A 60,213-nucleotide genomic window follows, 5' to 3' on the forward strand; every position below is an offset into this window, starting at 1 on the left:
CCTGGGGTTTGAACCCAGGACCTCTTGGGTACCAAGAGTGCACCTTAACCACTGTGCTGCTGATGGTTTATTGTTAGTATACAAACCATTTAATATATATACTCTAAATGTCAGAAACTTTTATTCAAATAATTTTGTGATATTTTTCTGTTCTACTTGGTATATGAATATTTTACTTGCTTAAATTTTTGCACTAGAGTATATGTGTAGAAATTGCAGGTAATTAATGAACCAGTAGTTCATACATAAATATTGAACCTGTAGCTTCAATAATGCCGTATAATGAACCTGAAGTTTCCTTCATAAATTCACCATACATGATAAAACCAGTAGATTTTACATGTCTATACCATGTTATAGAACTTGAAGTTCTTATTTATTGTTTATGGATATTATTGCCCGAAGCACTAATCATGATTATTTGTTCCTTTCAACCAAAGAATGTCAAATCTCAACAAGCTTGATTTTGTCGCTTTGGAAGTTTCCGGAAGAAACTATCTAAAGTGGACTCAAGATGTTAAGCTTCATTTGACTGCCAAGAAGATGAGATCGACAATCAATGCAGACAATGTTGTCGCAGAATCTCTTAAGGCAAGTGCCATGATCTTCATTAGGAAGCATATGGAGGAAGCACTTCAAGTTGAGTACCTCGCTGAAGAGGATCCACGAGCTCTTTGGGTTGCTCTGGAAGAGCGGTTTGACCATCAAAAGACCATTTTCTTGCCTGAAGCAAGACATGATTGGCAGAATATTCGTTTCCAGGATTTCAAATCCGTGAATGAGTATAATTCGGAGATCTGCCGGATCCGGTCGCTCCTCAAATTTTGTGGGGAGGAGCTCACCGAAGCTGACCTATTGGAGAAGACTTTCTCCACCTTCCCTGCCTCCTGTTTGGTCCTGCAGCAACAATACAGGGAGATGAATTTTACCAAGTTCTCGGCATTGATCACCACTCTGTTGCTCGCTGAAAAGAACAACAACTTATTAATGAGAAATGATCAAGCCCGACCTGTCGGTACTAAAGCAGCACCATTGCCTGAAGCAAACGCTGTTGCTTATCGCGATTCAAACCGTGAAAGAGGATACCGAGGTCATGGAAAAGGCACAAAGTCTGACCGCCCGAGATATGGAAGGAAATGTTCTCAGAGGAATGGCCTGTATGACGAAGGCCAACGTGGCCATGGCCCACGTGGTAGGAACCACGGTCCCTCGGCCCTAAGAACTCGAAATGAGAGGAACACTGGTCCGGCCCGTCGCCACCAGAATCAGAATCAGAATGATCTCTGTTACCGATGTGGAGGAACTGATCACTGGTCCCGCACCTGCCGTGCATCAGCGCAAGCTGTAAATGAGTATCACGCCAGTCGCGGAACTCGAGAGACCAATCTCGTTGAGGGATCATTTCCTATGGATACCACCTTAGAGGTCACTGATTTCCAGACTGCTACTGGACACTTCGAGGACTAGAAACTCGATGACATGGATATGATCGGCGCTTGTGCCGTATTTATTTTCTGAATAATGTTTTTCTTATTCTGATTATTTTGGTGATTTATGATTTGAATTATTTGTTTTGAAAATTTGGTTATGCTCGAATATTATTTAATTCAATCAAGTTATTTTCATACATGTGATCTATTGAATTAAATTTATGAATAAGCATGTTTAGTGGGGAAGTTTGTTGTCTGGCAGACAGTGCTACTACGCACACCATACTTCAAGATCGGAAGTATTTTTCAAACTTATTGCTTACTTATACCTCTGTGACAACCATATCATGCCAATCTAACCTGATAGAGGGCCATGGCAAAGCCCATTTTTATGTTGTCCAATGGTACTGAATTACCATTAATGAGGCCTTATATTCTCCAAGTTCCAGAAGAACGTTGTTGAGTTATAAGGATATTCGAGCCAACGGTTATCACGTTGAAACCACTAAGGAAAATGGAGTGGAATATCTTTGCATAACCTCCAATTTGTATGGCCAGAAGCGTACATTGGAGAAATTGAAATGCCTATCGAGCGGTCTTTATATGACCACCATTAGATCGATTGAGGCCAATCACATAGTTAACCAGAAGTTAACCAATTCGAGCAGTTTCTTTCTATGGCATGACCGGTTGGGATACCCATGTCAAAATATGATGCGCCGTATCCTCAATTCATCACACGGGCATCCCCTTATTAATAAGGATCTTGTGTTTAGTGACATACTATGCCAAACTTGCTCGTTTAGAAAGTTGAATACTAGACCATCATATGCAAAGACTAGTAAATACTTCATCCTTTTCCTGCAAAGGATACAAGGGAATATTTGTGGACTTATCCAACCACCATGCGGACCATTTAAATATTTTATGGTTTTGGTTGATGCATCGACAAAGTGATCACATGTTACACTATTGTCCACAAGAAACGCTGCTTTTGCTAAACTTCTCGCCCAGAAGGCTCACCACACGGATTATCCTATAAAGTCCAGAAGATTTGATAATGCCGGAGAGTTTACATCGAAAACTTTCGATGATTATTGTATGTCCCTTGGGATTAATGTTGAACATCGAGCTCCCCATGTTCACACCCAGAATGGTCTCGCTGAAGCGTTCATTAAAAGATTATAAATGATCGCACGAACCTTGGTTATGCGCACCAAGCTTCCAATTTCTGCGTGGGACTATGCAATCTTGCATGCAGCCATGTTGGTCCGGTTGAGGCCCACTGCTACCCAACCTTACTCCGCGCTACAGCTGGTGACTGGGTACGAACCTGACGTTTCGTACTTACGCGTATTTGGGTATGCAGTTTACGTGCCAGTTGCGCCGCTACAACGTACCGAAATGGGTCCTCAACGAACGATGGACATATATGTCGATTATTAATCCCCATCTATTATATGCTTTTTAGAGCCCTTGACAGGCGATCTCTTTACCGCCAGATTTGCGGATTGTCACTTTGATGAGACAGTCTTCCCGCCGTTAGGGGGAGATAAGAACGTCACCGTTCCAGAAGAACGACGTGAATTGACGTGGAATGTCCCCACTATGTCTCATCTCGATCCTCGAACCGCACAATGTGATAGCAAAGTGCGGAGAATTCTAGATCTATAGAGTATAACATATAATATGCCAGAAGCATTCTCTGATCTAGCTAAAGTGACGAGATCACATATACCTACTGCAAACGTGCCTGCAAGGATATTCGTCCCCGAAGAACGTATCGTCCCAGGAGGACGTGTCGTCCCAGATGGACGAGGTACAACCATAGCGGCTAACCAGTCATATGTCCCTGCCCAGAAGTGAGGTTGACCACTAGGTTCGATGGACTCTTATCCCTGGAAGAGGATAAATTTGGCATAAACGAGTCCCCTTGACATCGCGATCTCAACCGATTCATCTCACGAAATAGTTCCGGATTATGGGCCCGTCCCAGAAGAGACGGCGTTGGGGGACGCTCCAACGTTTGAACCCACTCCCGAGAACATAGAGATCTCTATAAATTATGCATGCTTAAGTGAGCTCTGGAATCGAAAAGAGATTATCATCGATGATATATTTGTATTCACGGTAGCTACCGAAGTTATAACTAGCGATGACATCGAACCTCGCTCCGTTGATAAATGTCAACGTCGAGACGACTGGCCAAAATGGAAAGAAGCAATCCAGGTCGAATTAGATTCCTTGACAAAGAGAAAGGTGTTTGGGCCTGTCGTTCCTACACCTTCCCCATGTTAAACCTGTAGAATTTAAATGGGTATTTGTAAGGAAGCGTAATGAGAAAAACGAGATTGTGAGATACAAGGCTCGTCTAGTGGCGCAAGGATTTTCTCAACGCCCTGGGATTGATTACGAGGAAGAGTATTCCTCCGTAATGGACGTCATAACGTTCCACTACCTTATCAGTTTGGTAGTTTCCGAAAAACTGAGTATGCAGCTTATGGATGTGGTCACTGCTTATCTCTATGGGGATCTTGATACAGAGATATATATGAAAGTTCCCGAAGGACTTAAGACACCCGATGCAAATAGTTCTAGACCACGGAACACGCTCTCCATTAGTTTGAGGCGTTCACTTTATGGATTGAAACAATCTGGACGGAGGTGATATAACCGTCTAAAGTGAGTATTTGATCGGGATGGGATATGTGAATAATGTTTTATGCCCTTGCGTGTTTATTAAGAACAAGTTCTGGTTTTGCTATTGTAGTTGTTTATGTCGATGACATGAATCTAATTGGTACTCCTGAAGAGATCAAGGAAACTGCTAAACACCTGAAGTTGAAATTCGAGATGAAAGATCTTGGGAGAACGAATTTCTGTCTCGGCCTGGAGCTCGAGCACCGTGCAGATGGAATTCTAGTTCATCAATCGAATTCCATCCAGAAGATGTTAAGGCGCTTTAATGAGGATAAAGCGAAGCCTTCTAGGACGCCCATGATCGTCCGTAGTCTAGATCCTAAGAAAGATCCGTTTCGTCCCGCAGATGATAACGAAGAGATATTGGCACCAGAAGTCTCATATCTAAGTACAATAGGCGCATTATTGTACTTGGCTCAATGTACTAGACCGGGCATCTCATTTGCTGTGAACTTGTTAGCTAGATATAGCTCTGCGCTAACACGCCGCCACTGAAATGGCATAAAAGACATTTTCCGCTACCTTAGAGGTACAACGGATATGGGCTTATTCTATCCCTATGCATCAAGGAATGGATCGAACCCCTTCGATCCTCGGAACGATGCCCGCCTTGTTGGATATGCTGACACAGGGTATCTATCAGACCCGCACAAGGCGCGTTCTCAAACTGGTTATGTCTTTACCATTGGGAAACAGCAATATCTTGGAGGTCTACGAAACAAACCCTTGTTGCTACCTCTTCGAATTATGCTGAGATTTTAGCCCTTCACGAAGCAGTTCGTGAATATATATGGCTAAGGGCAGTTTCCAAACATATTCGAACTACGTGTGGACTGCATTCCACCACTGATGAACCAACGATTATCTATGAGGATAATGCCACTTGCATCCAGCAGATGAATATAAGTTTTATTAAAGGAGACAACACCAAGCATATTGCACCGAAGTTCTTCTTCAATCAACAGCAACTAGAGCATCAGATGATTGAAGTCAAGCAGATCCGATCTCAAGACAACCATGCAGACCTCTTCACCAAGTCACTGCCAAAGTCCACGTTCTTGATGCATGTTCGAGGTATTGGTTTGCGTAGATTGGCTGATTTACCTAGTATGTAGTCTTCAGGGGGAGTCGACATCAGGGGGAGTATCCCGAAGCATACTCGCTTGACCATCGTGTACTCTTTTGTCCTTCGTCCAGGGTTATTTTGTCCCACTGGGTTTTGTTACCTGGCAAGGTTTTAATGAGGCACATCTTGGCATGGTCACCCTACTCATACTACATCCTGAAGATGTGTTGATCTGATATATATGCATTTGCTCATCTTTTCCCTTCGACCACGAGTTTTTCCCATTGGGTTTACCGGGCAAGGTTTTGGTGTAGCAACTCTAATGCACCCCGCTCCCATAGACATACTATCTGCTCATGATCCAGAAGATATGACTTCACCTACTTTCGAGGTCCTGATGCGACTACTCCACACTCACGCGCGTTGCACTCTTTTTCCTTCGACCAGGGTTGTTTTTGTTCCCACAGGGTTTTTATTACTTGGCAAGGTTTTAACGAGGCAACTTAGAAGCGCATAGCAGAGACAACACTAATGACATGGAATATCCAAGGGGGAGTGTTGTAAATATATTATTGTGTGTGGCTATTCCTGTAATTAGTTGTAGGGGCATACTAGTAAATATTCAAAACCTAGTAAACCCTACTTCTATATAAGGATATTTATAACATGAATGAAACGGACTGATCATATTCTCTCTGCCTCCTCTCTTCCACTAACCCTAGATTTCTACATACTTTTACAACAAATTGATAAAATTTCAAAAGAAAAAAAAGATTCATTATGAACCTATGGTCAGTAGTAAATTAGTAAAGTTGTCATTTCTTCTTTTTAGAAATCCAGAACTGGGGATTCTTTGGAGACCAAGTATCCGTAAGTGTGTAGTGTGCTTTCTTAAACTCCATCTTGATTTGTGGTATGCTGTTTACTATAAGAATGAGGGTCGATCTGACATTATTTTGGAGCTGCATCTAATGTCTGTAATTGTTCTGTTACACTTAAAAAAAAAAAAAATCTTATGTCTGTCATTGTCTTCTTTCCAGCGCACTAATCAAATTTATTCTTTCCACCACCATCCCATCATATCCAATACTTATGCTTCATTGATATACTGATTTATCCTTTATCCCAAATTTCCAATTAAAAAATTCTTTGAAAAACTCTGATTCTTGGTCATAATCTCTCGAATTGTCTTTTGTAGTTATGTTTGTTGATCGTGCTGAAATCAATGCTATCCTCAACACAAATCATTCTTATGCTGCTGCATGGACATGCATGTTAGTTCTAGTTACACCTTAGTGGTGCTATTAGATGGAAGTACAAGCAGACATGTTGTGAGAACAACTCTGAATTTCTGCACCGCTCTTTGTTCAAGGTTAGTAGTCAGACTCAGAAGGTTAAGCTATTTATAATTGTTCACTTTTTTTTTTTTTTTTTGCTGTCATTGCTAGTGAAAAAATCTATTACACATTATGATCTCATAGGTTTTGCAGCCAGTAATAATTATGTACATTAAATGCCTTTTATAGGTAACTTTATGTCTTGCACGTGTGAGATTGCCATTATCAAGTTTGGTTGTGTAATGTACTTAGGAGTTATGATCATTTGATTTCATGGCTATTTCCTTAGTTTGAGTGGCTGTGGTTTCAATTTATATGATTAATAGGGCCATTTTGGCCTATAAGAGAGACAACGAAATATGGGGCGTGTGTGTGTGATGCCAAAGCTAGCTATTTTCCTCTATCACTGTGTGTCAAGTGATCATTTGACTTTGTTACTTGTTCAGTACTATATTTTTGTTTATTTTGACATTCATGGTTATCTTAATTGGCTTATAATTCAAATTTAGGTTTTTCATTCTCTCTTGGTTCTATCCATTGGGAGGCTGTTTACTACTCTACTCGGTTTGCTTGAATTAATTAATTATTATTCCATAAGAAATGGAGTAGATTCTTTGAATTTTCATTTAATTCCATAAATACTTTGTATCAATATTGTATGTGTGAACATATTTGTTAGTTATGTTTTATTATTTATTCATAGAGATTTGTGTTTTATGCATAACTTGGATAGTTTCTCCCTATCGGTTGTAAGAAAGCTTTCGTCAAGGAAGATATTGGGTGAGTTGGATTGACTGTAAGTCTATGGTTATCTTGTATTACTAATATTTACACCTTAAGCATTTTTTTTTCATTGTTAGGTTTCTCATTTGTAGATGAATCATTTACATATTAAATGATGAAGAATATGTGCTTAAATATAGAACTGAGTCAAGAAGTGCGGTTCTCAGAGAGAAAGCAAGTCCCCAAGGTTTGCTAAAAGGCTATAATGTGTGCATAGAAGCTCATGTTCAATACCCTGCTAGGATGCTATCTTCCATTGTTAGGTTTGCTAGTGGAAATGCAAGTTCTCCTGGCCTGAATCTGAACATCGATTAAACATGGATGTGATTGCAATGTGAACATTCTGTAGTGGTCTAGTGTAATGACATCTTGCATTTTGTATGTCATACTTACGAAAGGCATTTTTCAGGACAATTGGAGTTATAATTGGAGTTATAATCATTTTTCAATAAATCCAAGAGTGTACTCTGCCCCAGTGAGCCTATCTTCTAGCAGTCAACAAGTTAATGGATTTTCCTTCTTTTAAAACTTTTTTACTTGACAAAATAAGTGAATATTTGTATTTTTTTGAAATTTCTCTAAAGTTTATCTAAGTGTGATGTACTTTGTGTGTGTTGTGCTCTTTTATAGAGACTTTGTTAGTTTTCTTAGAGCTTTGGAGTTGGGGCAGCTACTTAAAAATGTATTGGGAGGAGGAAGGACAACACTTATACCCAATAGAGCTTGCATATGACTTGCCTATTGCTTTGCATTGCATTGGTATTTTATTTAGCTTTGTTTTGATTGTATATGCATATGCTTGTGACTTAGGGGGGTCAAGTTGGAAGGAAGGAAAGGTGTTATTTTAAGCTATGTTTTTTGTTTTTTGTTTTTTGTGCCTCTTCTTTTAAGCTAGTTTGACTGAATGTATTTTTTATACAACTGATCAAACTTATGGAACCTATCATGTAATGTAATCTTACATATATATATATATGAAGTATCTTTTGGTTTAATTCTGAACATGAGTGTGCATTGGTATACTATAACTAAGTGCTGTATTGCAATGGTTTTCAATAGAAACCAATGTACCAAAGCATTATATACATCAAAATCAAATTGAAATTATTATGTTACACAATGGATATGGTTAAAACTAGTTGTACTAAGTATCGTCCTACAATGGTTTTCAACAGAAACCGTTGTACCAAAGCATTATATACATCAAAATCAAATTGAAATTATTATCTTACACAATGTTTATAAGGTTAAAACCGTTGTACTAAGTGTTGTCCTACAACGGTTTTCAATAGAAACCGATGCACCAAAACATTATATACATTAAAAGCAAATTGAAATTGTTATCTTACACAATGGTTATTATACATAAACCGATGTCTTAATGGCCATTTCACCTCGTGTTTATACTTAAAACAGTTGTAAAATACATGCATTAAGGTATAGAAATCATTGTCTCACCTATTAGTACACATCGGTCATTAAATAAAAACCGATGTTTAGATAGGTATGCAACAACGGTATCTCCTAAATCATTGGTTTTTAAGGGTGTATATACAACGATTTTAAATTAAAACCATTGTGTTAGTGTTTACAAGACAACAGATATTACCAGTTGTCTATTGGTACCCCAATAGATGTCGGTCGATTAGACGACGGTATTTTGGCAACTTACACAACGGATAAAGTCCATTGTATATTACGTTTTTTGTAGTAGTGAATATTTATTATTATACATACACACAATAAAAGTCTGATAAATAGTGTGAGGATTCCCCCTACTAGGATTTCAGGCTTAACCTAGTTCCACAACACTAATGTCGATCCTTGTCCCTTCTCTAGGTAACTGGAAAATTCAAGTCCGACAATAATTAAGTTGAAAATAAATTTTGACACAATTTTGGTATGTTTTCGTTCCCTTGTTACAATAGGATTAACTTATTGGGATATACTTTCTTATTTTAGCTTATATTTGTGTGAGCCTATAAATAGGTTGTGTAGAGTCTTAGTCTCCTTATCTCTTACGTTTTCTAGGGATTTTAAAGATTTGAGGGAACATTAGGATTTTTGAGAATTTAAGAGAGAATTTGCAAGCTGGAGAGGTTGGACATATTCAAAACAATCTATTGAGAGTTAGGTGAGAGGAGAGAGATTAGTTGAGATTGTAGAAAAGGCTCTTGTTAGTAAATCCATCATCTCCGTAAATCTCGAGTTTTTGCCTGTGTGCTGCTTATTTTTGTATTACTTTCGCTTGTCAATTCAATTCCCTAACAAGCAAGCGTTATGGATATAGACGACATTCGTCAAGGATAGGTTGACAACCTAAAAATTGATATCAAGGCAAGATTTTAGAATGACAGGTTCTACGATTAAGATTCACTTTGTAGAAGATGCATATAACTTGACTACTTGAATTTAAAGGATCCCTTTGAGGCTGTTTTATGCTTTGTCTTAGAAAGAATGAATTAGAAAGATTGGGACAAACTAAAAAAGAAGGCCCTTGGGGCCATTTTATTGAAGCTTGCGAAAAACATGCAACATCACGTGCTTTTTGTAGGATGTGAAATGTCTAAGTTGCGAGAAAGTGGGTTTTTGTGAAAAACAACTATGTTGTGGTGCTTATGGTATCATAATGTCTAAGATAGTCGTTAAATGGTTGGGTGATGGATTTTGGTTGTTCTGGTCCAATAGGGACTTGATTTTTTTTTTTTCTTATGAGTCGGTGTAGAAAATATTAGTGATGTCAGCTGTTGCACAAGCCTACAAGGTTGCCTACAAAATTAAACTACTTATTTGTTCGGGAAAGCTTTAGAGAGTGTTTTCCATGTTCCTGATTTGAGGTGGAACTTGATATTCGTTGGTGCTTAATTTGGATTCTTAAGGTTACAAATGTTATTACAGTTCAAGGTAGAGCATTTGGATCTTCTAGAAAGAGTCAAGTTTAAGATGAAAAGATTGGCAATCTTGGTTTCCATTGAAATTGTAAAGAGTTTGGAAATAGGCAATGTGAATGAACAAAACTTACTTCAAAGGTGAGATTTGAAGAGTAACAAATATTGCAACAATCCATAAAATAAGGCAGACTAGTAAGTAATTCGACACAAGTTCTCAAATGCATGTAGTAATATGCTCGTCCATGCATATGCCACAATTGAAGCATTATCCATAGTGGAAAGTGAAATAAGGAGAAGATTGAGCGACTGAGGCATCAATAGAAAAACTTGATGGAGTTGGTGAAGAAAAGTTTATCAAGAAATGTGTCGCTCATATGATTTGTGCAAATGGATGACGATTGCTCCAGTTAGTTTTGATAACTTCAGTGGCGAAGACTTAGATTGCATAGTTGTGCAGAGCATGTTTGAGGGGGTGGGGGGATTGAGTTCATGTCCAATGGTTAAGTTTGAACGCTCTCAAACTTGGCTAATCTACTTTGTTGATTGGTGCGTGCAGAAACATTGGTGATTCTTTGAAGACCTAAGAAAGCTTGATTGCATTGAGGTGAGGTTGAAGGATTTCTCATTGAGGTGAACATTGTTGAGTGCGGCTCGAAATAAGAGGTAGAACACAAAGTTATGAGTTAGCATGTGAACAAGTATCACTACCACTCAAGCAGTCAGAGGAACACTACAGTTTTTGGAGCACATGTGCTTGAGTGACCACATAAACGATCAAGAAGAAACAAGGAAATTATTATGCATTCTCACTGTGCTGCAGCTCGAAATTAATTGTGAGTTAATGAGCTCGAGCATGGCAATGCGAATATGAATTTCTTTTCCGTTTTGGTGTGTTATATATGAAGCCTAGTTTTGGTATGTTTTGGTTTCCTTGTTTCAATAACACTGGGTTAAACTTTCCTATTGTAACTTAAATTGCTTGTGAGCTTATAAATAGGTTATAGTCTTAGCCTTATTGACTCTTTCTTTTGTGAGATATTTTACAGAATTGAGAAAACCTTAGGGTTTTAGAGGACCTTAGTCCCCGTTTGGTATTCGATCTTTTTTAAAACTGTTTTTTGTATTTATTTGTGGTAATTTTAGAGGATAAAGAAGAAGTTTTTTTAAAATATATCGCTAGCTTTTGCCTATACTACCAAACACACCTTTAGTATTTTTATTTTACATTGTGTGTTTGGATGAAGTAAAACTATTAAATGATGAAATTTACAACTCCATTTAAATTTCCATCAATTGTAAATTCCCTTGTCTGGATGTCATACATGTAGAAAGTAGAAAATGATAGTAATTAAACATTCTAGCATTTGAATAAATCACAAAATTTGTTTAATAATTTAAGCATGGGTAACTCCACATTTTTTTAAAAGTTAACAGTATCATCAAAATCCTCCAATCAACAACATGTTACAGTCATTCATTCTTCTTGACAAAAGATATTTTGAAACAATTAATACGAGAGTATTTCATGACTAGGATTCCTGAAAATTAAACTAAATCAGCCTTGAGTCCTTGACTCAATCAAGTTAGTACTAGTCATTAGTTGAAAATACAATATCTGTGAAGTTCCCTGTTAAATTTACCAAACAAGAAACTTTCATTTGTTCACCCATGAAATTAATCTTGAATTTTAGTTAATTAAATTTCGAGTATTTTTTTACTACATCCAAACACAATGTTATGGTGTGTTTGGATGGAGAAAAAAAACTTGGAATTTAAACAAAACTCAGCATTTAAGAAATTACATGCTCTAATTTCCTTGTTTGGGTCCATAAATATAGAATTTCGTAAATTCTATATGAAAAAAAACTTGGGATTTGAAGGCTGTAAATTCCAAGTTTAAATTCCACCTAAATTGGTGTCATTTTCAAAATTCCAATTTTTATAAAAAAAAAAAAGTCGTGTCCACCCATCACCTTGCCAAATTAATTACAATATCACCACCACTACCACCATGTCGCCGCTACCACCACCACCACCACTGCCACCGCCACCGCCACCTCTGCCGCCACCATCACCACTGCAACCACCGACACCACCTCCGCCGCCACCACCACCACCTTTGCCACCACTACGACCACCACCGCCGCCACCTTTGCCACCACCACTACGACCACCACCGTCGCCACCGTTACCACCACCACCGTCGCCACTGCCACTGCCACCATCACTACCACTACCCACTGCCACCACCACCAACACCACCACAGCCGCCACTATTACCACTACCATCGCCGCCACTGTCACCACCACTGACACCGCCATCACCGACACTGACACCGCCGCCGCCGCCTCCATCACCAGTGCCATCACCATCACCATTGCCGTTGCCGTCGCCACCACCTTCATCGCCAATGTCGCCGTTGCCACCACCTCCAATACCCCAATTTTTGCCATCACCATTTCTCCCCTCGCCCATGGGCCATCACCCCTACTACCATCATCAACTTACCACAAACATCATTTTTATTGTTGCCACCATCACCATCACTCTTTTATAAAACTACTATAAATTTCGTATTTAAATTCCATTATGATTACATTTATCCAAACAAGAGAATTTACAAATTCTAGAATTTTAAATCACGTCATTTTTAATTCCGTCATTTGTGAATTCCTTAGTAGTTTCAAATTACTTCTTCCAAACGCACCATTAGAGAATTTAGGAGAGAATTTGCAAGTATGAAAGATTGAGTTTGAGTGTATTGATTCAGTAATTTTCAATTGATCGAGAACTAGGTTAAGAGGAAAGAGATTTCTTTTGAAAGTGTAGAAGAAACTATTTCATCTTCATATTGTAATCTTCTAGTCTTGTTAGTGATTGAATCCATCATTACCACTCATAGATGTGGCCCCATATTAGGTAAATCGTGTTTCTAATTGTGATTGTCTTGTTAGTGGATCCATCTTTACCATTCGTAAGTGTAGCCCAATCTCAAGTAAACCACGTAACTGTTGTTTTTGGTTTGTAATTGGACCCAGTTGTTGGTTTGGCCCAAAGTTGGTCAGCCCATATCTGTTTGAAGTGGCTTCAATTGTGCCACATCACCCTTTGGAGTAAGCGGGCAGCCTTGAGCTTGTTTCGCCCGAGACTACAGGGCTTCCAAAAGAAGCTTGTGGTTATAGTATGGATATAGCAGCAAAAAACAGAGAGAGATGAAGGGTTGGTAGTTGCAGCCTTACAAAGAGAAAAAGAAGAAAAGCCATGTTTCCTTGGCTTGTGAAGGTGTTATCGGCAACTTATTGCAAAGAGATTTATTCTCTTATCTTTCCCTTGTTCTTTGTGAGCGTATTTGAGGCTTATAGTTTGTGAGGTTCAAACACTTTTTGTAAACTCTTTATTGATTATAGTGGAATTTTGTGGTCTCCCAAAGTGGATGTAGCTCAGTTACACGGACTGAGTAAACCACTATAAATCTTAGTGTCTTTCGTTTGTTGGTATTGCTTTCTTTATTTTTGCCTTGATTATTTGGATTCATATCATGTATACTGTTTTATTGGATATTGTCTTTGGCGATATATTGGTGATTGCTATATTTGTTAGGCTTCCCACGTACAACAGTAGTAACTCTCTTGTTTGTGATGGTGCTTACTTGTGAATTTGATATTTGGGCTTCTAAATTTAGAAGGTGAACCTGAATTTCGTAACATACGATCAATTTACCATGGCCCTAGTAGGACTCCGCATCCTAGTTTGTTTTAGTTATTTTCAGACTTTTCGGATTCCATGAGCCAAATCATGTAGAGGAGGAAGCTTGCATGCTTTATCCTCGATCTCACAAAGATTTTCCTCATGGAATGGTAGCACATAAACATATTAGAGAAATGAGTTTTGTGTGTGTGTGTGTGTGTGTGGGGGGGGGGGGGGGGGGGGGGGGTGCGCAAATGATAAAGATGATAACAACCAACAAGCAATTCTAAAGAGTTTGTTGGGAAACATCATAGAGTTGTGTAGAGTGAAGTAAAGAAGCAAGCTAATTCCAAAATTTATTTGTGGCCAAGTCCTAAGTGTATTGATCGTTGGTGAAGATATGGGGAATTCGACTCTCTTCCTCATCTTCTTCTTGATCATCTTGGGACAACCTTGAGAGCTGAAGAGGCTCAAAGCTGTGGGAAGATGGCGCTGTGTCGGCAGCTGTGAGGTCAAAATTAGAGGTGAAGCTGCTCATGTTGATGAGGTTAGTGGAAGCAGAGGAGTTGTTGGAGTAGGCAGGTTGTAGCAATGTCATGTTATGCTGCTGCAGTTGTTGCTGTTGCTGCTGCTCTGAGCTCTGAAGGGCATTCGCAAATGCAAACCTGTTGTTTATCAGCTGTGTTTGCACCATTGCCAGCTCCATTTGTAAAGAAGCAACCTGCAATTTAATTAATGTCACAATAGTTTAATTTATGAATATATATATATATACAGGTTCCTTCAAGTGTGAGATTTCATAAATAATTTTATTCGTGGGATCTCTCATAGAGCTCACTCTATATAATATTTCAACGATTCGAATCGTTTATTATTTAGGTCTTTATTCAAAGATTATCCTTGCAAAAAATTAGCTAAATCGGAAATCATTTGTCTATCTAAATTTGATCAAACAAATAGACAAACCAAATATTTTTGACAAAACCGTTTATTTGTTTGATCAAAGTATATGTAAATGATTTCCGATTTGGTTAAATTTTTGCAATGATGATTTATGAATAGAGGCCTAAAAAATAGATGGTTCGAATTGTTAAAAAACTACATGCAGTGGGCCATCTGCCTCATCCCACATTTAACACTAAATGTGAGATCCCACACTTGAAGCTATATATATATATATATATATAACTTTTCCTTTTTTTTTCCGAAAACAAAAATAAACTTAATTACAAAGTCAGTCCATCCTCTAGGGATCCCAATATTCTGGATCGATATCATACAAAAGTTTAGGAATTCTAGAAGGAGAACTAGAAACCAAATACAAGATTGAGCATAAGATATATTGACCAATTAAGAGTAGCAAAAGTGTCAGCAACCATATTTGCTTCGCGATAAACATGAAAATTTTATGTCTAGTGGTAATCATCCCATGAATACTATAATTGTACGTCCTTTCAGGTTGGTGATGGATGCGGCTTCAGTACATTAATTTTGAAGATTAATATCATGTTATGAACACTAAAGTATGATTTTTTTATGTCAATACAAGATGTGGAAAGTTGAGAGATCGAGCTTGTGATTGAAAAACCAGACGGAGCCTTAGTTATAAGGGCACAATGATTCTTTGGCTATCAATGTTCATATATTTTAACTTTCTCCATATTCAAAACCACCTATATATGGAAAGTTTTCTATGAATCTAAGTGTACGTAACTCTATCTAGCTAGTTTAATTATGAAAAGGAATTTCTGTTGCAAGAAAATTTATATCTGCAACATCATCTGCTTACATATATATAGATATAGAGTCCTAGCTCTAATAAGAATCTCCTCATTTTAAATAAAGTTTCTCAAAAAAAGACTCATCAGCATTTTTTAGATACTCGTTAAGGGTAATTCATACAAAATATCAGTCAAATTAGAAATAAATGACTATTTAGCCATTTGATTATTAATTACCATCTATATAATTATACATATCTAAGCTAGGTGTGCTGGTTTATTTATTTATTAGCAATTAATATATGATCCTAAACTATTTCGGATTGCTGATTTTTTTTAAGGATAATGATTGAAAAGATCGAAATCTAAAAACATCCATACTTTTCTTAAAATGAAAATGAGGACATGGTCATTACAGAACTCATGCATGTATATATATATATATATATATATATATATATGTTAATAATGTTAATTGTTAATAATTAAATAGATATAAACCTGTTGTTGCAAGGCAAGTATGGTGGAAACGCAACCATAAACAGGGTCAGAGAGTCTAGCTTGAGCCTCATAAGAAATTGTGACAACAGCATCGTGTCTGCGATTGAGTGGGATGTGCTGCAACAGCTTCGACACGTTACTGGCGCCGAACACTTTGTGCACCGCAGCAAAGCGTGCGGCTCCCTGGTCCGAACCAAAATGGGGTGCGAAGATGCAGCCACTCACGCACTTCCTCCTCAGGAACTTGCACGCCCCACATGGAGCTGCTGGTGCGCCTGTTGTACAACTTGTAGTAGTAGTAGTACTACTACTACTACTACTACTTGGTGTCAGTACAACTCCTGCTGCTGACTCTGCCACGAGGCCCTCTGTAGAACAACGCTTTCCGGCGCCCTTTCTTCGGCTTTCAGACGTGCCGCTGTGATCTCCTTGAGGTGGTTGCTCAGCCATTGTAGTTTGGAAGAATATTTAGAAGCAAAAGAGAACGAGCGAGAGAGCCAAAGAGAAGGGTGGTGCTTATAAGAAAGCTAGAGCAAGCAGTGCACGTTAGTCTCGTGAAATAGTTGGCAAGGTGAATGTGGTAAGCCTTTCTTTCTTTCTTTTTCTTTGAGAGAGAGAGAGAGAGAGAGACGTTATGGTTGGTGAAGTTGGGGAGTGAGAAAAGAGTCTGCATGGTGTGTGTGAGGTGCACGTGCAAAGGCCATGCTGAGTGTTACTGGCTTTAAGCCTTTAATTAATCATAATTGGAGAACAAAACAAACGAGACGCTAAAAAACAATTGAAGTCGGTGCACCTAACTCGCCCTTGACGCTAGTGTTAAAATGCTCAGCTTAAAAATTCAAAAATGTCATTATAATTGTCAGTTACAAGAGTGTTCGGATGCTCAATTAAAACGTGAACTAGTTTTTTATATAGATTTAAAACCTAAACTTATTTAACATTGGAAATCTACAGTGTATTTTTTTTATATTAACTGTGATTATTATATTAATGAGGTTAGTTTTAATTAAGTAGTATAATAATAGTACATGATAGTTGTATGGAACTTGTAGAAGGCTGTGTTCATGAAAAGGCACAAGATTTGTATTGCCCGTGGCGTGTGGGATGGGAAAAACCTCAAAGTGCATGGCTCTCAATTCTCATACCTTAATTAACACATAAATTAAGCCTATATATATAAATATTAATAACACAAAAATTAAGCCTGCAATCTTTTAACCCAAATGATTAACCTTTTCTTAGTCTCAGTTTGGCACAATTGTATTTCTTAATCTGATTAATTTTGTATACACTAGCACTGTAAATACTATAACATAGAACAACCAGACAGATTACTTAACAGATTTGGTTCTTTGTAAAACGTACATCTCGTGCTTAAAGTAACGCTCATTTTGTATCAAAGCAACATATGGCCCAGTTCTGCTTACTATATTCAGCTCCACATCTATAAACAATGATCTTACATAATGTTTTCATTAATTAATTATATAATTAAAAGTGCACCATTCATAATGAAACTCTTCATTATCAGATGGATACAAGTTCTAAAATCACCCAAGTCATTTGATAGTGAAGAGTTGCAACATATATATGTGAAATTCACCTGGGTTGGGTGCACTAGTAAATGGAATCTAGCAAGATAACTTCTATTTTAGAGAGGAAGCTAGGGATCAGAAATTGGCTTGATGAAATTGAGAAATAAGGTGATGAAAATGGTGCCTGCCTTTGAGATTGCAAATTAAGCGGGTCTAGATATTTGCAATACAAGCATATTTGAAAATGGTAGTAGTATGCATTACAGAAAATATGCATAATACAAAAGGCTTAATTATCGATTTATCACTCAAAATTGTAACTCATTCTCATATTGCCACTTGAAAGATTTATTGTCTCAGATTACCATCTGTAACTTACATTAGTGTCTCATTTTACCTTATTCCGTCAAAAATTCCGTTAAAAATGCTGACGTAATGCGCTGGATGTGCACCATATGTCACATCTTTGCTTTTATTTTCGGATTTTTTTATTTTCCTATTTTTATAAACTTTGAATTAATTAAAAATAGCTTCGAACTCAGAAAAGTACACAGAAAATTTCTACGAATTTGTCTTGACTAGTACTAATTTACTATGGGGTCAAAATACCAATTTTCCCTTTAAAAATTTCTAGAAAATTTGGGAAGTCTAAATTTATTTTTAGAAAATTAAAATAAATATCCCTCTATTAAATAAATTCTAGAATTTTCATAAACTCTCGGTCGAATTTTCAAAAATATTTTGGAAATTACCAAAAGCCTGTTTTAGAGAATTATTTGGAGACTTTACAAAAATTTTAGAACTTTTCTATAATTTATTTTATAGAGGGAAATTTGTTTTCCTCTAAGACCGAGAGGTCTTTTGGGTAGCAAGTGTTCACGAAAAAGGTATTGTTAGTTTTTAGAAGATTAACGGTGCAGACCTCATATTTTTTGGAGTTCGGGAGATTATTCTATGAATTTCCAAAGAATCTAGAGTATTTTAATTTTCTAGAATAAATTTGGACTTCCCAAATTTTCTGGAAATTTTTAGATGGAAAATTGGTATTTTAACCCCATAGTAAATTAGTACTAGTCAAGACGAGTCCGTAGAAATGTTTTGTGTATTTTTCTGAATTCGGAGCTATTTTTAATTAATTTTTAAAGTTTATAAAAATAGAAAAATAAGAAAATACAAGAAAAAATGAGACATGTGGCGCACATCCAGCGCGCAACGTTAGCAATAACGGCCAAGTCAGCATTTTTAACGGAATTGTTGACGGAACAAGGTAAAATAAGACACGGATGTAAGTTATAGGTGGTAATCTGGGACAAAAAAACTTTCTTGTGAGTGGTGGCAATATGGAAATGAGTTACAGTTTTGAGTGGTAAATAGATAATTAAGCCTAATACAAAATTACAATTCTAGAAAACAAAAGGGGAGTCCTTTCCAACAAGGGATATTCCTAGCTAGCTATGTGATTCCTACACACACAGATTCCAACTCACATGTAAACAAAGCCAAATGAAACAAAAGGGGACTTCAACATTAGTGAAACAAAAGTCCAAGTCCTTTTTACGGTTGGCTTGGAAACCAAGAAATCTAAATTGACAGATGCAGAACATATAACCCTCCGACAAGGCATGTTTTGTCATTCACTTGATATGAGCAATGTGATAGCTTTCTGGAAAGATGTGCTCTACAACCATCAATTTATCTTTGTGGACCTAGCCGTGGCATGGAATTTTGAAGGGTCAAATCCTAACATCAGTAGGATAGTAAATGGGCATCAGTGCTTTCTTTCTTTCTTCCATGGAGACAACATTTCCAAGCTTTAGACTATTAATCAAGAAGATAGCTAAAGATAGAGAAAGCTTGTAGGCAAGATGGTTGTGGATTTATGCATGATGGAGATGAAGCAGCACGGCAAAAAGACTCGTGGATGGATTCTTTTTTTTTTTTACACTTATAATTCCCTCTGCATTAATTTTGTGACTGCCATCTCAAAATGGGAAAACAAAATAATTCCTGAATTGGAGGTTTTGTAGTCCTAAGCCAAATCATGCAGGATCTGTACTTTGAATATTATAGGTTTTCGAATTCTACAACGAGGCTATAAGTCAGATGGATTGAAATTTTATAAACATATTAAAGGAACCTGTAACTCACCACTAAAAGGTGAGGCGTGTAGGTTGTGAAGGTGAAACCGGAGAGCCTTCACTGCTCTGGGATTCTCCCTGCCATGCATCCTGAACCTGTGCAGCATACTGCAAGTTCCACAGAACATCCTCAACAGAAGGTCTATCTGCTGGGTCCTCACGCAAACACCTAATACAAATTTCCATCATTGTCTTCAATGACTGATCCAAGCATGTGTGCCTAACTAGTGGATCAACCATGCTTCTTCGAGCTGCATCATCGGCTGTAATGGCCACTTGTAGCTGCATGGTGTTAGCAAATGTAAGTAAATTATTTATATGTGAAAGTAACTTTCATGACCCCTCTCCCTCCCTCCCTAAAAAAGAAATAACAAAGAATATTTTATAGAAAAGGCAGGAGTTCTTTTACATCCTATAATATACACCACATTAGCGATTTCTGAGTAAATGAAAAGGAACAATCATAAACCCATCCAGTCTTATATTCATGTATGAGATAAGCATGAAGTCATCAGGTTTGAGTGTGAGAGACTTCTTTGTAATTTTTCATCCTGGTCATAATGAATTTTCTCCTTTTTGATCCTTGAACAAAGACGAAGGGCCGAAGTACATAAATCTTTACACTCTCTCTCTTGCTTTGATTTGTATCTCTGTGTGCATCTTTCATAACAATTAGCCAAAGCTGATTAAAATTCATAACTATTGGTATCAGAACTTGGTTAGGGTTCTTCACAATTTTCTTTTTGTGGAAGATGGCAAGAAAATTGTACAAAGTTGAACCTTTCAAGGGAAGTAGTAATTTAGTCTTTGGAAAGCAATCTAGAAGACATTTTGGTTCAGTAAGAGCTTCTCAAATTGATTCATGGAAGAAGCTTGATGGTATGAAAGACACCAATTGGGAGAAAGAAGCAAAGACAATGAGAATGATTTGTTTAAGTCTGGCCCCAGACATAAAGTACGCTATTTTTAACGAAACCTCTCCTTCTCAATCCTTACTAGGTTAGAGAAACTGCACATTTTGAAATCCTTTACAAACAGATTGTATATGCAGAAAAAGTTGTATGAGTAGCAAATGATTGAAGGGATAAATATCATGGATCACCTGCATTTGTTTAACAAAATAAGTCTGTTTAAGTCTACAGTAAGTTCTTTGTATTTTAGAGACAGAATATAAGTAGTTATATAGAGGCAACAAAGCAAGCATTATGGTTGAAGAATTTGGGTTTAAGCAAAGTAGTGCTCAGTTGCAGACTTGCAGTGCGAGATCAACCAATAATTAGTCTTCCTTGCAAGATCAAAATACATCGTAGTGGTATCACCAGATGTTTGAACGCATTGCCTCAGGGGAGATATTTTTATCCAAGATTCGCATCAATGGGAATGCAACTAATATGTTGAGTAAATTGGTCCCTAGTACAGGTCCAAGTAATAGGATAAGTACTTTTTATAGTGTTCCAACGCCTGAATCTGATACAACCATTTCTTTGGTTGATTTATATGATAAAAGCTTAGCAAATTTCATCTCCCCCAGACTCTGTCAGTAATAAGCATTTCTTTTTTGTTTTCAGAGAAAAAGTGAAATGGAGTTCAAAACAAAATGATAAGAACAAAGCAGAGTTCTTTTACCTGATCTTTTAAAACTTCCACTTGAGTCTTAGACTTGACTGGTCTCCCCTTGATCATTTCCAGCAAGATTACTCCAAAGTCGTGAACATCAGTCCTACCCTCGTATTTCATCCTGTCAAGCACCATAGTACAATGATTACAATTACATGTAACTGTATACATTCTAATGGAATAATCTACATATCACAGGATCCTGCAGGTGTCGTAACTAAATGTGGATCAGGACTCTGTTTGAAGGGCAAGAGGTGACAAGGTCACAATAAGAACAAAGGCTAAGATTATCATCAAAAGTAATAAAGATTCATCTATTGTGTACACACTATAAAACATCCAGGCCAACCATAGTGCATATAAATACTATTATGATTGCCCGCTCATCAAAGATTAAATAGTTTCATATGGCATAAAGACCTTGCATTAATGGTGTATTTAACTATTCTAGAATGTAACTTAAGCCATTTAAAATTTCCATTGCAAACCTTGCACCAACACTGGAATTTATGGATCCACCTGAAGAAACTCCATGACCAACCTGCAAGGATGAGCAGGGCTGAAAACCAATTCAAAAGGATTACTTCAAAAAATCAAATTGACAACCCAATGAATTACAACTTTTTCTTACCTGCTCCATATTTTCTTCTAATAGAGGAAGGTTATAACTGCTAATTTTTGCAACAAAATTCTGATCTAGTAAAATGTCTGTTATCTTAAGATTATTTGAATATACACCAGGCATGATCCCTGTGTTCAGAAACTGAATGCCCTTTGCTATGCCTATTGCAGCTGCTATGCGTTGTGTCCAAGTAAGTGATCGTCTAGGATGTCCCTCTTCCAAATAAAATATAACATAGAAAGAAATTCAACATAAATGTATAAGATTATAATAAAATAAAATAAAAAGTCAGGCAGGAGGAAACCATGTGGTGGTTAGTTGTCCCTACAGTGTATCGCTTAAGGAAAACAATAACAGAACTATAGTGCCAGAACTATCGACTAAGAAGTAGCCAAATTTATATTCAGAATTTCGCATAATGGTCCAGAGAAGTATACTACTCAGGAAACATGTAAGGAATGAGATTCATTCAGAAAAAACCCTTCAAGTAATTGGTGACTGTAAGATGTAGGCTTATTTATATATGTGAAGTACTACAAGTACTGTGACTTCTGTATCCTCCATCCTGAAAAGCTAAATGAAAGATTTCATGAATTACCTGAGATCCAGCTTCTTAGTGTGCCATTTGGTACATATTCGAATACAAGAAATATTCTGCTGACACTAGAATCATCCAAGTAACACTCAAAGCAGTGTCCAAGAGCACTGACCAAATGACGATGCCTTAGTTTCGAAATCAGCTCTATATGATACATGAAATTTTGAGTGCTGTGACTTCCCTTCATTTTCAAGCATCTGATGGCAACAAAAGAACCATCTTTTAACTGGCCTCTGTACATCTGAGATCATCAAACGAACAAACCATGAAGTTATAATATAATGAGGCTAATACAATCTCAACAGCATATGTATATTGTGATTTTTATTTTATTTTTTCCTGTTTGAGAAATCTATAGTAAGTTATGGTAGTGCACAATGGCAGACATATGCATGACCATATATACATTCACCTCCATGAGTAACATAATACAGGGTCTTAGACCAAATGAAAATATAAATAAATATACAAAATTAACCCTTTCAAGCATTGGTATACTATGGAAGAAAACATGATAGAAGTGCAGGACCAATTAATGTTTTCAAAACTCAAAATCAGCTATCCACAGTTGAATACACAAAATTTCATTTTTGTAAATTTTACATATAGCATATGAAAAATTGCAAGACAAGCACCATGTGATGACCATTTATTCAAGCTGAGAAGAAACTCTACGATGTGATTAATAATTAAAGCATGTAAGTTAAGCAATCAGGACAGTTTCTTTTAGAAAGTTCTAGAAAACTCATCACACCGAACAGCATTCAGAAGCATTCACAAAAACTCATCAATACCATATACTGGTCCAACATAAAAGTAACAGGTTTATGTTATATACCTGTCCATGTGAGCCTTCACCCATGAAAGTAGATGTGTCAAAGTTATGTGTAGCCTCCTCAAGTTCCTCCAGTGAAAAGGTTCGATAACCTGGAAGGCCAAGCGCTCCCAGCTTCATTGTTTGAGATATATATCCTTTAGGTGAAAGCAAAGATCACATTATCAGACATTTTCAATACACTGGAAGAATTAGTCAATCAGAATCCAGGATTTATCAGAGAGAGAGAGAGATGAGATGATGAGATGAGAACTTACTTGCATCTGACAGCAACTTTGAGGTATATCCAGTTGATGCATTCTCTGTTATTGATCTTGTTGGCGACTCCTTCAATGACTTCTTGGTATTCATTCTTCTATATATGAAAAAAACTAGGCCAACAAGTACCACCCCTCCAAAAAACCCTCCAATTATCCCTAAGGCAAGAGCTGCTTTGGAAGCTTGTCTTCGCTTGCTTTGCTCGGGTATGATTCCAACAGCTAAAGCCTCATTGCGGCAAAATGGAAATGGATGTTGATTTTGATTTCTAGTAGCTAAACAATTCCGAGCATACAAGACAACCCTGTCCTTAGAATCTGACAGAAGGCATCTAGGTAAGTTTCCGGTCAAAAGATTTGAGGATAAATCTACAGATTTAAGGTCAGCGTTGCAAGATAAATTTTCAAAAAGCATTCCTGTGAATTTGTTGCCCGAAAAATTAAGATAAGTAATTGAAGGCAGAGATAGCAGTGATGGTGGAAATCGACCCACAAACATATTTAAAGAAATGTCCAACCGTTCTAGCTGATAATAGGAGCTCACTTCAGCAGGGATGCCAGACCTAAATTTGTTCTTACTCAGTACAAGGATGACCAACCTTTTTCCAAGTTTGGGAAACTGTCTTCCAAAAGCATTATTTTCCAATTCAAGAACTTGAAGGTTTGTCAAATGACTCAAATCAGGCACTTCCCCAAAGAAGTGGTTATGCGAAAGCCCAAGAACTCTAAGATTTTCCAAATCACTCAATGAATTCGGCAAGGATGAATTGAACAAATTCTTCTTCAAACTCAAAACAGCCAAACTTGGGAGTGAACTCAGCCAATCTGGAAGCGGTCCAGAAAACATGTTATCATCAAGTATAAGTGTCTGGAGGCTTTTTACTGATGAAAGCTCTTGAGGAATGGCACCATATAGAAAATTTGAAGTAACATTAAGTATTTCAAGTGATGATAAACGTGAGATTTTACCAGGCAAGGGGCCCCATAAACCAAGAGAAACCAATGTGAGGACTTTCAAGTTAGGAAGAGTAACAAGAGTCGTTATGAAGGAATCAATTGAAAAGTTTCGCGGCAACAGAGGAGCAGCATTTTCACCAATTATATGCAATTGGGTTATGATTTCTTCATAGCATACAACAGTCAAAGACGAATTTGTTTCAAGGTTGCAAAAATCTGTGTCGTTATTCCAGCTGTTTAAAACAGCTGGAAAGTTTAAAAGTCGCTGAATTCTCAGAAGGGTCTGAGATTGGGAGGATTGATGTTGTTCGGAATGACTAACTGAAAACAGAATGATAACAAGAACCAAAAGCATAGAATGGAGGGATACTTTTGCCATAGCAGTACAAGCAGAAGTAAAGAACCAGGCTGGAGGGGCCAAGCTCATAAGATAGACTATTCAAGGACAGCAAGTTGCAGAGATAACATCAATAAGAGAAGTCTCCTCTACATTGTTGAAATTGGCAGTCCCAATTACTACAGCTCAGCTTCTCAGGCCACATACAATACCCCTGCGCAATCATATTAACATGATATATAAACATATTTAGACATGTTAATGTCTTAAGATAGAGAGATGTATGTAGTCAAATATTAGAATTTAAATCAGAACTATAACGCATCAGTAAAAGCAAAATTATTGCCAAAAGCAACTTGACATTATCAACAACTTTATCTCATCAGGTTTCAACAAAAATTTGTTAGTGTATTAGAGAACTAATGAAAACATTTATCTTGTCTTGTGTGTGTGTGTGTATGCACGTCTGTTTCTCTAGTGCAGCTCATATTAATTTCACAATTGGACGCAGCTTATTCAGGATTCAGGAAGGTTACCTCAATGGATTGAACAAGCAAATCAATTTGACTTCAGAGTTCCAATACCAGTCCAAGAGCTTGAGCTTAAACAAACCCAGATAAATAAAAAATCTTCTGGATATTTCCTTTTTCTTTTCCTTTTATGACCAAAAATGACAGATGCAGCCAATTGCAACTCCAGAAGCTTGTGCTGAAGCCCTGTGACAAAAGTCGGTTAAAATAACTAAACAAATTATTGTCTTTCAAATGAAGTAAATATTCACCACAACTGCTCAAAAAGCACTATAATCACTTCAAACGTTAATTGTACACAAACCCAACTCAGATTAAGCTCTCCTTCTCACATCTCAAACTGCGTTACTGCAACAAATTTAAACCCAACAAAAAAAAAATACAAGAATTAATCAAACAACCTGCTTAACTAAATCCTGGCCCAAAAAAAAAAAAAAAAAAACCTGCTTAACTAAATCCAAAAAAATATTTGAACCACTCATTCAACAACCTGTTTCAGATGATGGGCCTCAAAATCTTACTGACTGACAAATAAGATGGGTTTCTTCTCCAGAAATCAGTTCTCTGCGCACCACAAGAAGACAATCAAGCGAGACGGGTCCAAAGAAACTTGGAAGAGGGCCAAAGCTAACTCACAGTAAGACCTGGAAACCCCCACAAACCGACATTTTATTTTATTTTTCGAATAATTAAACAAAACCCATTATTTATTTCTCTCTTTAGATATGATTTTTTATGCTTTTTGGGAGGACTAAAGGGAAGCCATAGTTGGACTGGAACTGAAAGCAAAAGCAAAAGGAAAGATTCTGGCAGAGAATGGAAGCTTTATCTCACTGTGTGAGAAATCTACAATGCTCTGAATGTGAAGTACATTAAGTTTGGTATTGGATTTGAAATTCAGAATTTATTTAAGAATCAGAAATATTAAAATTAAAGGTGGGCAAAACACACACCGGCAGGCACAGACTGTAATGTAAGCTTTCGCTTTCTGGGTCTGGTAAGTTTTGTCTTTCTATCGTCCTGTCACCTTGTGATATAGTTTAGTTAGTCTGGCCCACTGTTTACATAATCTGCCACTTTTGGCGCCTTTTTCTTCTCTCTCTTCTGCTAACTATAAATTCTCTTATCATTTCATTTTGCCCAAAACCACATAAATGGGGGATCAATATATAGCCGAGTGGTAAGATCATTTTCATTCAATCATTTTCTTATATATATCAAGAAGTAATTTAATTTTTTTACCAAAAAAAAGAAGTAATTTTTTTCAGTCAAAACTATGCAATAAAGAATAAAAAAAAATTTTTTGGGGTGTATTCAATATGAAATTAGATAGATTTTAAAACACTTTGGTAGAAGTAGAAAGTTTAGGTATATTTAATGAGAAATTTGGAAAACTAATCCATTTTGATTGCCATTAAAGACTTTTAACCTTTTTTTTTTTTTTTTTTAAGAAATTAGGGTTCGAGCACTTCTCAAGGAGAGTTCAAGCACTACTCGATGATCAAATTTCTAAAAATTAAAAAAAGAGGTTAAAAATCTTTATTTAACTTTAAATTAGGTTAGTTTTCCAAATTTCTCATATTTAATGTAGACTTATAAGGAGTCTATAAAAGTCAATTGTAGTAAATAAATTCTACATCCTTCTCTCTAGGTATTTCGATCGATTTCATAACTTAACTATTTTTTTTTCTCTAGAGATATATGGTGGTTATTGCATGTCTACTAAAACCTTCATGTTATACATAGAAAACCACCACTAACGAAACCATAGCAACTGAGTGGCTAACCTAGGCTGCAATATTCCTCTTCAACCCAAAATTTATATAACATCCTAATCAATTGCAAGTTATTAAATTTTTTTTTATGAGGAAGCAATGAAATTGTTGAATGTTTTGTTTGCATGTAATAGTTTTGCGTATTCTCAAGGTAAGTGCCGTTATGGTACTTCAAGATTTTGGGGTGTCACAAAATTTTAGGAGGCGAATAGAATTTTACTGAAAATGTTACTGTTGCCCTCAAAAACCACGGCAGAGATTACCGAGATTCTTGATAAGAACACTGCAGTCCTTAATTAAAATGCGGGCGTGTCACTGTACAGCTGAGATGACCAGTCTACAAAATGATTCTAAGTGCTTGAATGCATGATTTGCGCCGAAATAATCTAAGTCTAACTTAACGATTGTGCGGCGAGACAAGGAACACGAATCTCGCCTAAATCCGAATTGCCTTGATCCTCAAGGACTTCTAATTGTCGTTGGTTTCAATGACCCTATGCTCAAATTCGTAAGTGCGAAAAATTGTTTCTTGAGTGATTGGATGAATTGCAAAATAATGAGCTTTGATGTAAAAAGTATGAATAATATGATTGTTTTGAAAACTAGTAACAATTGTAGTTCTAATAACAAATCTCATAATGAACAGACATGAAATTTAAAGTAAAAATTGGGAAGAAATCGATACTAGGGACAAAGTAAATCCTAGCAGAGCTAAAACAAAGGAAATGAAGCAATAATCACTTAAGAAAACTATGAGAAAATTGAGATGCTTGTGTTATTTTGTTTGATTTGTTGAATGTGTTTAGAGCTTCTCTTCTTGTCGACGCCTCTTTTTATAGTGATCAACTCCCTAAGGTTTTAGGTAATCCCTTTCTTTATTGTTTCTGGACTTCTCTTGCTTCACGCTCAAGATTTGCCTGAATTAGAACTCCTACTACATCAAAGATACTCGGCAAGATTGGGCCTTCCTGAATTTCCTCTTCTACTTGTCCTTGATTACTATGGGCTAACAATTGGGCTTAGCCGTGACTCCGACCCAGTGCCAAAATAGGATGTAAACAGTTACATTACAATTCCAAATGAAATTACATTATAGCATTTTATATTTCTCAAAGTCTATAATATATTTATGTGGCTGTAATTGAGCTAGGAGAAATGGTACATGTACAAAAATAAACATGTTATTAATACAAACAAACAAGATTATAAAAATTATACATTACAAATGAAATGACATTATATAAGTCTTTTATAAAACAAATGATTCATGAGTCCATTGTATACCTTTTATTGTAATATTAACTCTGTGATGCCTCAAAACCTGGAAGTGCCATAGCAGCATCTACTTTGAAAATACCCACGACTATAACACACACACACCCCGAGTATTATAATCCCGAATATTTCCAAAATAGGTTAAGTCATTTTTAAGTAAAATGGGTTATATCAAAGTTTTTCTGCATGCCAGCGAAAATAAATAATTAATAAAACATTTAAATATATCTAGTTGATAAAAACCAACCCACCAAGGTTACGAGTTTGGTAAATGTAACCTTGAAGAACATAAAAATGTAAGATGATGTTCGACATATTTACAATATGATCAACCCAAAAGGGAACTGACATCTGTTAGAAATATATAAAAGGGTACATCAAAAGATGGAAATAAACAGCAACAAGGATCAACAATAAGGTAGAACTGGCTAGAAGAAATAATCTAAACCAAATAAGTCTTGGAGCTAAAAAGAAGCTAGGCCGCGACCTCAGTCCAAATCATCAATCGGTACCTCATCTGCATTCATAGAGCACAATAGAGGTTAAAAATCACTTACGTTCATAGCTTCCCCTCGAGGGACCCTGGCTAAGTTTGAAAATAGTAGCAAAAAATTATTTACTACATAAAATCCAATGAAAAATAGTTTAAAAAAAAATGCACAAGCATAACCAAAGAATCAATATAAGTTATAAAACCAGTTGCATGCTCACATAGCTTTCGCAAACCATTTTTCGGATCCAAGTTTAGTATTATACCTTATGACCGGCCATTTTGGCTAACTACAACTTACCACATTATCAACAAAAACTGACATTAGTAGCGAACGTATTCATTTTGTGGTTAATACTGACTAGACTGGCCTCCCCAACGATAAAATCGACCAGTCATCCGTATTACTACCTCTGGAGGTTTAGGGGATTGAAACCCAAAGTGAACAATTGTGACCCCTTACTCTCAAGTCATCTAGTATCGCTAACAGCACATATCATACCATTACAAAACCATGCACCAATGAAAACAAAAAACATTGCAAAATTCACGTGCATCAATATTTATTATAATGCGTACTACATGCTATAAAATAGGTCTCTAGACAGGGTGTGAGTTCCCTCTACCTGGAGTCTAGTGTATAGCCTGATCCCACATAAACATCCAACTTACACCCTTTCTGACGTCCGCTTATTCACCATTGAGTAATTGGAGTCCTTCGTCTGACAACAACTGGTTTTAAAACCATTTTCTCGTAAACCGATGACCTTGTTAGTGTAAGGTCCGGTTTAAATGATTCATAAGTTTGGTACTAGCTCAGTTTCTAGGATCCTCAGAATCTTTGGTTTAACATGACTTGCCTCGTAAGATCGAGTCATTCCAAAACCTTCCATAAACCGAGTAACGGTTCGGTTTTTGGAACCTAATTAATATCATTTTTAATTAGGTTGACGAGGTTGACTAGTTTAGTCCCTACAACATGACCAGGTCAATATATGGAGAAATTGGAGGAGCTTTGGACCAATATTCAATGCCTGTATACTCATGCACTGACCTTAGACATTATGTCATTTAGTTACCACTCATATGCATGGCCTCAATATTTAATTAGGTTGATTTTATTTAATAAAATTTGGGCAACGTTTCAACTTAAATAAATAACTTTTAAATAAGCTGAGTTGGAGGGATTACCTAACAAAACGTTTCCATGGGCAAAACTTTAGTACTACTTGAGTTGCTAATTTAGAGGATAAAAACAATCTAATTAACAAGAGATTAATCTAACAAAGTTTTGACAGAAACTCAGCTAGAATCAAGAGATTACTTATGGCTTTTGGTGTCAAACTCAGCTAGAATGAAGAGATTACTTCTGCATAACATTGGCTCTAAAACCTCCTAGAAGCTAGGTTGAGCTCGTCACCATGAGCTTATAGGAAAAAACGGGGTTGTCCAATCGAACCTCCGGAACTCTAGTTATGATCAAAGGAAGGAGAAGAGAATTCTAAAGAGAGAGGCTCTAGAATTCAAGCTTAAGGTGTGAATAACAGTGATGGGGTGAAGGGGTATTTATAGGTGGGTGAAGGTAAAATGAATGGTTAGGATTTAGTTTAGATGGATGGCTAGGATTTTAGGGAAAGATCTAAAATTGAAAAAATATTTAAATTTTGAATTAAAATTCTTCCAAATTTAAAGGATCTATATCCTTCTTCTTGTGGGGCTTTTGGCCTTCAAAACATGCAAAAAGTACTTCAGCATGAGCAAATTGGGCTTCAAAACAGATGAAGTAGGCAGCCCAAAAGGAGGTAGAGAAACGGGCTGGGCTGAGCTAGGGACGAGGTATGCGCGCCGGTGCAACCCAGTTTTGAGCACTAGTGAAAGCGAATGGGTAGAATGACATGTCATTCACGGTCGAGGGCAACGTCATTCGCCTGGCGGTCCTGGTCAGCACTGACTCAACGCTTCGTCAATGCACATCATCCAACCAGTGTGCGCCGCATGATGCTTGTTAGCCCACGTTAGCAATTATTTTAATTTTCTATTTCAAAAATTGGCCAAAAATAGCTGGGGACTTGGAAAAATTCCCTAAAAAAAAATCCTACAGAATCGTCTCAGTAAGTAATAATTATCTAACGGGTCAAAGTATTATTTTGACTTCTAGAATTTTTCTAAAATTTTCCAACTCCCTAGAACAAATTCAAAATAGTTCACAAAAAATTTTAAACAATTCTATAAAAATTCTAGAAAATTACCAAAAATAGAATTAAGTCCAAAATAAATTTGGAATATTTCTTAGAATCTCACAAACCCACCTGATATTTGCAATGTTAAAAAGCTCCACCACAAATTTTAAAATGATAAAGAATCCCACGTTAAAAACACAAAGGTGTTGATTCTATTTGGCACTTGGTCATTTTTTTTGTTCGAAGTATTGTCACTGTTTAATAATAACAATTCTTGTCATTGTCATAATAGCAAATCAAAATGTAGGGTGGGTGTGACTCCGAAAGTTTGAATTTTGTATTTTATATTGGTTTATTAATTTTTGACATGTCTATGTAAGAAAAATATATAAGGTATATATATAAGTATTATTTTATGAGGTCTTCTAGTTGTCACTGTTTCACAGTGGCAATTGTTGTTATTAGAGGTGTCAAACAGGTTGGGTCGGCCCGAGCACAGCATAACATGAGCCAAGCACGATACGAGCACAAGCACGAAATGGGCCCAAATTAGCCACGAGTCATTTAAAATTGTTTTTCTATTTTTAGAGAACTTTTCAACAACAATTTTCAACTTTCAAGCAAAAAAAAATGTTAATATTTATTTATAAAGAAGAAAAAATATCATAAATTTAGTTTTTTGACCCTAAATAATTATAAAAAATAAAAGTAAAAAGGCTCGTGGGTCGGCCCGTGTAAGGCAGGGCACAAGCACGAATAGCACGTGGGCTATGGACCGTGCAGGGCCTAGGTCTTAACTCTATGGGTCGGCCTGAGCACGGCACGAAAGTACGATGAGCTGAATTTAAACGGGCTGAGCCATCCCGTTTGACACCTCTAATTGTTACTGTAGAACAGTGGCAATGTTAAAAAAAAAAAAAAAAAAAAAGTGCCTTGCGCTCCACTCATTAAAAGTGAACTAGCCTTTCACCTCGATCATATAGCATGTAGATTGGTCTATCAGGCCATTTTTTTATTTTGGGCTTAAAAAAAAACCCCATTTTATATCCTTTAAAACCTATGAGATATTTTTCTAAATGTGATTAAGCTAGGGAAAAATGCTACATCAAGTGACACTATAGTATTGCAAATTGGCATAATATTTCAAAATAAACTAGGATTGTAGATGAAATAGGTACATCAATTTTTTTTTTTTTAACATAAAATATTTTTGAACTTAAGATCAACCACTTTCTCATCCTACCTTAAATACGTACCCTATCAAAATAAATTAGGAATAATTGTAAATGAAATAGTTACTTAGTTATATATCATATGGCATAGGGTAAATTAGGAAACATGTTTTTCTATTAAATGAGAGAATTAGGGTAGAGAGAACCCGAAAAGAAACTGAAGCGTTGGGAAGGCCTTCGACACTAGTGAAAGTCAAATTAACAATGTACGTACTACACAGTCTACACTATCATACAAAAATTACAAAAAAAAAAAAAAGGATCACTAAAGACAAAAATGTATATGTGGCATACCGTACTATTGTTAAGTGGTTTTTAATGACCAATAGAATTTTGGTCAATAGCTTCAACATTTGGTCACTAAAAGATATACAATAGGTGGTAAAAGTAAATTTATCTAGCGCCAAAAACTTTAGTGATGAATTTAGCATAATTCTCTTTAGTAATTAACACCATTTGTGACTAATGGTCCCTAAAGAACTTTTTTCATGTACGGAGCACTAATTAACTATTTGATCTACAATTCCTGACAAAAAGGTACTAATGTATGTATTGGAGGTGACTTTCATCACCATAATAGTGATGGAAACATGGTAGAAATCCAATGTTGACAATATATGGAAGAATAACTTGCCTGCCCTATGATAAAGAGCAGACTTGTGTATCGGTAGCTAGTGAGAGAAAGAGAGCAGAAGGAGAGGAGAGAGAGAGAGAGATAAAGAGAGGGGGATACCAGCTATGGTATCCCTGTAGTTATTCTCTAACAATGGTAGTAATAGGGATGGGTAGTGGTAGTGGTGCGAAGCAATACAGTAATTAACACGTTCTACTGATGCTAGTGGTAGTGGGATGTAGCTTTTTCTACTTCATTGTCTTGTTTTTAATTAATGGTCTATTAATCTAAGCCTTCTATTACAAATAGTTATTTTTTACTTTTAATTTTTGTTATTAAAATTATAAAAAATTAAAGAAGTATTGTTAGATTTGTAATGATTTCGATTCAAATTCAAGTAAAAACAAGATAAGTAATTGCACAAAGATGTTTAATATTGTACGGTAGGATTAGTTGGATTCAAATTTTCATTACATTAATTATCTGGCTGCTCCCTATTTTCACGACCACCTTAATTCATATATATATGAAATGAAAGACTCGGAGACATATTAGGTATACATACAAACACACTATGAATCTGTGATCTGGCGTGCACATGGGGTCTAACATGCAACATAATTGATTGATTGGACTCGTATTTATAGCTGGCTGAAAGTTTTAGCAACGAAACAAGTGATAATTAAGTACTGAAGACTCTGAAGTGATCATATAGAAAGCAAAAATTATTCACTTTCAGTTACGATATTGTATATAATTGATGCAAGCACAGGGAATAAAGATCATTATTTCATTGATTAATTAGTGTTGTTTGGATGCTGCTCAACCTTAATCCTTAGCCAAATTTTGGGGGAAAAATCGAAAAAAATGAGGAGATAATATATAGTTATAATTAAAGATAATTAGGCTTAGGTCATTTAGAAAACTAGTTTTTAGATGAAGACCGGGAGTATTTTAAAATTTATAAAAAAATCTTTTTAATTCATAATAAAATCTTTTTAATTTATAAAAAAATCATTTTAATTCATAATAAAGTCTTTGTCTGATTTGAAAGGTATTTTCCCCTATTTGAAGAGTATTTCCCCTCATAGGGTGTAGAGTGAGTTTTTTAGAGGCTGCATGTTAGGTTTTGACTCCAATATTTTGGGCATTAAAAACTCTAAATCACTACCGGTTTTAATCTAAGAAAAACTCATAAAATAAATTACACTATAAGTCTCCCTTCCAATTATTACATGGAAAATTGTAGAAATCCAAGCAAACTCAAAACCAATTATTAATTGATAGAGAGACCAAGGACATGCATTATATATTTCTATGCAAGACATTCTAATTAGTTTAAGTTATTAGTTGGACTTGATTGTAGAAAAAGATCATTATTTGTTGGCCAGTCGCAATTTGCATGTGGCATGGACAATTGAATAGGACAAAGTACTTCTAGTAATAAATTATGCCATATAGTCTTGATACTTACAGGTACCTGTATCTTTTATTCATACCCTATATAGTATATATGTTTTAAGCTAGCCAGTCATTAATCAATTGCCGCAAATTGCATGAAATAATAAATTATTAATTATATAACATTTCATAATTTAAGCTTGTTGGTTGGTACTCAAGTGCATGCGCTCGACTTGAGCTTAAGCTGGATCTGTTTCATTAAACATCGTTCATATATGTGATGCATGTGATCAGAAACCATTATATACACCTCACCATCATTTTCTACTTGCAAACTTTAGTCTCTTCTTCTTTCTTTCTTTACCAAAATCTTGACATGACTTTTATTTTATTTCTTTAATTCAGGAGAGAGAACAGGCAAGGAACTAAACTCTGATAATGCATGGGTTTGTAATGGTAATATATATGTTCTACCATTGAAGTAATAAACTTTGAGATTTATTTTATTCACTATGCATTTGAGCTGTTTAGATCTGATCTATTGATTGAAAGTTATGTTGTTACTTAAAGACCTAATTAAGCCCTATTTTTCAGAATAACCATTATTATCTTGTTATGATTTTACTAAAAATGACCCTGAAAGGCACCAAAGATTTCCTAGTAATAATTTTGGAATTATTGTAGGTGGGTAGTTCAAGAAAGTGTGTCATGCATAGTCACACCAAGAAGATAATGGAAGGTGAATAAGGAAAAGCATTTTCCATTTGGGGGACACATGCAATTGGAGTTTGGTGACCCTGGTTTGGGGATTCAAGGCCCACTTATTAAAGTGGCAGAATCAAGCAACAAAGCTCACCATGGAATTGAGAGCTTTATAATTAGTGCCATGCACATAAAAGGTGAGAGTTTCCTGTAAGCCTATCACAGTCACACACACATACCAGGAGTTTCAGTTGTTCAAATTTCAAACCCATCATAATTGAAAATTCATTCATTATAAACTTGAAGATTTTAATCAAGGATTGTATGGTGTTCTTTTATAGCCCAAAAGGACATAAATTGGGTTACTGATTAGACATCCTGGGCCTCCTGGCCTACCTGTTCTTGTCCTTTTATAAAATATCCCACAAATTCTTTGACAAGCTCTTACATTCCTCAAAAAGTAAAAATAGTTGCTAAATCTTTATGACACATCCACGTCCTGCAAAGCTGGATTTGGGGAAGCAGGGCCCTTCAAGCACCCTCACCCACCCATAGTGCCTCTGCTTGCTATAGAAAAGCACTATTAAATTCGAAATATTTTTGGTGGGGAGATCCAAAGACTCCAACCCAAATTTTTGGGTTTCTGGCGAGTGAATAGTAAGACCGAATTTGATTTTCGCTCCCGGGTACCAAAATATGTATTTGGGTCCAAAAAACTCATTGGAGATGGTTGTACTCATTTTCCACCTCTCTTTCTTCGCGTGGGGAGCCCCATGGTTTTAGCTCTGTCTTAAAAATTTCATATTTGGACTTGGTTTGGGCCTTCCGATGGAATTGACTCTACTTGCTTAGGCCCACCCAAATATGGGTTTTGAGCCCTAAATTTTTAGGTCACTAAGGCCTTCTACAATGAGGACTGTATCTGATCCCCAATCCTATTTTTTGGGTATAATTTGGGTATAGCTCATTTATTTACAATGGGCCGGAATCTTAGGCCTTCTACAGTGGGGACTGTATCTGATCCCCAATTCTATTTTTTGGGTATAATTTGGGTATAACCCATGTACAATGGGCCGGAATCTTAACCCCAAAATTTTTTAATCCCCAAAATCTATCCCCAGTTTTGGGTATAAGTTATACCCAAAACCAAAACTCATGGCTGGCCCACCAAAAATAAAAAACCAATTTCAAAGTCATTCACATGCATGCGGGACCCATGGCTGACAAGAAGAAACTAACTCCTGCACTCCACAATCTAGTATATCAGCTGCAACAAGTACACTAAAAATTTGGACGCTGCTTCCAAGACAAGCCCCCTGCAGCTCCACAATGCAACGGCTCCCTGTCATTCAATTTGGACGGTGGGGATCTGTGTGCCGTTGAAGATCAACGGCCCAGAATGACTAAATGTTATTTTTGAACAAAAAAAATAATAAATATAGAAAAATTGAAAAAAATGTCAAAAAAATTTCATAAATTTCATAAATTTTTTTAAAAAATGCCCTTTAATTTTATACCGGCTAGTACACTAAAAATTCTATATAAACCTCATTCTTCTTATTTTTTTCTTCACATCTTTCTCTCTTTTACACCACATTTTCATCAAATTTAGTGCATTCAATATGGTTAAAGGTCTTGGTTTAACCGAAGATGAAGACATTGCTCTAGTTCAAGCTTGGCTAGAGAAATCTCCAAATTTGGAACTCGGTGCACAACAAAAAAAGTATGTATTCTGGGCCGAAGTTTACATTTTTTTGTAGCATAATTTGGGCACACCAACGGACAGAACGATGGGCACAATTAGATCACGGTGGAAGGACATTGCCGCCTTTTGCAACAAATTTTATGCCTCGTTTTTGGATGCTGAAAGGAGACGTCAAAGCGGTGCGAATTCAGACGATGTTGTAAGTTATTTTTTTATGAATGTATATATTTAATTGAATGTTGTATGTTTATTCTATTGTTGATGTTTGATAATTTATTCATATGTCATAATTTTTGTAGTTTACGGACGCACTTGAGATATATAAGGACAAGAACAATGGAAAAAAGTTTAGCATGCTCCACGTTTGGAAGGATTTAAAAGAATGCGTCAAGTACTCAGCTGTAAATTCAACTGTGCGGGTCAGAGATCAGGAAGCACCGACCGATTACACACCGAATGATGAAGATGAGACTTGTCTTGATACAAATGATGACCCACCATCATGGCAACCAGTAGGCCCGTCACACCCAAGGCCAATAGGAAGAAATAAAGCAAAGCGGGCCAAGGCAGCTGATCCCCACCAAATTCATATGTTGGAGGCAATTGACGAATATAATGATAGGTCACGTGTAGCTGAGGAAATGAGACATGAAAGAGAAAGGGCGAAACAAGAAAGAGAAGTGGCAAGAGACATGGCATGGAAAGCAAGAGAAAGGGTGAAGGAAGCAAGAGAAAGAGTGAAGGAAGCAAGAGAACAGGTGAAGCTTGAGAGGGCGATAGAGTGGGAGGAAGGTCAGATTATGGACAAAGACTTGACAAACATGAATGACATGCAAAGAGAGTATTGGGGATCAAAGCAAGCTGAAATAATTGCAAGAAGACGTGCACGTGCTACCTCGAGTTCAGCCGAATACTACCCGGATATGACCGACCTCAACCAGTCATACCCAGGGTACCCTCCAAATAATTAGTGGATTTGAATTATGTTTTTATTACGTCTGAGATTTGAATTATGTTTTTATTATGTCTGAGAGTTGAATTATGTTTTTATTATGTTTGAGAGTTAAATTATGTTTAGGATTTGAATCATTATGTTTAGGATTTAATGAAGTGACTATTACCGTACACTATATGAAGTGACTATTCACGCACCCTACATGATATGACTATTCATGTACCCTGCATGAAGTGACTATTCACGCACCCTGCATGATATTCACGTACCCTGCATGAAGTGACTATTCACGCACCATGTATTAAGTGACTATTCACGCACCCTGCATAATATGACTATTCACGTACCCTACATGAAGTGACTATTCACATACCCTGCATGAAGTGACTATTCATGTACCCTGCATGATATGACTATTCACGTACCCTACATTATGAAATCTGTATAAATTGTGATAACTTCGTCCATTGAAATTTACATAGTTTTTATCTATTCAGGATAATTTATCATCCGATCAAAACTTCGATGAATCCTTTCAACTACGCATCGTCTTCGTCGTCATCTTCGAGTCCTTCAGAGATCAAGTATGACGATTCTGATACTAGTTACGAGAGGGTAGATGAAGGTAGAAGGCTGATGGGGTGTGTAATTATGTCCATGGGACAATCAGTCATCGCCCCACGTCCACGTCACGGTGGTGCGTGTTCTCGTCGACGTTACACACGTTGGGATAGGGAAGACGCTCACGGGAGGCTGATGCAGAATTACTTTATCCCTGCACCGATAGAAGACACAGTGACGTTTCGGAGACGCTTCCGTATGCATCAACCCTTATTCAACAAGATTCTGAATGATGTGTGCCTCCATGATGATTGGTTCCAATCCAGGCCAGTTGCCCTCGGTAGACTTGGTTGCACGCCCCATCAGAAGGTGACTGCAGCATTGAGAGTGATGGCGTATGGCCAACCCCTCGATGGGGTTGCAGAGCTACTAACCATTAGCCAGGGCACTATAAAGAATGCACTATATAAGTTCTGTCGAGCTATCACCCACGTCTATGAGGAAGAGTATCTCCGCAAACCTAACTTGGAGGATATGAGAAGACTCATGCGAAAGGGGCGCCATAGAGGGTTTCTAGGAATGATTAAAAGCTTAGACTGCATGCACTGGGTGTGGCAAAATTGCCCCATGGCTGAGCAAGCTCACTATCGTGGGCACTATCATATACCAACCGTTATTTTGGAAGCAGTTGCCTCATACAACATGTGAATTTGGCATGCAAACTTCGGATTTACGGGTTCTAACAATGACATTACCGTGCTAGACTGCTCACAATTCTTTGATTGGGATATCTAGAAGAGCCGGATAGTGAAATACAATGTGAATGATGTGGAATTCAAAATCCATTACTATCCTGCTAACAGGATCTACTCCAAGTGGGCGACTCTAATTTCATCAATACGCAATCCGATTTCGGAACCTCACAGGTTGTTGGCGAGGAAATAAGAGGGCTTCCGTAAGGATGTGGAAAAGGGCGTTTGAGATTTTAAAAGCCCGACGACAGATTATTAAACGACCCGCTCGTTATTGGGATATGGATGATATGGGTTATATCATGAAGGCGTGCATAATATTGCACAATATGATTGTCGATGATGAGCGACAACAAGATGATCTAGCCTGGTAGGAGTTTAACATAGAAGAGACGATTAGAAGGGCATAAGTAGAGTATGACGATGTGGAACCAAGCATACAAGGTAGGCCTCCATCATCTTTACCTGAGGAGAATGTCCGTCGCAATTTGATTAGGAACAGGCGTGTGAATGCACACTTGAAAGAAAATTTAATTGAGCACATATGGATCCAAGCAGGAGGTGCACCATATGCTTGAGGGGCCAATGTTGTTTAGTTTATGTGTTTGTGGTTTAGTTTATGTGTTTGTATTGTGAAATGAAATAAATTGTGTTGTGTTTAACGTTTTTAATATTTTAATATTAATATATTATTATATTAATATTGGTGTCATTTTGAAGAGCTAATTAAATTATTAAGAATGATATAATATTCTTAATCATAAAATATTTTAAATATTTAATTAACGGGTTTAAAATTAAGTAAATGAGTTAAATATTAATATCCCTATATTTGAGCATGAGTTTGGGCATCAACACCATTATATTGGTGATCCCCAAAATCAATATTTTTACACTTTTTGATACCCAAAATTGATTTGGATATTGCGTATTTGAGGATCACCATTGTAGAAGGCCTAAAGGTGTTCTTAGGCCTTTGGTACTACAAGGCCGGAATTGATGACCCAACCCAAATTTGGGCATTAAATGGGTCACACACAACACTAGCAACTTCGAATTGATGACCCAAATTGGGTTGAGACCGAAACTCATGCCCAAATATGGGGGCATGAGTGATACCTAAACCCATTTGAAACCCAAACTCATGTGGCCCACTAGCTTTTGTGCAAAAGCAGGATAGGGCCCCACTCAAGCGTAGGCTTGGTGGCCGACAAGCACACAAGCGCGAACCCCACTCATAGACTCCCATGGATATCACACAACTGCGCGTGTGTGGACCCAAACGTGCGGTCCAGATTGCTTGACATTACAGTCGTTACTCATCAACGAACGTGTATTGGTGTTGCAACGGTAAAATTTTTCTTTTTAAATTCGATCGCTCAGATCATGTATACTTTGCTGTAAAAAATTTGTAAACAGAAATAAAAAAAATTCAAAAAAACTAGCATAATCTTTTTTAAAAATGTCCTTAAATTTCTAACAGCTAGTTATCACAAAACTCTACATCTACCTCATTCATTTATAGCTTTCACATCTTTCTCTCTTTTACACCAAATTTTTATAAAATAAAGTTTTAAGAAACTTCTATAAAATAAGGAAAATTCTAAAATAAATTTGAAAAATTTCTGAACCTCTCAGTATAGTGTTGTTGCATACGAAAATTACACTGTTTTATTATGAGCATACATGTTCGGTCATTCGTCATATTCGAGCACATGTGATCTACCTCTAACAAACACTCCAACCGTTATATATGAAGACAATGCTACTTGTATTGCTCAAAGAAAGGATACATCAAAGGTGACAGGACCAAACACATATCATCAAAAATCTTCTACACACAAATCCGATCCAACGATAATCTAGCAGACCTTTTCACCAAATCTCTACCGAAGTCCACATTCCAGAAGATGGTATATGGAATCGGTTTGCATCAACTTTATAAGCAGTCAAATTGAAGCATGCAATCTTCATGTGAAGATCCTTATCAGGGGGAGCATCAATAAGTATACTATTATGGACATATGAGCGTTGTGCTCTTTTTCCTTCAATTAGGTTTTTGTCCCCCTGAGTTTTTTCTAGTAAGGTTTTAACGAGGTAACATAAGTGCGTCCAATACTATATTAATAATCCATAATATTGTAATCTTTTTCCTTCGCTTTGGTTTTTCCCACATGGTTTTTAAAGTAAGGTTTTAATGAGGCAAGTATCATTGTATGGTGAACATTTAAGGGGGAGTGTTGTACATATATGAATTAATGTGGATGACCATCATAATGTCTTATAAGTAACACATTTGGATATTAAGTAACATATGCCCTAATGATCACATTTAGTAATTTGTAACCTACAAATTATGGGTATTAAATCATTGTCCCCATCATTAGAAGCCTATAAATAGACATCTTTACCTAGTAAGAAAGTCACTCAAGTTGTTGAAATGAGCGTCTTCCATTAATGGCGTAGAGTCAACGTTTGTCATTAATTGAGGTTAATTGCCCAATGTGCTGCAGAATTGGATGCTTAAAATCATGCATTCGCAATTAAGTTAGATTTGTAATTAAGACAGATTAGTTGACTTTGGGTAAGAGTTTTAAGTTTCTCCTATATAAACCTCTCATGAGGAGAAGAATAATAACAAGAAATTATCCCAAAACATTAGTTTTGACATGGTATCAGAGCCAACCTCAATTTCCTTTTGAAATTTCTTAAGGAATTGGGGCTTGGTTGTTTTGGGGTTTTTGGGTTCAAAAAAAAATGATGGTGATTTTGTTATGTCGGGAAAGAAGAAGGAGAAGAAACAAAAACAAAAACAAAAAAAAATAATAAAAATAAAAGGAAAGAAAAAAGAGAGATGAAAAGAGTTATTGGGTTTGGAGTTTTCCATAAAATTCCATGATTTGGGTTTCCCATACTTGTTATTGGGTTTCGGAATTTTTCCATAAAATTTCAAGCTTTGGGTTTTGGAATTTTTTCGTAAAATTTCCATTATTTTGACAGTCTGTGTGTGAGACAGGTTGTCATGATAAAAAAAGTAAGAAAAAAAAGTCTTTTCTGAAACAAGGAGAAGCAAGAAGAAGGAGAAGTCTTTTCCAAGACAAGGAGAAGCAAGAGAATAGATCGTGACTGATTGACTGAGACAAGATCAATGTTGCTGGGTCTAGATGAAAAGATACTCTTCAAGCTAGACATTTGAGATATCTATGTCCAGCTTGAAGGGGGGTGTTGAAATGAGCGTCTGCCATTAATGGTGTAGAGTCAACGTTTGTCATTAATTGAGGTTAATTGCCTAATGTGCTGCAGAATTGGATGCTTAAAATCATGCATTCGCAATTAATTTAGATTTGTAATTAAGACAGATTAGTTGACTTTGTGTAAGAGCTTGAAGTTTCTCCTATATAAACCTCCCATGAGGAGAAGAATAATAATAAGAAATTACCCCAAAACATTAGTTTTGACACAAGTCTCTTTACTTTTCTCTACTCTATATTATGTTTAGTTTATGAACATGTTTGATTTTTGGCCACGAAACAATGTTATATAACTAGACTTGAACCAAGAAACAATATGAATAACATTATGAAGAATAACATTTTATTTTTTTCATCGTTGGAAAGTGATGGACCATATTTCAGCAGTTTAAAGAAGCGAGTTATTTTGTCTAAAGCCCAATCTCTAAAGGCCCAAAAATCTATCAGGTAAGAGGTAAATGACTAATGGATTTAAATTCAAATGTTAACTACCTCAGCAGTTGGATGCTGGCTTCGGCAGTTGATCTTGGAGAGGTTATTTCCATTTTTCCAGGAACTAACTACCTCAGATTGATGGTATAAAAGCTCAGCAAAGATGAGAATGCAGGGTAAGACACCTATTCTAAACTCAATTCAAAATTGATATACACCATAATGTTTACTAACTTAAGCATCGAAGTCCCTGTGAGGAAAATCCTCACAGGGGAAACTTAGGACTTATTTGTTCATGGTGGCAGGACAAACAAAAGACCAAGAGAACATCCAAATCTACGAGTTGTTGATGTATCAACCTAGTGTGAATTCGAGCTTCATCAGAAAGAGATTCATGTTTTATCAAACAAAAAAAAAAAAGATTCATATTTTTGTTTTTTTAATCAAATAATATTCAAATTTGAGACTTCTTTCAACAAAGTCGGTTATCTTCTTATCTACATTGGAACACTATAATTAGAACTAAGAGCTAGTGGATCAACAAAAAGTAGATATTGCTAGCTTAGGGCCCGTTTGGTACCCAATTCAAAACTAGTTTTTTTTTTTTTTTTTTTAAACACCAAAATCATGTTTAGGTTGAGAAAACGCGTTTGGTAACGAATTTTGAAAAATAATTCATAAATAGAGGTTTTCTAAAAATGATAAAATATCGTTTTTGTCTTCCTCTTTTTTTTTTTTTCAGACCTAGCCTCTACCTGTTCGCTATGCCCTTAATCTAACCTCTCTCATCTCAACCTCAACCTCAGCCTCATATTTCTCTCTCCTCGACCTAAACACTGTTTGTTGGGTTTTTTCAATTTCGGTACCTGAACTTTAGGCATTGTCCCAACTAGTTGGGACAAGACCCAAAGTTCAGGTACCAAAATTGAAAAAAGACCCTTGTTTGTTTACCGAGAAAATCAAAATGTAAGAAATCATTTTGATTCTTTGCTCATTCTTTCTAACCCTCAACAATTTGTTGGTTATCTCTCTACAATCGAGTCGTTTGGTTACTGAGAAAATAACCAAACAATCTGCCATCGTTTGGTTAGCACTTTCTCTATGCCTATAGTCTCTTTCAATTCAAAGATCAAGGTAATTAAATAGATTTTCACCTTGAGATTGGGTTTTGGTTTTTTGGTTTTCTTTTGTCAATGCCAATTTTGAGGGAGCTATTTTGAAAGGAGCAGACATGCAGAGTGTCAAGCTTAGTAATACTAATTTCAAGGATGCAGATCTTCAAGGAGCTAATTTGGAGCATGTGTAATGGTTGAGGTCAATATGCAATTCAATACAAGCCTATTGACCTCATTTTTCAATTATTGATTTGACACAAGACTGTTTTGTTGCAATGGTTTAAGTCAATAGCATAAGTGAATAACTATATATTTTTAATGTTTTCGTATATTCTCTTCCAAATTAAAATTTATAAATTTATTTATTTTAGAAATTATATCATTGAAATTATCTCAATGAGATCTTTAAAATGAGCCAAATATTTAATTTTTTAAATAATTTAAATTAATACCCAAATATATTTACAAGGCTCAAACATCAACAAGCAAGATGGCCCAATATCAAGCAAGTTCATGTGCTGATGTTGCAGCAAACCTGCGGGCCCAGGGCAGCCAATTACCACTTTCTCTCTCCTCTTGTTGACTTTTTTCATGGTGAGTCCCTTTATTAACTCTAGATCAATTGGCAATTGTCAAGTCAATTTTTTGATCTCTCAATTGTCATTTCAATTCACTTATTGCCAATGACTTCCCATTGCAAACCATTTTTGTTTCAAATTGTCAATAAATGCCAATTGAATTGCCAATTGGTCTCCATTGCACATGCTCACAAGAAGTAGATGTTGGAGGTGCGCATTTGGAGGGTGCAAAGCTTGATGGTGCCCATTTTGCTTGAAGGAAAAGATGACACAGGGGTGGTGTGATGGTGCACTACTTGCTAAGGCTGAGGCTATTAGGGATAATCTTGCTTGGTTTGTGCAGCACGTTAATGCTTTTTTTTTTTTTTTTTTGTGTGTGTGTAACAGTAGCATTGATGATGTCTATGAAATCTATATAGAATACATATCAGACTTTTTAGATGGTTGACAATCTGTTAATATGAATCACCTTCATTTTTCTAAGTACAACGAATATTGAGAATCGAAGTTTAGATCAATAGTTGAATGAAATGTCTATTTAGTCGATGCATATGTTTAGTCAAGTATCTTGTAATTTGTATCTATCACTTAGGATCAATTAAAATAGAATGGGAAATTATTAAACTCAAACCAATAAATAAATTGAACAATAAGATAGGAATACAAAGAACTTAAAATGTCCACTATATCATAATGGGTACAACCAAAACGATCTTACCAAATCTAAGAAATAAGACTTCAACAACTACAAGAGAGAATACAAAGAACAACAAACACTTCATCGATCAAGGTGCTAGTAAAGGAACACTAAAGGAGAAACCACCTCACTTCTCTCTCACAGTACTCTCTCTCTCTCTCACAATCACACTCTCTCTCTCATAATCACACTCTCTCATTGTTTGAGTAGTGGTACACGGATGAAGTCCTTGGCTTAATTGCTTGATGCCAATAGGCAGCAAGACACCTCCTTAATACAGTTTGAAAGTCCAAAAGACTTATTTACCTCCCAATGCAAACGACTCACTTGCATGGAAATGCAAGAGTAATCATGCTCCAGCTAGCCGTTAAACTTGCATGAATGGAATATCTGGAATAGTGTATTTACTCCAAACATCCCCAGCCAACGTTTCATTTGCATTGAATGAATGAATCATTCACCATCTATAATTAATGTGCTTGGAATTCGAAGAGCCACATAACGTACTCATGGGCTGAAATTCCAACACACTTATATAAGGGAGTGTGACAAATTACTTTCTTTTCAAGTTGCAACTCACCAGTCCACTAGTTAAAGTTAAAAGCAGTAGGGTTTTTTTTCACAGCAATGTCCAAGGACTCAAATGGCTCCTCTCTGGTTCGGCTCAACATCGGAGGAAAAAAGTTTTGCACTACTGTTGATACCTTAACTCAGCGGGAGCCCAATTCAATGCTTGCTGCAATGTTCAGTGGACGTTTATACCGTGTGTTCAGATCCTGAAACTGGGTACGTTTTTATTGATAGAGATGGTAAATATTTTCGATACATTCTTAATTGGTTAAGAAATGGTGTTGTTCCCACTATGGAAGATCTGAAATATTTAGAACTTCTATTAGAGGCAGAATACTATCAACTGCTTGAGTTAAAAGCTGGAATACATGCTCTTGTAAACAAGAGGAAGAATGATGAAAAGTTGGGTACAGATTTAACATGTACTGGTATAATAAAGTGTAAGCAGTCGAATGAGACACTCAAGTTTAGAGGTCTTAATCTTTCTGGCCTTGACCTTTCAAAATTAGACCTCTCAATGGTAGACTTCAGCTATGCATGTCTGAAAAATGTGTGTTTCTCGAGTTCTAATATTCAAGGTTCGATTTTTAAACATGCGGATGCTGAGGGTGCCTTCTTTGACAATGCACTTGGTGGAGCTATTCTTGGTTCTGTTAATCTGGAAGGTGCAAATCTTTGTAGTACTTCATTTGCTGGAGCTATGCTTATGTATGCAAATCTTCGTGATGCTTATTTTGCTGCAGCTAATCTTTACTCAGCAAATCTAGATGCTGCGTGTTTGGTGGAATGTAGCTTTTACAAAGCAGACTTAAGTTATGCAAAACTGCATGGTGTTGATCTTAGAAATGCTAATTTAGAGGGTGCTATTCAAAAATATGCGAAATTGAAGAGGGCCAAGGTGACTAATATTAATGTGAAAGATGCTTATTTTGAACAAGTTTGTTTTGATAGAGGTTATATTACAAGTGGTTATTAATTAGCATTAATTGTAATTAGTTCAGTTAGTTAGTTTGCTGAGCTGTCAAGTTGATTAGTTTAGTTGTTAGCTTTGTTATAACAGTAACAGTTATGCCTTTCATTATGCAGTGTATATAAGTCTTGCACTAGTCACTGTACGAACATATACTGAAATACATAAAACACTTTCCTCTTCCTTCTTTACTTTCTCTCTCAAATTCTTTGCTTTCTCTGTTCGCTTTCTTCATCATCTTTAACAGTACAAGCTTTGCTATCATGGTATCAGAGCAGTAGAGGCTCACGCCATTAACGATCCACTGCTTTGCTTCGTATTCTCTCTCTGAATCTGGTGATCTTTACTTCATTCTATTTCTTCTTCGTTATCTCAAAGATTTTTTGATTTCTCTGCTTTGATTTGGGTTCTTGATTATTGCGAAACCCTAGAATTGTCATTTCTCTTCGTTTTCTCTAATTCTTGGTGCTGTACTATCATTCTTGATTTGGATTCCTGCGTTATTTTCTTTAGATCTTGAAAGTCATCTACTTTCTTGCTTCCTCTGCTTCCTCTACTTTCTTGCTTCCTTCGTTTCATTTTCCTCTCTGTGCTCTTGAAATCTTGATAATGGCTGCTTCAATTTCTCTTTTATCCAATGTTTGTAACCTTGTGACTGTGAGACTTGATGACTCAAATTTCATTACATGGAATTTTCAACTCCAATCTCTGCTTGAAGGTCATGACCTTCTGGGGTTCATTGATGGCTCTATTCAATGTCCCTTTCAATTTGTAATTACCGATGAGGGTGGTATCACTCCTGAGGTTTCCTCTGAGTACAAAGAATGGAAGAAGGCTGATAGAGCTCTTATCTCTCTGATTACTGCAACTTTGTCTCCTGATGCACTCACTTATGTTGTTGGGAGCAAGTCTGCTCGTGAAGTTTGGTTAAATCTTAAGAAACGGTATTCCACAGTGTCTCGTGCAAGTATAATGCAACTAAAGACTAACATTCAGACCATCCAAAAAGGTAGTGACTCCATTGATGAGTACCTCAAGCGTGTCAAGACAGCTAGAGACCAATTGTCTGCTTTTGGTGTTACTATGGCTGATGAGGATATTGTGATTATCACATTGAATGGTCTACCTCCAGAGTTTCATACCATTAAAACTGTGGTTAAAGCTCGTGAAACTCCAATTACTATGCAAGAATTTCGAGCTCAGCTTCTTGCAGCTGAAGAAGATATTAATTTTGCTGCTCGATTCTTACCTGTTCAGCCCCTTCCAGCTATGATTGCTCAGGCTGGACACGGTTCTTTCATGGCAGGTTCTCATGGATCTCCACCATCTTATGCTTCATATGGGTATTCTGTTCATCATAATGGCTCTCAATCTTATCGAGGCCGAGGTCGAGGTAGACACTCTACTAACTTCAGGTCTTATAATCATGGTAATGGGAGGAACTATGGAAGGAATCAATCCTATAATCACTCTTATACCAGTTATAATCATTCTGGTCCTGGAATTCTTAGTCAGCCTGGGTCTATCACACAAGGGTTTCATGGTGGTCATGATGCTTCTGGAAGTGGTGCTTCTTCTACACATCATGCATCTTCTTCTTATCAAGTCCGGGAATGTCACATTTGTGGCAAAAGAGGCCATACTGCTGAGTACTGCTATCAGAGGGTTCCTCCACAGGAATGTCACATTTGTGGCAAAAGAGGTCATACTGCTGAATACTGCTATCATAGGGTTCCTCCACAAGATTCTCCTTCATCTGATGTCATCTGGCAATGTCAAATTTGTTCTAAGAAGGGCCATACAGCCTTGGACTGTTATCATCGAGCTAACTTCTCTTTTCAAGGCCAAGGTCCATCAACCACACTTCAAGCCATAACTGCCACTTATGATCCTCCATCACATGAGCCTGAGTTTTGGATCGCTGATTCTGGTGCTTCTAATCACATGACTGCTGATCTCTCCAAATTGTCTTTGGTCACTCCATTTACAAGCAATACGTCAGTTACTGTGGGCAGTGGCGAAGGGTTAGATATCAAGAATATTGGCTACACTTCCATTTGTTCTCATACTACTCATCCTTTGCATCTCTCTAATGTTTTTCATGTTCCTAAGCTTGCTGCTAATCTACTTTCAGTCAATCAACTCTGTCGAGATAATCAATGTCGAATTACTTTTGATGATCACTCTTTTGTTATACAGGACAAGCACACAGGGAGGCTCCTCTACCAAGGCTTGAGTAGCAACGGCTTATATCCACTGCCATGTTCCCTTTCCTCTTATCAATCCAACACTCCACCTACAGCATTTCTTGGCAAACAAGTACAATCTTCTCTTTGGCACAACAGATTAGGTCACCCTGCAGCTGATATTGTTGCCAAAGTCTTGTCAATACATCAAATCTCTTTTTCATCTTCTAATTCTGTACCATTGTGTCATTCCTGTATTTCTGGAAAAATGTCCAAGTTGCCTTTTTCTTTGTCATCCACACAATCTGTCATTCCCTTTAGTGTTGTACATTCTGATGTTTGGGGTCCAGCTCCTTGTATTTCCATCGAGGGATATAGATATTATGTCTCTTTTGTTGATGAATGTACAAGGTTTACTTGGATTTTTCCAATGATAAATAAATCAGAAGTTTACTCTATTTTTGTTCGCTTTCATGCCTTTGTTTCTACTCAATTTTCAGCTTCTATTAAAACCTTTCAATCTGATGGTGGTGGGGAGTATACTTCAAAATTGTTTCAACAATTTTTGGCTCAACATGGCATCATGCATCACTTATCTTGTCCACACACACCTGAACAAAATGGCCTAGCTGAAAGAAAACATAGGCATATTGTTGAAACTGCCATTACCTTATTATCCACAGCTTCTTTGCCATCTTCATTCTGGTTTTATGCCTGCTCAACTTCCATTTACCTTATTAATCGTATGCCTTGTAAAGGTCTCGGATTTAAATCTCCTTATGAGGTTCTTCTTGGCCAACTGCCTTCCATTTCTCATCTTCGCACATTTGGCTGTGCTTGCTTCCCTTTACTAAAACCTTACAATATTAATAAACTGCAACCCAAATCTCAAATTTGTGTTTTTCTTGGGTATGCTGCTGGTTACAAAGGCTACTTGTGTTATGATCTCAAGTCTAAAAGGTTATATATCTCCCGACATGTTCTTTTTGATGAGGGTGTCTTTCCTTATGTTACTCAGTCCATTTCTTCTCCCTTATCTTCACTGTCACCTTCTCAGTCACTGTCTTCTCCTATCATTGTTTCTATTTCTCCACCATTATTACACACTCCTTCTCCTACTTTAAGTGTCTCTCTTTCTCAGTCCTCTCTTGCCATGGATAATGCTGAGGCTACTCATGCTACCATCCCTTCCTCTCATGTGCTTGTTCCTGCAGCCGAGCTATCATCTCCTTCTTCTCCAGCTAGTTCCCCGGCGGTTGCTACATCAGAGTTATCTCCTTTAGTTCAGTCTTCACCAGCCTTATCTGGTTCTTCCCTGGCTGATTTCCCTGCTCCTACTTCTTCTACAGTTCCTTGTGGTTCTATTTTACCACTACCTTTTGGCAATACACATTCTATGCAAACAAGGAGTAAGTCTGGTATAATTAAGCCTAAGGCCTTCTCAGCTAAGCCTCAGGTTGATCTTACACAGGTTGAACCTACCACCTATACTTCAGCCTCTCGAATTTCTGTTTGGCAGCAGGCTATGCAGGAGGAATACGATGCCTTACAAACTCAGGGTACTTGGAGCTTGGTTCCTCCTCCTCCTCATCGAAATATTGTTGGTTGTAAATGGGTTTATAGAGTGAAGAGAAACCCAGATGGTTCTATTGCTCGACACAAGGCCCGGTTGGTTGCTAAAGGTTATAGTCAAGAACCTGGTCTTGACTTTGACGAAACCTTTAGTCCAGTAGTGAAACATGCTACTGTTCGCTTGATCTTGGCCTTGGCTGCTCAATGTAAGTGGAAATTGAAGCAATTAGATGTGAAAAATGCTTTTCTGCATGGTCTTCTTCATGAGGAGGTTTACATGTCTCAACCTCAAGGCTTTGTCAATTCTCAGCATCCCTCTTATGTCTGCAAGTTACAAAAATCTTTGTATGGGTTAAAGCAAGCTCCCCGGGCATGGCATGAACGATTCACTAGTCATCTTCCAGGTTTGGGATTTCATACTTCTTATGCTGATTCGTCCCTGTTTGTTCGATGTAAAGGGAACACCATAGTCATCCTCTTACTGTATGTGGATGATATCATCCTTACTGGCAATGATGCTACTGCCATCCAAGATATCACTGATCAGTTGTCTGCTAAATTTGATATGAAAGACCTTGGTGATTTGAGTTACTTTCTTGGATTGCATATTCACTCTACAACTCAAGGTTTGTTTGTCAATCAACATAAATATGCTAAGGATTTGTTACACAAAGCTGGTATGTCTGCATGCAAACCGTGTTCTTCTCCCTGTCTTCCTCATCTCAAATTGCTTAAAACTGATGGTGCACTTCTCTCTGATCCTAGTCATTATAGAAGCATTGTTGGAGGACTTCAGTACTTGACTTTTACCCGGCCAGACATTGCTTTTGCTGTCAACACAGCTTGTCAGTTCATGCAATCTCCCACTGACTTACATCTTAAATTTGTTCATCGTATCTTGCGTTATCTGCAAGGTACCATTGATTTTGGGATTCATTTTAAGCCTAGTTCATTGTCTCTATCTGCTTATAGTGATGCTGACTGGGGTGGAGAACCTGATGACCGTAGGTCTACTACTGGATTTGTTATTTTCCTTGGCTCAAACCCCATCTCATGGTCTTCTAAACGTCAGCATACAGTGTCTCGTTCTTCGACTGAAGCTGAGTATCGTGCTATGGCTATCACAGCTGCAGAGGTTGCTTGGCTGCGTCAGCTTCTCTGTGATCTTCGGGTTTTTCTGCCTTCTCCTCCAGTCATGTATTGTGATAATGTCTCCGCAATGGCTCTCTCCTCCAATCCCGTCTGTCATTCTAAAGCAAAACACATAGAGATCGACTGTCACTTTGTGCGTGAACGGGTTACTCGGGGAGATATCATTCTTGAATATTTACCTACCACTGAACAGTTAGCTGATGCCCTCACCAAAGGGCTATCTTCACCTCATCTTCGTTTTCTTCGCAACAATCTCATGCTTGGGCCATCCCAGCATGAGCTTGAGGGAGGGTGATAGAGGTTATATTACAAGTGGTTATTAATTAGCATTAATTGTAATTAGTTCAGTTAGTTAGTTTGCTGAGCTGTCAAGTTGATTAGTTTAGCTGTTAGCTTTGTTATAACAGTAACAGTTATGCCTTTCATTATGCAGTGTATATAAGTCTTGCACTAGTCACTGTACGAACATATACTGAAATACATAAAACACTTTCCTCTTCCTTCTTTACTTTCTCTCTCAAATTCTTTGCTTTCTCTGTTCGCTTTCTTCATCATCTTTAACAGTACAAGCTTTGCTATCATGTTTAGAAGGTGTGGATCTTCAACTTTTGAATGGGGCAAGGCTTGTTGATGTTGATATGGGTCGTGGGGTTATATGGTCGAACTAATTCCATCTTTTATCAAACCAATTTTTATTCAGAAGAGTGTAATGCCCAAATTCGACTTATCATCCTACCGATCGATCCACTCTATCGGTAAAGGATATTATGATAATTAAGCACTGAGACATTCTATCAGTACTGTAATCATCTTTGAAGAGTCAATTTAATTTCATGTTTTTTCTTTAACGAATTTTACTTAGTTTGGGTTTAATTTTCTTCTTTTATTTTTCTCCAAAAAATTGGGTTTCACTTTGTTTTATTTGTACGCTACTGAATTGATATGCTAAACACGAGGCGCTTGGGTAAACTGTGGTCAATCTTGCCTTTATTATTCTTTAAAAATTGGGTAATGCTAGGTGCACCACCTCTCTTTTTTTTGGGCAAGAGTAGGTGTACCACCTCTCCGATCATGTTAAATCATTGGGTCACAAGAGCAATCAAAAGAATTCCTTTGCCAGTGCACCACAAAAAGTCTTATAACTCCAAAATGGAAATACACTGGATTTCAACACAGATAAGAAAAAAATATTTTCTCATCATATTACTCAGTCAAATTCCCTTAATCACAAGTTGTTTAATTAGCCAAGTTCTTCCATTCACCTCTGCATTTTCTTATCAATGAGAACTGTAAAGAAAAAATCTGATAACTCTCTGTTCTGAATCAAGGAAGGCAAAAATACAAATAATAATGTGTCAAACCTTTTACTTAGAAATCAGTGACTTGCTCAAGTTTACGAGCCTGAAAAAATTTGCAGCGCCCTTTTCCACTTGATTCAATTTCTTCACTCTTTCTCTTGGATGTTGTGACACCAAAATTGCTTAATTTCAATTGCCGCTTGCCATTACTACTGCTAGAACCATCTTCATCATTGGCTTCCCTATGAAAATAATCAAAGATCCAAATCGGAAGTAAATTGGCATATCCAAGAATTTCAATCTGTCTGTGGCGGGCAGAAAAAAATAATAATAATTCTGTCTAGTTGATGAAAAAGAAGGTGGGGAAATGAATTGTTGACAAATCCAAAATAAAATGCATACATCTGCACATGCTTGAATAAAAGTTTGCTGTATAATCACTGAACAATACGAACAGGACAAAAACCATGTTTAGTAATTGAAATTACCACCTCTTTAGTGATAACTGGTTCTTATTTTCTGCTCAGTTTAGTTTTCCATGAAGAGAGGAAGAAGAGAATTACAACTTGTTTAGAAGGGACCATTGATGTATCACACAATCCACATCACACAACTAAAATGTGTTTCTAGTATAAGATAAAGCTAGGAGGAAGTAAAAGGAGAGAAGAAGAGAGTTTTTGAGAGAGAAAAATGAAGAGAATATGTTTTCCTTTTCCTTTTGGTACTACCGTGTATTAATATTTAATGGGTATCTACAAAAGTTACAAAACTAAAAATCTCTGATTCTCATATTTCAAAACATAATATAACACTTACCACAAGTTGGTGAATAGATTAACTCTCATGGCCAGCTTGTATACAACAGAATGAGAAAACCTACTACCACAACCCTGTATATATTGGCCAACTATTCTGATTTCAAAAAGGGCATGCAAATCAATCCTTCACTCATCTTCTCCCTTGATCATGCCTTTAAACTTCAATATTTCTTGTTCAATCGTTTTCAACTTAATGATGAGCAATATGATATCAGCCTTATTATCACTGTATAGTATCAAGACCCTCAACACTGTCACCGACAATTCCCAACTCATTCATCATCATTTAAGCCACGGAAGCACACAAATTCCATGCGTCATAGCATTGTATTCAGCATCTACATTGGATATAGCAAACACAGGTTGTTCCTTGCTTCTCCAAGACACTAGATTCCCCTCAATGAATGTGCAATAACCCAAGGTAGTCGTCTATCACCAATTGCACTTGCCTAGTCGGCATCAAAGCATCACCTTGTTTCCCCACATCTTTACTTTTAAGACTGAGAAATGCTTGAGCTTCACAAAGTGCCTCACCCCTTACGTGTCCATTTACTGGAGAGGCAGACTTCGTACATGCAATACAAGATGAGGATCGACGCAAGGAAGAAATAAGATTTCATTAGTGCTATTTGAGAGTTGGTGGGAATCAGATTATGATCAACACTGGGAAGGCTTCAAATTCATGAGGGGTTACATAAAAAGGGGATAATAACAAAGTGTTTGGGGAAGTGAATAAAGAAAAGGATGTGGAGGTTAAATTAAAGGCGTTACATGGAAAGGAGGAAAGATATGGTTTAGGCCCTACTACTATTATTTAATATTTTTTATTGTTAGCACTGCATAATGTTTTCCATCATAGATAATTTAGACATACTATTTTATAACTGAAGCATCACTGCACTGGTTTAGGGTTTCTAGAAATTTTATTCAAATTTTCATATTTTAAAGAAAAACTCTGTTGTTTCCATTAGCTTTACCAATATTTCTCCTAATATCAATATTTCCACCGATAGGTCTGTAAATCCGGACAACCAATATTTGCACAGATATCATCAAAAATGACTCATGCATGACCCTGTCTAGAATACAGAATAAGAACAAGCACACTCCATACAGATTTAACAAAAACACTATATATGTGCAGGTAAATACACAAAATGAACTTCTACTAAACAGATTGTGATAGAAGTTGCTGAGAAATGCAGGACTGACCATACGACTTCAACGATGTCTTTGAAATAGGGAGTGCATGTACCCCAGCTGAAACGGACCAATGATGGGAACCCAAATACTGAGTGTTTGTGACCTTGCAACCAGGCCTTGGTATCTGGATCTGGGAGATAAAACCATAACCATACTCCTCATGGTATAGTAACCATATGATGCTTACAAAGTTATTTATAAAATATAAAAAGAGGCATAAACTATTCACCTCCAGGATATCCAGAACCAAAGTTTTTGTGCAAATCCTCAGTTGTTTCATCAAGCACCCATTCCCGCAAGGCTCTGTCTCTTGTGACCTGCGCATGATATGAATGAAAGTTAAAATTAATGCGTCCTCCAGGGACTTCCAGTGTGGAGTTCCACAAGGGCAAGGTAATTACTTTGGCAACGATGCTTGCTCCACTGACAACCGGATAAAGGCTATCAGCCTTCTTTGCAACCACAAACTTGACAGAAGGGAATCTTTCAGACAGTTTAGCTCTATACTTATCAGCATCCCCCACTGTATCCACGTAAACCTGAAATATATAAATTTGTAAATTTTTTGTAGGTTTTCACCTTTCAAACATAATCTAACATTATCAAATGACTGGTTCAAAAAGCATCCCAATGTTTCCAAGAAACTATTTGATTGTGATGAATTTTTTGTGGGATCTTCTTCTGAGGCTTGCACATGAAATAGGACATTGAAGAAAAAGTACAAAAAGAAAGAGAAGGAAAGGGTTGCCATAAGATTGGGAAACAACAGAAACTGCATGGTTAAGTTAGGATTTTATATACAAATAAGTTCGCACCAGGAGAACTTACCTTATAGATTCCTTTTCTTTTTTTTTAACATACAAAAATATTTGTTAAGGTTTTTAAGAAAAGTATACCAATTCAAGCGCATTCACTTCATTGTCTCACGTTACTTTTGTTCTACTTCTTTTTTTTTAATTAAATATTCTTTGTACACTATCACTTAGTAATCTAAAGATTGATCCTATGACAGTATCTACATGTTTCTCCTTCAAATGGCTTCTGATACCATAATGGCAAACTGTTAGCCTGATAACCCAAGAACTCAATGCAGCAAACTATTTTTTATCTCACAATGTTTTGTGTATGGAATTAAGAATGTGCCTTCTCAGTTTTGTTCATCAAGAATGTGTAGCAAATGCAATTGAAAATTATTTGAGAGCTGAGACAGTCATTTATATAAATAAAGACTTGTAGATAACCAATAAACTTTGTAAGAAAGAAGGTGTTTACCTCAGTTAGTAAAACTCCCATGTTTAGTGCCTTAGTGATAAGGCCAATTGCAGAGTCATGTGATATCTCATTAAGGTTGATCTTATTTCTGTTTTGAAAAGAAACCAGAGAAATCAGGTAAGAACAGCTAACAAGTCATAGACAATAAAAAATATAAAAAAGTATCGATATTCTTCACTAACTTCTTTAGCATTTTAGCTGAAAGTTCCCTTGGATCTATGACATCAACAGCCCACCCAATTGATTCATTAGTCTTTAAATTCTCAAATAATTCCTCCCTCTTCTCTTCTTTCAGTGTCTTTGAATCTGCGGGAAACAAAACAGGATTAAAAACATGGGCGGGATGTGATTTCTGATGCCACATTGAGCAGTTAAGGAGCTCATAATTTCCAGGGAAGTGAAATTCACTCTAAAATACATAATGAGAGTCAACATCCCACATCTTCTCCTCAATTGAAGCACCACAGTGCAGCCACCAAGTAGAACTTTTCAGATGAAACAGCCATTTACCTAATTAATTGGTCCTAAGGAAGGTATCCCAAATGCATTTTTCTCTATATCATAAAACCAGAATATGGGTGCATGTAACACAAGTGTTAAATCAAATAATTTCATGTGAACTACGTTTACTAAGCCAATGCTTAGAACTAATTTCCGTAAATTGAAGACAACATTATAGTTCATAAGCATTAAGGCTTAGGTGATTTCATGCTTTTGATGTTTAAGTATTCCGATTTTTGTTCATATTAAAAGAACAAAAATCCATAGTCATCGATTATCTTAAGTAACCCAACCGGTATACGTGATGAATGATATGTACATGTATTCGAGAATGTGGAACAAAGCCACAACTCCTTCCCACATCTTCAAGCATGGCATGGTGTGGTTTGATAATTACAGAAAGGGTATTTAGAAATTACTTAAAAGAGTCTTAATGCTTGCTACATTGTCCCCTATTTAGGTGGCTGCTCAGTTTAAAAACTCATTTTGAGTAGCATTGACCAAAAGACTCGGTATTGACAGTTTTAATTCAAAATTCCAGAGCAATATCTCCAGGAATCACAGAAAATATTGATGCTTTCTTCAGTGTGAAACTAATCATGTTTAATATAAAATCCACTTTTTTACCTTTTTTTTTTTTTTTTTTTTGGAGTTTATTAGCTTAACAGCTAACAGAATGAAATCAATTGATTTCTTTGCATTTGTGTTTAAGTTCATTAGCATAGCAGTCAAATAATGAGATTGCATTGAAGACCCATCAAAGCATAACAATTTCTTTGTACATTCATAAACCCCAAAATACAATAGCATTTTCTTCAAGCCATGCAACAACTTTAACAGTCAACTATCAGATTAAAGCTAAAAATGAGTAAAGAAAAATGAAATTGATTTGGAAGCTAAACCTGCAAAGTTCAAAGAGGAGAGAGTCTTCTCGTACGAGCGAGCACAGTACAAGCATCCGTACACCATCGGCCCTAAAACGGGGCCTCGGCCGGCTTCATCGATGCCCATAATGCAAGGCTCGGAGGCCCATTGGGGCAGCGCAGCGTCCGATCCCATTCCAGTCAACCCTCTCTTTCTCTCTTCTCAGCTTTGAACGTGACCTAGCCCAGTGTCACAGTCCAATAAAATGTAAAGATCCATTTCAAAAGTTGCAAAATTTTATATCCCAGTTGCAAGAAAAGCTACAAGTGCAGTTGGGTTTCGAAAAAATGGCAGAGACACGAATTTGAGAGGAGAGGGTCTTACCACAATATTCACCATTCACCAATCACCCGCCCTAAAATAGTCTTAACTCGGCCCAAATTTTGATTGATTTTGAGATTAGGATTAGAGAACAGAGAAGAGCTTTAGAGGAGAGAGTTTAAGTGACTGTGAAAGCAATTGAAAATAATTGAATAAATATTGATAATTGAAGTTTAAAGCATGGAGTAAAATTTTAAATTTTGACAAAAATTAGTCAGAAACGACGAAAATTGCTATCAAAATACGAAAATTTTGAATAAAAACTTCATACATTGATAAAAAACATTGAAGAAACTAAATTATATAATAGGTTTTATATGATATAAAATAAATATAATGTGCGCTGAAAATATATACTGTTAAATAAAATTAGTATATTTTTTATACTTTATAATTTATACAATAAACCCTATATACTCTTTATATTCTATAATTTTTATACTAAACCTTATATATTCTATTTTCTTTAGAATATAATATAAGACATTATGGTTTATGCCATTATTAATTATTTTTTATATAGAAATGTATTAGGGTTTAGAGTTTAAAAAAACTAAACGAAATCCAAATTTTTTTTTCCAATTACCCAAAAGCCCCAAACCTCAATCAACCCTAAACCCCTTTTATTTTCTTCTCTCTTTTTTTTTTTTTTTCTTTCCTTTCTTTTCCTCTTGTGATTCTCTCTTCCAATCTTCCTTTGCTTTTTATAATGGGCCCCACGAATTAAGAATTTTTATGTTTAAGCAATTAAGCCTCCATCTATTTCAGTCAGACCAAACTCATCAGCAATTAAGCCGCTATCTATTTTTGGCAGCAGACCAAACTTATCAGAAAAACCAACATATCCTTCCTGAAACTTCCACTTTCGACCAGAACCACTGTCGCATCTCTTCTCTCTCCTCCTTCTCCCTATCCCTCCCATATCTCTCTCTCCTTCCCCGATTTCCCTCGCTTCCTCTTCTCCCTCCCCCATCTCTTCTCTCTCCTCCCTCCCTAATCACCCTCTGAATCTCTCTTTGATCTGACATCGGTGTGCCATTCGGCGACTAGGTCGTCTCGCCTGTTCCTCCTCTCTCTCCTACTGGTCTCTGCCTCCGAGTCGAAACTTTTGCCGAAATTTTGAGAATTACGGGAAATTTTGAAAATTTTCGCCGAAATCTGAGCAAAAATTGTTTGGTTTATTGTTAAAATTTCCATACCTTAAAAAAAAAAGAAATTTTCCAAAAATTTTGAAATTTTATACCTTGGTCTAAAGTATGTTAAGATAATCAGGGTTTTATAAATTAGCAAATTACATTTAAATCAATAAAATATTTTAATATTACATATTTACATAATGTTCAATGTAAAAATTTATTTGAATGCCACTATTTGAATCCAATTTTTTTATCAGTAGCCCTCAACATACTCTTTACACTCACCTTTATTTTAAAAAATATTTGAACTTATTAGTACATCCAATATATTTTCTTAAACCAAGGTGTAAAATTTCATTTTTTTAAGGTATGGAAATTTTAACAACAAACTAAACAATTTTCGCTCAAATTTTGGCAAAATTTTCCAAAATTTTTGAAAATTTCCAAAATTCTCAAAATTTCGGCGAAAGTTTCAACTCGGAGGCAGAAACCAACGAGAGAGAGAGGAGGAACAGGCGAGACGACCTAGTTGTCGGAGCACGCACCGGTGGCAAATCAAAGAGAGATTCAAAGGGTGATTGGTGTGGAGGAGAGAGGAGATCGATGGGGGGAGGGAGAAGAGATCGGGGAAGGAGGGAGAAGAGATGCGACAGTGGTTCTGGTCGAAAGTGGAAGTTTTAGGAAGGATATGTTGGTTTTGCTGATAAGTTTGGTGGCGGGTTGCTGCCAAAAGTAGATGAAGGCTTAATTGCTGATGATTTGGTCTGCTGCCATTTAGTGAAATAGATGGAGGCTTAATTACTTAAACATAAAAATTCTTAATACGTGGGGCCCATATATTATAAAAAGCAAAGGGAAGATTGGAGGAGAGAGTCAGAGGAGGAAGGAGGAAAATGAAGGAAAGAAAAAATAAAGAAAAAAATAAAGAAAAGAAAAAGGAAAAGAAAAAAGAGAAAAAAATAAAATGGATTTAGGGGTTGATTGAGGTTTGAGGCTTTTGAGTAATTGGAAAGAAAAAAAAAATTGGGTTTCG

The 60,213-nt window shown here is 36.6% G+C and overlaps 6 protein-coding genes and 1 pseudogene across 10 annotated transcripts; 4 read left to right on the forward strand and 3 right to left on the reverse strand.

Moving 5' to 3' along the window:
* Positions 1–441: 441 nt before the first annotated feature.
* On the forward strand, positions 442–1,501 carry LOC147282896 (uncharacterized). Its single transcript, XM_086249158.1, has one exon. The coding sequence runs from the start codon at positions 442–444 to the stop codon at positions 1,465–1,467; it is 1,026 nt and encodes a 341-aa protein (XP_086105284.1). The 3' UTR covers positions 1,468–1,501.
* Positions 1,502–14,167: 12,666 nt separating this feature from the next.
* Positions 14,168–16,567, reverse strand: LBD20 (LOB domain-containing protein 20). Its single transcript, XM_086247270.1, has 2 exons — positions 16,118–16,567; positions 14,168–14,616 (listed from the first exon to the last, which is right to left on the reverse strand). The coding sequence occupies exons 1-2, from the start codon at positions 16,565–16,567 to the stop codon at positions 14,269–14,271; spliced, it is 798 nt and encodes a 265-aa protein (XP_086103396.1). The 3' UTR covers positions 14,168–14,268.
* LOC147282898 (Leucine-rich repeat protein kinase family protein) lies at positions 14,486–26,387 on the reverse strand. 4 transcript variants are annotated; one of them, XM_086247269.1, is made up of 10 exons: positions 26,034–26,387; positions 25,550–25,729; positions 23,720–25,227; positions 23,466–23,599; positions 22,628–22,868; positions 22,039–22,244; positions 21,896–21,948; positions 21,417–21,528; positions 19,801–20,072; positions 14,486–14,616 (listed from the first exon to the last, which is right to left on the reverse strand). In XM_086247269.1, exons 3-9 carry the CDS (start codon positions 25,101–25,103, stop codon positions 19,803–19,805), a joined length of 2,400 nt encoding a protein of 799 aa, XP_086103395.1. In that variant the 5' UTR covers positions 25,104–25,227; positions 25,550–25,729; positions 26,034–26,387; the 3' UTR covers positions 14,486–14,616; positions 19,801–19,802. The 4 variants fall into 4 exon arrangements, with proteins under 4 accessions (XP_086103395.1, XP_086103392.1, XP_086103394.1 ...); XM_086247266.1 differs by lacking the exon at positions 14,486–14,616 and adding an exon at positions 25,876–25,891 and having other exon boundaries at positions 18,990–20,072; XM_086247268.1 differs by lacking the exon at positions 14,486–14,616 and adding an exon at positions 25,853–25,891 and having other exon boundaries at positions 18,990–20,072.
* Positions 26,388–38,396: 12,009 nt separating this feature from the next.
* On the forward strand, positions 38,397–39,140 carry LOC147282899 (uncharacterized). The gene has a single exon (XM_086248300.1). It carries the CDS (start codon positions 38,397–38,399, stop codon positions 39,138–39,140), a length of 744 nt encoding a protein of 247 aa, XP_086104426.1.
* A 6,744-nt stretch (positions 39,141–45,884) lies between these two features.
* On the forward strand, positions 45,885–47,966 carry LOC147282900 (uncharacterized; annotated as a pseudogene).
* On the forward strand, positions 47,952–49,180 carry LOC147282901 (uncharacterized). Its single transcript, XM_086249315.1, has 2 exons — positions 47,952–48,821; positions 48,997–49,180. The coding sequence occupies exons 1-2, from the start codon at positions 47,980–47,982 to the stop codon at positions 49,031–49,033; spliced, it is 879 nt and encodes a 292-aa protein (XP_086105441.1). The 5' UTR covers positions 47,952–47,979; the 3' UTR covers positions 49,034–49,180.
* Positions 49,181–52,886: 3,706 nt separating this feature from the next.
* On the reverse strand, positions 52,887–58,159 carry LOC147282902 (Polynucleotidyl transferase, ribonuclease H-like superfamily protein). Of its 2 annotated transcripts, XM_086247931.1 has the most exons (8): positions 58,048–58,159; positions 57,702–57,902; positions 56,481–56,604; positions 56,299–56,386; positions 55,428–55,565; positions 55,256–55,343; positions 55,036–55,156; positions 52,887–53,247 (listed from the first exon to the last, which is right to left on the reverse strand). In XM_086247931.1, exons 2-8 carry the CDS (start codon positions 57,856–57,858, stop codon positions 53,076–53,078), a joined length of 888 nt encoding a protein of 295 aa, XP_086104057.1. In that variant the 5' UTR covers positions 57,859–57,902; positions 58,048–58,159; the 3' UTR covers positions 52,887–53,075. The 2 variants fall into 2 exon arrangements, with proteins under 2 accessions (XP_086104057.1, XP_086104056.1); XM_086247930.1 differs by lacking the exon at positions 58,048–58,159 and having other exon boundaries at positions 57,702–58,035.
* Positions 58,160–60,213: the final 2,054 nt, after the last annotated feature.

The sequence above is a fragment of the Dryas octopetala genome, chromosome 6 (genome assembly GCF_963921425.1).
Source record: "Dryas octopetala chromosome 6, drDryOcto1.1, whole genome shotgun sequence".
In the NCBI taxonomy this organism is placed as follows: Eukaryota; Viridiplantae; Streptophyta; class Magnoliopsida; order Rosales; family Rosaceae; genus Dryas; species Dryas octopetala.

Coding starts and splice junctions, on each gene's coding strand:
- LOC147282896 (XM_086249158.1), top strand. CDS start 442: ATGTCAAATCTCAACAAGCTTGATTTTGTCGCTTTGGAAGTTTCCGGA.
- LBD20 (XM_086247270.1), bottom strand. CDS start 16,567: ATGGCTGAGCAACCACCTCAAGGAGATCACAGCGGCACGTCTGAAAGC. Junction 14,617..16,117: donor TACTTGCCTTGCAACAACAG/GTTTATATCTAT, acceptor ATTAAATTGCAG/GTTGCTTCTTTACAAATGGA.
- LOC147282898 (XM_086247269.1), bottom strand. CDS start 25,103: ATGAGCTTGGCCCCTCCAGCCTGGTTCTTTACTTCTGCTTGTACTGCT. Junction 23,600..23,719: donor AAAGTTGCTGTCAGATGCAA/GTAAGTTCTCAT, acceptor TTTCACCTAAAG/GATATATATCTCAAACAATG. Junction 21,949..22,038: donor TAGAAGAAAATATGGAGCAG/GTAAGAAAAAGT, acceptor TCATCCTTGCAG/GTTGGTCATGGAGTTTCTTC.
- LOC147282899 (XM_086248300.1), top strand. CDS start 38,397: ATGAATCCTTTCAACTACGCATCGTCTTCGTCGTCATCTTCGAGTCCT.
- LOC147282901 (XM_086249315.1), top strand. CDS start 47,980: ATGCAAGAATTTCGAGCTCAGCTTCTTGCAGCTGAAGAAGATATTAAT. Junction 48,822..48,996: donor ACTGTGGGCAGTGGCGAAGG/GTTAGATATCAA, acceptor TTTGTTATACAG/GACAAGCACACAGGGAGGCT.
- LOC147282902 (XM_086247931.1), bottom strand. CDS start 57,858: ATGGGATCGGACGCTGCGCTGCCCCAATGGGCCTCCGAGCCTTGCATT. Junction 56,387..56,480: donor TCAGCTAAAATGCTAAAGAA/GTTAGTGAAGAA, acceptor TTTTCAAAACAG/AAATAAGATCAACCTTAATG. Junction 55,566..56,298: donor TGGGAGTTTTACTAACTGAG/GTAAACACCTTC, acceptor TATATATTTCAG/GTTTACGTGGATACAGTGGG.